Source organism: Phyllobates terribilis, unplaced genomic scaffold (genome assembly GCF_046119375.1).
Source record: "Phyllobates terribilis strain yellow unplaced genomic scaffold, ASM4611937v1 Scaffold_8__6_contigs__length_399053987, whole genome shotgun sequence".
NCBI lineage: Eukaryota > Metazoa > Chordata > Amphibia > Anura > Dendrobatidae > Phyllobates > Phyllobates terribilis.
In genome coordinates this window covers 80,518,033-80,590,121 of record NW_027362768.1, presented here as the reverse complement: position 1 = coordinate 80,590,121, position 72,089 = coordinate 80,518,033, and positions in this window count along the sequence as shown.

Sequence of the window (72,089 nt, the reverse complement as noted above, 5' to 3'; positions counted from 1 at the left end):
CCTTTACCTGTTTTGTCTATGTCCATTCCCTTCCTTTTCCTGCAGAGTCTGAACTCGTACCTAACTCCTGCCAGTTGTCTCTGTACTTCCGTTTGTGAGTTTGTGGTCCACTCGCTACTTCACTGCAAGTACCCTGTGGGTGTCTGGCTCTGTCTTTCCCTTCCTGTCTGTTCCGTGTGAACAGAGTCCTGTCCTGCCCTGCTTCTGCCCGCTGCTCCGGCAGTCCTGTCCTGCCCTGCTTCTGCCCGCTGCTCCGGCAGTCCTGTCCTGCCCTGCCTGTACCCCTCTGCCTGTAATGTTCCTGAGTCCCAGTGTGTACTGGGCCCTATCCTGCCTGTATTGTTCCTGAGTCCCAGTGTGTACTGGGCCCTATCCTGCCTGTATTGTTCCTGAGTCCCGGTGTGTACTGGGTTCTATCCCGCCTGTGTTCCTACCTGCTAGTGCCTCCTGTCTGCACTCTAGCTGTGCTTGCCTTTACCCCCCTGCCTGCATACCCGCCTGCCTGCATACCAGTCGTGCCAGCCTACCAGCCTGTTCCTGTATTCCCTGTGTGGGTCAACAGCCGTGTCCGGGGTCTGTCCTGGAGTAGCACCTGGTCCCTCTGCTCGGTTCCTCCTTGGTGCACTGGCGTCGTATGCCGTCGTGCGACCCTGGTCGGATCGGGTGAATACTTAGTCACGCCCCTCCAGGCATACACTCTCCGGCACGGTCCAGTGGAATCACTACCAATCACACGCACACGCCGCTTAGCCCGGGCGTGTGCATAACACTTTCCTTAGTACATGTTGCAGATCATAACAGTAATTCCAGCCCAAAAAACTAAAAGGAAAGAAATTTGGGGATCAGTATGGTTTCCGTCCAGGATTTGGCTCAACGCTTGCAGGGATTGTCTCTGGAGGTGGCCCAACTTCAGCAACACGTGAGTAGCTGTTCTGGAGCGCATTTTGTTGAACCCAAGGTAGGACTGCCTGATGTTTTTTATGGTAAACAGGAAGATTTTTTTTCCTTTAAAAATGCTTGTTTGTTATATTTTCGTTTCAGACCAAGGTCCTCTGGGAATGAATCACAGCGCATTGGTTTTATTATGTCACTTTTGCGCAACGAACCACACGGATGGGTCTTTTCTCTCCAACCTAATGATCCGTGTTTAAGATCTGTTGAAGAATTTTTTTCTGCTATGGGGCTATTATATGACGATCCTGATCGAATCTCATCTGCTGAAGCAGAACTCAGGCGTTTGAATCAGGGGTCAGGTGATGTTGAAAATTATTGCACACACTTCAGGAGATAGGCCTCAGAAGTTAAATGGAATGATCCTGCACTGAAATGTTTATTTCTTGCTGGTCTGAGTGAAAGGATTAAGGATCTGCTAATTGCATTCCCTGCACCTAAGACTCTGCAGGATGCCATGCAATTAGCTGTTCGTGTGGACAGGAGGCTGAGCTGCAGGCTGAATGAGGTAAAGACTCCTGTAATGTCAGTTCTTGTCCCCAGAAAATCTGCTCGGATGGCGGAGAACCAATGGAGGTTGGGGCGATGTCACTCCTCTCTCAGGAAAGAGACCGGAGGTTCGCCGAGGGATTGTGTCTTTATTGTGGTAAAGCTGACCATTTGATTAAGTATTGTGAGCGTCGTTTAAGTAAAGAAAAAAAAAAGGTCAGCTACGCCCGTATAGCTATGGAGTATTTCTTTCTGGGAGTACTACTTTGCAGGGAGATTTGATTGAATTTCAGGTATTTGTGGATTGTGGTTCAACACTTAATGTGATTGATAAAGGGTTTTTGGAAAACCTTAAATTGAAATCCAAACCTTTGTCATCACCTATTTCTGTGATTGCAATTGATAACACTCCCTTGAAATGTATTACTCACAAGGTTGCTGCATTTCCCCTCACTATCAATGGAGTTCACCAAGAAATTTTGGACTTGGTTGTTTTAGATAATTTACTCTCTCCGGTTGTTCTAGGATTGCCTTGGTTAAAACTGCACAATCCTTTACTGGACTGGTCTACTAATGTGATTAAGTCTTGGAGTCCGAAGTGCTATGATAAATGTTGTAATGGTCGCATTGCGGCTGTGGAAAAAGGGGAATTACCTGTACCTATTCAAGATTTTTGGAGGGTTTTTTCGGAGGAGGAGTCGCAAGTTTTACCTCCTCATATGGATTATGATTGCGCCATTGAGTTTGTTCCGGGAGCTACTCTTCCCAAGAGTCGCTTGTTTAATCTGACTATCCCTGAAAGAAAGGCCTTGGAGGAGTACATACAGACTAGCCTGGCTGCTGGTCACATTAGACCTTCTAAGTCGCCTGTGGCAGTTGGATTTTTCTTTGTTAAAAAAAGGGATGGGGGTTTACGTCCATGTCTGGATTTTTGTGAAATTAATTAGATTACCGTATGCAATTCCTACCCATTGCCGTTAATTCCTGACTTGTTTAACCAGTTAGTGGGGGTCAAGTGGTTCTCTAAAATTGATCTCCGGGGGACATACAATTTGTTAGAAAGTGAAGGAGGGTGATGAATGGAAAACTGCTTTTAACACTCCGGTAGGTCATTTTGAGAATCTGGTGATGCCTTTTGGTCTTACCAATGCACCTGCATTTCTTCAGAACTTTATTAATGACATCCTGAGACCTTTGATTGGTAAGAATGTGGTTGTGTATTTGGATGACATTTTGATTTATTCACCAGATCTGGAGTCGCATTGGCAGAGTGTACGTGAAGTTTTGCAGTTATTGAGTGATAATTCACTCTTTGCTAAGCTGGAAAAATGTGAGTTCGCTGTGCAGAAAATTTGTTTTTTGGGCTACATTGTCTCAAGCGAGGGCTTTGAGATGGACCCCGTGAAGGTTCAGGCTGTGCAGGAATGGCCTAGGCCTATTGGTTTGAAATCTATACAGAGATTTTTGGGTTTTGCCAATTATTACAGGAAATTCATTAAGAATTTTTCTGTAATTGTTAAACCTCTAACCGATCTCACCAGGAAAGGTGCAAATACGGTCTAGTGGACTACTGAGGCCATTGAAGCGTTTGAGTATCTCAAAGATGCCCCTATCCTTATGCAGCCTGATGAGACTAAGCCTTTTTTCGTCGAGGTCGATGCTTCATCGGTGGGGGTTGGAGCAGTTTGTCTCAGGAGAACAAGGGTGGAGTACATCCTTGTGCCTTCTTTTCGAAAAAATTTTCGGAAACCAAACTGAATTAAGATGTTGGAAATTGGGAGTTGCTGGCTATTAAACTTTGAACATTGGCGTCATTTCTTGGAAGGCGCTAGATTTTCTATTCAGGTTTTCACAGATCATAAGAATTTAATCTATCTGGATACTGCCAAGCGCTTGAATGCCGTCAAGCTAGGTGGGCACTTTTTTTCTCGGTTTCATTTTTCTGTTACCTATATCCCTGGTACTAAGAATGTTAAAGCCAATGCTTTATCTCGCAGCTTCTCTCCTACGGTCGGTGCCGAGGAGGAGGAGAGCATTTTACAGAAAGGAGTTGTGGTGGCGGCATTGGACTCCGTTTTGGAGAATGGCATTCTGAAAGCTCAAGATGATGCTCCATCTAGCACTCCCCATGGGAGGTTGTTCGTGCCTAGAGCCTTTAGGAGAGATTTGTTTGTGGAGTGTCCTTGGTCCTTCTGGGACCTCTTGTACCCTTTGTTAGTTTGTCTTTTTGTGTTCTGCAACAACTTCTCTGTTTAGGAGGTGTCCCATTTTTGTCCCAGTCCTTAGTTCTTTTAGGGACCCCTCCTGTAATGCTATAGGTCTTCGTTCAGACTAGCCGAGGACTAAGGCGGATCTGTTCGCTAGGAACAGGCAGCCTGCTACATCGTAGGGATTCAGCTTAGTCTTACTGTAGGGACAGCTCTCCCCTATCTTTCCTTAGTAAATGTTGCATTACTGGGAGGGTCTGGTGAGGACCCAGCGGTCATGGTGCACATTGGCACAAATGACAAAGTTAGAGGTAGGTGGAAGGTCCTTAAAGATGATTTCAGGGAATTAGGCTGCAAGCTGAAAGCAAGGACCTCCAAGGTGGTATTCTCTGAAATACTACCGGTACCACGTGCCATGCCAGAGAGGCAACGGGAGATTAGGGAGATAAATAAGTGGCTCAAGAACTGGTGTAGGAAGGAGGGATTTGGGTTCCTGGAGAACTGGGCCGACTTCTCAGTTGGCTACAGACTCTACGCTAGGGACCGGCTGCACCTCAATGGGGAGGGTGCAGCTGTGCTGGGGGAGAAAATGGCTAGAAGGTTGGAGGAGTGTTTAAATTAGGGATTGGGGGGGGGGTATTCATTTTATAGGTGGGGAAGATAGTGCAGATAGTGACCTGGGCACAAATAAAGAAATTGGGGGTGGGGTTAGAAAAGTCAATAAAGTAAGAAGGAATAGAGGTACAGAGAGATACATAAAATGCATGTACACTAATGCCAGAAGCCTCACCAACAAAATGGAGGAGTTAGAATTAATTTTGTTGGAAAATAATTATGACATGGTAGGGATATCTGAGACGTGGCTGGACGAGAGCCATGACTGGGCAGTTAATTTACAGGGCTATAGTCTGTTCAGAAATGACCGTACAAAGAAGCGAGGGGGGTGTGTGTTTATATGTAAAATCATCCTTAAAACCCATCTTGCGGGAGGATATATGTGAATCTAATGAAAATGTAGAGTCCCTGTGGGTGGTGATAAGGGGAGGGGGAAAAAATAATAAATTACTGATAGGGGTTTGTTATAAGTCTCCAAAAATAATGGAAGTAGCGGAGAATATCCTCGTAAAGCAAATAGATGAAGCAGCGACTCAAGGAGAAGTCATTATTATGGGAGACTTCAACTACCCTGAAATACATTGGGGGACAGAAACATGTAGTTCAAGCAAAGGTAATAGGTTTTTGACAACTATGAGAGACAATTACCTTTCACAACTGGTTCAGGACCCAACAAGAAGGGGGGCACTGCTAGACCTAATATTAACCAATAGGCCAGACCGCATATCAAATATACGAGTTGGGGGTCACTTGGGTAATAGTGATCACAAAATAATACGTTTTCATGTAACCTTTAATAAGATGTGTAGTAGAGGGGTTAGAAGGACATTAAACTTCAGGAAGGCAATGAGAGATGATCTTAGTGTAATAAACTGGGACGATATCCAGAGACATAAAGCTACACAAAGCAAATGGGAGACATTTATTAACATCCTGAATAGGACGTGTGCACAATATATACCCTATGGGAATAAACATGCTAGAAATAAGAGGAAACCACTATGGCTAAATAGAGCTGTAAGGGGCGCAATAAGTGACAAAAAGAAAGCATTTAGAGAACTAAAGCTAGTAGGTAGTGATGAGGCATTAAATAAATATAGAAAATTAAATAAATTATGTAAAAAACAAATCAAGGCAGCAAAGATGGAGGCAGAGAGAATCATTGCCAGAGAAAGTAAAAATAACCCCAAAATATTCTTTAACTACATAAATAGTAAAAAACTAAAAAATGATAGTGTTGGCCCCCTTAAAAATAGTCTGGGTGAAATGGTGGATGAGGATGAGAAAAAAGCCAATATGCTAAATGATTTTTTTTCAACCATATTTACACAAGAAAATCGCATGACAGAAAACATGATTAGTGATAACAAAAATTCTCCATTAAATGTCACTTGCTTAACCCAGCAGGAAGTACGGCGGCGTCTAAAAATCACTAAAGTTGACAAATCCCCGGGCCCGGATGGGATACACCCGCGAGTACTGCAGGAATTAAGTAACGTTATAGATAGACCATTATTTTTAATCTTTAAAGATTCCATAATAACAGGGTCTGTACCACACGACTGGCGTATAGCAAATGTGGTGCCAGTATTCAAAAAGAGGACAAAAACTGAACTTGGAAATTATAGGCCAGTAAGCTTAACCTCTACTATGGGTAAAATCCTGGAGGGTTTCCTAAGAGATGCTATAATAGAGTATCTGAAGAAGAATAACCTCATGACCCAATATCAACATGGGTTTACGAGGGACCGTTCCTGTCAAACTAATCTGATCAGTTTTTATGAGGAGGCAAGTTCTGGACTGGACCAAGGAAATGCAGTGGGTGTTGTGTATATGGACTTTTCAAAAGCTTTTGATACGGTTCCACACAAAAGGTTGATACATAAAATGAGAACAATGGGGATAGGGGAAAATATATGTATGTGGGTTAAGAATTGGCTCAGTGATAGGAAACAAAGGGTGGTTATTAACCCTAGAACGCATACCTGGGGCCTCGCAGGTCCGCCCTGTTAATTGTTTTCTATTTTCTGCAAGATTACTTTAGTTAGAATTTTGAAACTCTAGGTATTCCTCAGGTATATAGTTGTTTGTCATTTTTGTTTGAGTTATTCCATGTTATTTGCACACGGGCCTAAAAGGCCCCAGGTATGTGAAAAAGTAGATTTTTATGGTCATGCGTTCTAGGGTTAATGGAAAACACTCAGACTGGGTCTCAGTTAACAGTGGGGTACCACAGGGGTCAGTATTGGGCCCCCTTCTTTTTAGCATATTTATTAATGATCTTGTAGGGGGCATACAGAGTAATATTTCAATATTTGCAGATGACACTAAACTCTGCAGGGTAATCAATACAGAGGAGAACAATTTTATATTACAGGAAGATCTATGTAAACTAGAAGCTTGGGCTGATAAATGGCAAATGTGTCACGCTGTCTCCGTATACTGGAAGTAGGGGGCCTAAGCTGACCCTAAGCTGGGGCCCTGACTAATCCCTCAACCTGGAGGTACTGTTAAAGGTACAGAGGTCCAGGCCGCCAGCGTAACCCCTACCTCCTGAAGATCCCTGCACCACAGTAATCTAGTCCTGAGAAGGACCCCGATCACAACCAAAGGGAACAAGACATAATATGCCCAAACACAATACTTAGACGAACGAGACAGTACAAGGGAAAAACCAAAACCACCTTGCATACAAACAACTTCTCAACTACAACAGAGGGAAAACCAACGGGAAAGGAGATAAATGATAAAGCGAGGAAAGGGAAAAAACACTTCCAAATACACTTATCTCAGCAACTCCAAACACCACGATCAGCTCTGTCAGTCTGAATGAAATGCTTTCACCGACACTTCCCAAACAGACCAGCAGGTATATGAAGGAGTCTCACTACAGAAGTATTGATTGCAGCTGGGCGAGGCTGGACCTCATCTAGCCCAGAGAGAGAGAGAATTAACTCCCTCACTGCCGAGAGACACAAAGCACCAACAAGTCAGCTGCGAGAAGTCAGGCTGTGTACTCGTGACGATCTTCGTGGCAACACACCCGTGACAGTACCCCCCCTTCTACGAGGGGCCTCCGGACCCTCAGGGCCAGGTTTATCCGGGTGAGTCGTGTGGAAGGCCCGAACTAATCGGTCTGCGTTAATATCCGACGCAGGAACCCACATCCTCTCCTCAGGACCATACCCCTTCCAATGAACCAGGTACTGAAGGGACCGGCGATTAAAGCGTGAATCAATGACCCTCGATACCTGGAACTCCAAGTTACCATTGACAACCACTGGAGGGGGAGGTAAAGGTGACGGTACCACCGGCGCCACATACCTCTTAAGCAATGATCTGTGAAACACGTTGTGAATTTTAAACGTAGGGGGGAGATCAAGACGGAATGCCACCGGATTAATAATAGAACTGATTCTGTACGGCCCGATGAACCTGGGACCCAGTTTCCAGGAGGGAACCTTAAGTTTTATATTCCTGGTAGACAACCATACCCGATCGTTCACACTTAGGTCCGGACCAGACACTCTCCTCCTATCAGCCATACGTTTGTATCGGTTCCCCATAGTATTCAGATTCTTCAGCACCCCTCTCCATACTGAAGCGAGTGATGAGGAAAATCGTTCCTCCTCAGGAACCCCCGAAGAGCCCCCCCTACTGAAAGTACAAAACTGGGGGTGAAAACCATATGCCCCAAAAAACGGGGACTTACCAGTGGACTCGCTCCGCCTATTATTAAGAGCAAACTCTGCCAGAGGTAAGAAAGAAGCCCAGTCCTCCTGGTTCTCTGACACAAAACACCGGAGATATGTCTCCAAGCTCTGGTTCATACGTTCCGTCTGACCATTGGTCTGAGGATGAAAAGCCGAAGAGAATGACAACTGCATCCCCCGCCGTGCACAAAACGCCTTCCAGAACTTGGACACAAACTGAGACCCCCGATCAGACACCACCTCGGAGGGTACCCCGTGAAGCCTCACAATCTCCCCAATGAACACCTGTGCAAGAGTTTTAGCATTAGGGAGAGCCGGAAGAGCGATAAAATGTGCCATCTTGCTGAACCTGTCCACTACAACGAGTATGACCGTTTTACCCGAAGACGGAGGGAGGTCCGTAATAAAGTCCATAGACAGATGAGTCCAAGGACGCTCCGGGATCTTCAAAGGTAAGAGGGCCCCAGACGGACGGGTATGTGAGGTCTTAGAGCGCGCACAAACCCCACAGGACGCGACAAAAGTTACCACCTCCTTATGTAAGTTAGGCCACCAAAACCGACGCGAGAGGAGATCCACAGTTGCTTTACTCCCCGGGTGTCCTGCAAAAACAGAGTTATGGTGTGCCTCGATCACCTTTTGTCGCAACTGATCTGGAACAAACAGTCTCCCTGGAGGTCCAACAGGGGCGTCCCCCTGAGCCTCCAATACCTCCTCCTCCAGCTCAGAGCATACTGCCGAAACCACCACCCCCTCCTGAAGGATAGGAATCGGGTCGTCCGTATTCCCGGCCCCCGGGAAACTACGAGATAAGGCATCCGCCTTTACATTTTTTGACCCAGGACGATATGTAACGACAAAATTAAACCTGGTAAAAAACAATGACCACCTAGCTTGTCTGGGATTCAGACGTTTCGCGGACTCCAGATATAGCAGGTTCTTGTGATCGGTGATGACGGTGACCGGATGAACTGCCCCCTCCAAAAAATGGCGCCACTCCTCAAAAGCTAACTTAATGGCCAAGAGTTCCCTATTGCCGACATCGTAATTCCTCTCAGCGGACGACAATTTTTTAGAGAAAAAGGCGCACGGATGCCACTTACCAGGGGACGAACCCTGTGACAATACTGCTCCCACCCCTACCTCGGAAGCGTCTACCTCTACAATGAATGGCTGAGACGCATCAGGTTGAATGAGTATGGGCGCCGAGGCAAAACATTTTTTCAAAGAGGAGAATGCTTGACAAGCCTTGTCAGACCACCTAGAAAAATCCGTCCCCTTTTTAGTCATGTCTGTGAGAGGCTTAACCATGGACGAGAAATTACGAATGAACTTCCGGTAATAATTAGCAAACCCCAGGAAACGTTGTAGTGCCTTAAGATTCTCTGGCCGATCCCACTCAAGAACTGCCCGCACTTTCCCAGGGTCCATACGAAAACCGGACGCTGAAACCAGGAACCTAAAAACTGGAGTTCCTGTACGGCGAACACACACTTTTCCCACTTGGCATACAGTTTATTATCCCGCAAGATCTGTAACACCTGCCTAACGTGCTCCTGATGAGACACCAGATCCGGCGAGTAAATTAAGATATCATCCAGATATATGACAACAAACTGTCCCACCAGGCGGCGAAAGATGTCATTAACAAAGTGTTGAAACACCGCCGGGGCATTAGTCAGACCGAATGGCATGACAAGGTTCTCATAATGCCCCTCCGGAGTGTTAAACGCCGTCTTCCACTCATCCCCCTCTTTCATCCTAATCAGATTGTACGCCCCCCTGAGATCCAACTTAGAGAACCATTTGGCGCCCACGATCTGATTAAAGAGATCGGGAATAAGTGGGAGCGGATACGGATCTCGGACCGTAATCCGATTAAGTTCACGGAAATCCAGGCAAGGGCGTAGGCCTCCATCTTTCTTCTTAACAAAGAAGAACCCCGCAGCCACCGGTGAAGATGAAGGTCTAATATGCCCCTTAGCCAGACTTTCTGAGATATAATCCTTCATGGCCTGCCTCTCAGGACCAGAAAGGTTATACAACCTAGCTTTAGGTAACTTGGCCTCAGGGAGCAGTTTTACAGAACAGTCATACACGCGATGAGGAGGTAGTTCCTGACACCCTTTCTCCGAGAATACATCCTCAAAGTCCACCAGAAATGGAGGTAAGACCCAAGGAGTAACCGCACCAATGACCGTGTTCATGCAGTTTTTATTACAGAATTTACTCCATTGGCTTATCTCCCTGGTTTGCCAATTAATAACCGGGTTATGCTTAGCTAACCAAGGAAGGCCCAACACAATAGGAGTGGGAAGACCCTCCAACACGTAGCAAGACAACAGTTCTTTATGTATTGCCCCCACTTGAAGTTTTACGTCATGCACAGCTTGCAAAAAACTTCCCTGACCGAGAGGCCTGGCATCGATCGAGAATATGGGGATGGGTTTAGCCAACTCACTCAACCGCATACCTTGGACCCGGGCAAACCGAGCATCAACCAGATTAGCCCCGGCCCCACTATCCAGAAGAACAGATATCCTCTCAGTTCTCGTACCCACCACCACCTCCGCCGGTACGAGAAACTGAGACGAACCTAGGGACGAAATACCTACTCCCAGATTGCCGTCCACCACACAACCTGGGATTAACAGTTTTCCGACGACTCTTCACTCTGCAAGGGACGGGATGGACACCCCCCAATAAAATGTCCCTTTCTCCCGCAGAAGAAACACCTTCCTGCCTTATGGCGCACCACCGGTCCCCTCCCCCGAAATGATGTCCCTCCTAATTGCATAGGCTCCTCTGGACTGACCAGGGGAACCACCATATGAGGGGACCTTGTAGGAGGTGGAGTCATCACAGGGGGTAGAATTATCCCGCACCTCTCCCGAAGCCGTCTGTCCACGCGAATAGCAAGGGCCATAGCGGCTTCCAGTGACACGGGAGAGTCATACTGTGCCAACACATCCTGTAATTTGTCGGATAAACCATGACAAAACTGGCTCCTAAGAGCCGGGTCATTCCACTGGGTGTCCGTGGCCCACCTACGGAACTCCGAACAGAATTCCTCCGCCGGACGATCTCCCTGCTGGATCCTACGTAACTTAGACTCAGCAAGGGAGATCCGATCTGGGTCATCATATACGAGTCCCAGAGCAGCGAAAAACCTATCCACTGACTGGAGAGCCGGGGAACCCGGGGGAAGAGAGAACGCCCAGGATTGTGGGTCCCCTTGTAGGAGCGAGATGACAATTCCCACCCTTTGTTCTTCACTCCCCGATGACCGAGGCCGCAGCCGAAAGTACAATTTGCATGCCTCCCGGAAAACAAAAAACTTGTCCCGCCCCCCAGTGAACCTATCAGGGAGAGCTACTTTAGGTTCTGGTCCGGCTTGCTCCTGAGGATGCCAAACCTTGGACCTAACGTCCGCCAGCTCCATAGACAAACTCTGCAATTGCCGAGCTAGACCGGCTACTGGATCCATGGTAGCTGGAGAAAAACTAAGTTGGGTCGGTGAAAATGTCACGCTGTCTCCGTATACTGGAAGTAGGGGGCCTAAGCTGACCCTAAGCTGGGGCCCTGACTAATCCCTCAACCTGGAGGTACTGTTAAAGGTACAGAGGTCCAGGCCGCCAGCGTAACCCCTACCTCCTGAAGATCCCTGCACCACAGTAATCTAGTCCTGAGAAGGACCCCGATCACAACCAAAGGGAACAAGACATAATATGCCCAAACACAATACTTAGACGAACGAGACAGTACAAGGGAAAAACCAAAACCACCTTGCATACAAACAACTTCTCAACTACAACAGAGGGAAAACCAACGGGAAAGGAGATAAATGATAAAGCGAGGAAAGGGAAAAAACACTTCCAAATACACTTATCTCAGCAACTCCAAACACCACGATCAGCTCTGTCAGTCTGAATGAAATGCTTTCACCGACACTTCCCAAACAGACCAGCAGGTATATGAAGGAGTCTCACTACAGAAGTATTGATTGCAGCTGGGCGAGGCTGGACCTCATCTAGCCCAGAGAGAGAGAGAATTAACTCCCTCACTGCCGAGAGACACAAAGCACCAACAAGTCAGCTGCGAGAAGTCAGGCTGTGTACTCGTGACGATCTTCGTGGCAACACACCCGTGACAAAATGAGCTTTAATGGGGATAAATGTAAGGTAATGCACTTGGGCAGAGGAAATAAAATGTATAATTATATGCTTAATTGTAAAACACTGGGCAAAACTGTAACTGAAAAAGACCTGGGTGTATTGGTGGACGACAAGCTCACTTTTAGTGGCCAGTGTCAGGCAGCTGCTGCAAAGGCAAATAAAATAATGGGATGCATTAAAAAAGGCATAGATGCTCATGAGGAGAACATAATTTTACCTCTATACAAGTCATTAGTGCGACCACACTTAGAATACTGTGTACAGTTTTGGTCTCCGGTGTATAAGAAAGACATAGCTGAACTAGAGAGGGTGCAGAGAAGAGCGACCAAGGTTATTAGAGGACTGGGGGTTCCCAATACCAAGACAGGTTATTACACTTGGGGTTATTTACTGTGGAAAAAAGAAGGCTTAGGGGTGATCTTATCACTGTGTACAAGTATATGAGGGGACAGTACAAAGACCTTTCTACTGATCTTTTTACTCTGAGGCCAGAGATGGGGACAAGGGGGCATCTTCTACATCTGGAGGAAAGAAGGTTTAATCATAATCACAGACGGGGATTCTTTACTGTAAGAGCAGTGAGACTATGGAACTCTCTGCCGCATGATGTTGTAATGAGTGATTCACTATTAAAATTTAAGAAGGGCATGGATGCCTTTCTTGAAAAGTATAATATTACAGGTTATATATACTAGATTCCTTGATAGGGCGTTGATCCAGGGAACTAGTCTGATTGTCGCATGGAGTCGGGAAGGAATTTTATTCCCCAATGTGGAGCTTAGTGTTTGCCACATGGTTTTTTTTTGCCTTCCGCTGGATCAACATGTTAGTCTATAGGTTGAACTAGATGGACTTAGTCTTCCTTCAACCTTAAAAACTATGTTACTATAACAGCGCTGATGCGACTTACCTTGACCAGAAGATCTAGCAAATCTGTGTATGTTTTCAGAAACTGCTGAAGCTGAGTATGTGTGTCAAGCATGATGTTTGTGAGCTTGCCAAGCTTTACAGTCACCACCAGGTTACTGCCATTATCACACACGACCATGCCTGGTCCGACGTTCAACGGCGAGAGCCACAGATGTGTCCGGTCTGTTAATCCTTTCAATAACTCTGCAGCAGTGTGTGGTTTGTGTTCCAGACAAATTAGCTTCAGTAGAGCCTGTTGCTGCTTCGCTGAGGCAGTGCAGGAAAGCTTCCAGCTTCCGGCTGATGTGGACGGCGTGCTCTGAGACAACACATCTGATAAGGAGGATGAGGAGGAGCAGAAGGGGATGCAAGAACTCATGTGGGTGGTGGAAACCCTGATAGAAGTAGGGCCAGCAATCCTCGGTGTCGGGAGCACATGTGCCGTGCTAGGATGGGCCTCGGCCCCAGACTTCAAAATGTTCACCCAGTGTGCTGTCAGAGAAATGTAATATCCATGGCCACAAGTGCTTGTCCATGTGTCAGTCGTTAAGTGGACGTTGGTAAGGGCACGGGTGATGTTCCTGGACATGTGCTGGTACAAGACAGGAATGCCACACTGGGAAGAAAAGTGGCGGCTGGGGACCGAGTAACAAGGGACGGCTACCACCATGAGTCGGTGGAAATACTCAACACGGCAAGTAACCTGGAAATGTGCCCTTTTAACGTTTGTGCCTGTGTGTGGGTGGCTGGAAACTTTCTCTTTCGTTCCTAGGCCTGGGATAGGGACTAGTGATGAGTGAGCATACTTGCAAGTACTCAGTACTCGCCCGAGCATCTCAGTACTCGAGATGCTCGGAGCTCGCTGAGTACTTGCGAGATGCTCGGGCGGATGCTCGGGTCCCCTCCCTGCATGTTTGGCGCTCTTTAGAGCGCCAATCAACATTCAGGGATTGCCTGTCACTCATTGTAATGCCGCAGCCATGGTGGTTGTGGCATTACAGTGAATGGCTGGCCGCACAGGGTCATCAGGTCTATATCAGACCTGGCGCCGCTGTGCTCATCACAGTCACTCCGGAATCAGGCAGAGTAGGGAGAGGTGCTGCTGAGCTAGGGAGAGATGTGCTTGTGTATTAGGTAGTGTAGGGAGAAAAAAACGTACATTACACATATCCATCTCAACAAACAGTCCTTCTGAGGACTAGTCCATCTGCAGAGATATCAGGCAGGCAGTGTATATAGGCTGGCAGGCAGTGTATATAGCAGACTGCAGTGCATATAGCACAAGAAGCTCCATTCCAGTTCTGCCTTCTTCTGCTGTTAGATATTTCTAGACAAAGGCCCAGGTCTCAGGGGCAAGGAATAATTTTTTTTGGATCTTAATCCTCATTATTTGCTTAAAAAGCAATCCAGAGAACACTGTTTTTCTGCACCATTTGCTTGTTGGCACTGCAGAATACAGCCAGGTCCTTTCCATATTACAGCGCTAAAAATCCAGCTATTTAAAAGTGTGTTTTCTCCATCACACGGATAACATATACGTTTTCAGAAAATATTGCCATTTTTGGCCTCCATTCAAATTTTTTTTCACTGTGTCAGCAAAGTTTTTGACACCGGTTTGCTGTTCAAAATAGTTACTTACAGGCCAGGCATTTAAAACTGTGTTTTCTCAGTCACACGGATCACATATACGTTTTCAGAAAATACTGCCATTTGTGACCTCCATTAAAAATTTGTTTCAGTGTGTCAGTGAAGCAATTGACACCAGATTGCTGTTCAAAATAGTTACCTACAGGCCAAATACTTAAAACTGTGTTTTCTCCGTCACACGGATCACATATGCGCTTTCAGAAAATACTGCCATTTCTGACCTCAATTAAAAATTTGTTTCAGTGTGTCAGTGAAGCAATTGACCCCAGATTGCTGTTCAAAATAGTTACCTACAGGCCAGGTATTTAAAACTGTGTTTCTCCATCACACGGATCACATATACGTTTTCAGAAAATACTGCCATTTTTGGCCCCCATTCAAATTTTTTTTCACTGTGTCAGCAAAGCTTTTGACACCGGTTTGCTGTTCAAAATAGTTACCTACAGGCCAGGTATTTAAAACCGTGTTTTCTCCGTCACACGGATCACATATACATTTTCAGAAAATACTGCCATTTCTGATCTCCATTAAAAATTTGTTTCAGTGTGTCAGTAAAGCAATTGACACCAGATTGCTGTTCAAAATAGTTACCTACAGGCCGGGTATTTAAAACTGTGTTTTCTCCGTCACACAGATCACATATATGTTTTCAGAAAATACTGCCATTTCTGACCTCCATTAAAAATTTGTTTCAGTGTGTCAGTAAAGCAATTGACACCAGATTGCTGTTTAAAGTAGTTACCGAAAGGCCAGATATTTAAAACTGTGGTTTCTCCGTCACACGGATCACATATTAGTTCGCTCCAAATTCAGTCATTTGTAGTGAGCATGGAAGATATTGTCCTCCATTTAAAATGGGCAAGGCACATGGCAAGGGACGGGGAACTGGGCGTGATGGTGCATGCAGAGGCCGAGGCCAAGGCCGTGGGCAAGCTGAAATTGTGCCACAACAAACACCCACATCTTCCCGCCCGACCTTCCTGTCCCAATTCCTAGCGGACCGCAGCACACCACTATTGAACCCAGAGCAGTGTCAAAAGGTTGTTGGTTGGATAGCGGATAATGCTTCCAGTCACTTAGCCACCACCACCCTGTCTTCCACACAGTCAAGTCTCAGTAGCCGTGAGTCTGGACCGCATATTCCTCTCCCTGATTCTCCTTCCTCCCACCATGCTGAGTGCCCGGAGACAAATGATCCCACACTTGGACACTCTGAAGCGCTGTTCACTTTTCCATTTATAGATTTGGGCCTCTCGCCCGGTCCACTTGAAGCGAGGCAAGAGGAGATCGCATGTAGCGATGCCCAAATATTTGAGCAGCCACGGTCACACGAAGGCGACGGTGGGAAAGCGTCACAAGAGGTGGACGATGATGAGACACAATTGCCAGAAAGTCAGGAGGAGGACCAGGGTGCAGAAGTGGAAGACGAGGTTTTGGATTATATAGTAACTGACCCAACCTGGCAGGAGGACATGCAGAGCGAGGAGAGCAGCACACAGGGGGAGGGAGGCAGAGCACCCCAACAGGCAGGAAGAAGCAGTGTGGTGGCCGCAGACAAAAGGCAGGCAACCGTTCCCCGTAACACAAACACGAAGGAAGTAGCCAGTACAACTGTTAGGTCTTCCTGAGTCTGGTTGTTTTTTAAAGACTCTGCCAATAACCCCAAAAAGGCCATTTGCACCACCTGCTAGGCCAGCATCAGCAGGGGTGGCAAAACTAGCAGCCTGACCACCACCAGCATGATCAGGCACATGGCAGCAAAGCACCCGACTTTGTAGGCCGAACCCCAGGGTCCAGGAACAGTGTCTGCGGGTGGCACCATTGCTTCTTCCGCTTTTGTGCATGGAAGCCAATCCCCTGTCCATTGTGCATGCAAAGATACCTCCTGCCCTGCATCTGTCGTTGCACACTCTCAAGTAGCAGCATCAGGAAGAACGTCCATGTCCTTGTCCCAGCGCAGCGTTCAGTTGTCCATAACCCAGTCCTTGGAACGAAAGCGCAAATACGCAGCCAACGCCCCACAGGCCATACTACTAAATTCTCACATTTCACGACTGCTTGCGCTCGAAATGTTGCCTTATAGGCTCATGGAGACGGAAGCGTTCCGCAACCTGATGGTGGCGGCTGTCCCTCAGTACTCGGTCCCCAGTCGCCACTATTTCTCACGGTGTGCGTCTCCGCATTACACAAGCACGTGTTCCAAAACATTAGCCGTGCCCTCAACAACGCAGTTACTGGGAAAGTCCACCTAAGCACGGACACGTGGACAAGTGCTTGTGGGCAGGGACAGTACATCTCGCTGACGGCACACTGGGTTAACTTAGTAGAAGCCGGGACCCAGTCGGACCTTGGGACAGAACACGTCCTCCAGACGCCAAAGATTGCGGGCCCTAGGCCAATCAGGGTTGCCCCCACAGTCTACCACTCCTGCACCTCAGCCTCCTCCTCCTCTTCAGCCTCCATCTCCAAAATGACCACATCAGTCACAATCTGGAAGCACTGCAACACTGCCTCGACCAAGCGGCAACAGGCTGTGCTGAAGCTAATATGCTTAGGTGACAAACCACACAATGCTAAAGAGTTGTGGACAGCTCTGAAAGAACAGGCAGATCTGTAGCTCACACCGCTAAACCTACAGCCAGGCATGGTCGTGTGTGACAATGGCCAGAACTTGGTGGCAGCTCTGAGGCGAGGCAAGCTCACAAACGTACCATGCCTGGCCCATGTGCTTAACCTCGTGGTTCAGTGGTTTCTCAAATCCTACCCGGAGCTGCCGGATCTGCTTGTAAAAATACGCCGCCTGTGTGCCCATTTTAGAAAGGCACCTACAGCTTCCGCCGCCCCTTGCCGTGTTTCAGCAGCGTTTGCAGCTTCCGGCTCACAGACTGGTGTGTGATGTCCCCACGCGTTGGAACTCTACACTTCAGATGTTGGGAAGGATTTGTGAGCAGAAGAGGGCAGTTGTTAAGTACCAGCATCAACAAGGCCGTCGGTATTCAGTTCAGACTCCACACATAAGACCTCAGGAGTGGACATGGATGTCAGACATATGTACCATCCTCCAAAACTTTGAGGACTCCACCAAGATGGTGAGCGGCGATGACGCCATAGTTAGCGTCACCATCCCGCTTCTCTGTCTTCTGAAATGCTCTCTGCTCACAATCAAAGAGGATGCATTGCTTGTGGTGCACGATGAGATGGAGCAAGGAACCATACAGGGTGATTACACACAGCCCATCCTCATCTCATCCCAACGTGGATTGGGGGACAATGAGGAAGAGGAGGAGGAGGAAGAACAGGAGCTAGTTTCATGCCCTATAGACGGTACTACCAGCACAGCTGTCATACCATCTGTTCAGCGTGGATGGCCAGAGGACAGAGAGGAGAAGGAGAGCATGGTCAGTCATCCTCTTTGTGAGGACACGGAAGTCTTGCCTGTTAGTAGTCTGGCATGCATGGCTGAGTTTATGTTATGCTGCCTTTCCCATGACCCTCGCGTTCTCAAAATTTTGGGTCACAATCATTAGTGGTTGGTAACACTTCTAGACCCACTCTACAAGGAGAACTTTATATCTCTTATTCCTCAGGCAGACAGGTCTACATAAATGGGGCTGTACCAGAAGGCCCTTGTTGCGGAACTATTAAAAAAATTCCCATCTGAAAATACTGGTTGCAGAGGTCACAATTCGTTGGACAGCCAAGGAGTACAGGTGAGAGAGACACAACTTCAATGCAGCAGAGGCAGGGGAACACTGTCAAAGTTCTGGGAGAATTTTCTCAGCCCCTCCCATCGCACAAGCCCTGAGGCGCGGGGTACTCTCACAAGGAGTGCAAAGTTTGGGAAGATACTGAGGGAGTACCTTTCCGACCGTACCAATGTCCTCCGTGCCTTATAATTATTGGGTATCCAAGCTGGATACGTGGAATGAACTGGCTCTCTATGCCTTGGAGGTTCTTGCCTGCCCTGCCGCCAGCGTTTTATCAGAGCGGGTTTTTAGTGCCGCTGGTGGAGTTATAACTGATAAGCGCATCCGCCTGTCAACTGAAAATGCTGACAGGCTGACTCTTATAAAAATGAACAAGGGCTGGATTGGGCCAGACTTCTCAACACAACCGAATGATAGCAGCGTAACATAAACTCAAATACAGTGTCTTTTCTTGGAAGGTGTATTCCCATGCACCTTTTCACACCCAGACATGGGTATACGCTTCCTGATTTTGCCTATTTGCTCTTGTCCTCCTCCTTCTCCTCATCCTCAGCCACCATATAACCAGTGTGACTGTGGTCTGTGATGCAACACTCACCTAATTTTTTTAAAGGGTGTTTATAATGCCTGTAAAAAATTTTTTTTAAACAGTATGCTCATGTATACCCCCCAGGGGTAAATGTTTGTCAGCCCATACACCTAGTGCATGGGCATTACAAGTATAGGAGGCCCGCTCCTTTCTAATGGGAACATTTTTTTATGAGGCCCTCCTCCACGTCTCTTCCAAGGGGCATTGGAGTGCCTCCCAATTTTTGGCAGCCCTTGCATTCACTGCATAGGCAAACACAATGGGAGACCCACTTCCTAATAATGGGAACATTGTTTTCAGGAGGCCCTCTGACCTCCACGTCTCTTCCAAGGGGCATTGGAGTGCCTCCAAATTTTTGGCAACCCTTGCATTCACTGCATAGGCAAACACAATGGGAGACCTACTTCCTAATAATGGGAACATTGTTTTCAGGAGGCCCTCTGACCTCCACGTCTCTTCCAAGGGGCATTGGAGTGCCTCCCAATTTTTGGCAATCCTTGCATTCACTGCATTGGCAAGCAAAATGGGAGACCCACTTCCTAATAATGGGAACATTGTTTTCAGGAGTCCCTCTGAACTCCACGTCTCTTCCAAGGGGCATTGGAGTGCCTCCAAATTTTTGGCAACCCTTGCATTCACTGCATAGGCAAACATAATGGGAGACCCACTTCCTAATAATGAGAACATTGTTTTCAGGAGGCCCTCTGACCTCCACGTCTCTTCCAAGGGGCATTGGAGTGCCTCCAAATTTTTGGCAACTCTTGCATTCACTGCATAGGCAAACACAATGGGAAACCCACTTCCTAATAATGGGAACATTGTTTTCAGGAGGCCCTCTGACCTCCACATCTCTTCCAAGGGGCATTGGAGTGCCTCCAAATTTTTGGCAACCCTTGCATTCACTGCATAGGCAAACACAATGGGAGACCTACTTCCTAATAATGGGAACTTTGTTTTCAGGGGGCCCTCCTCTAAGTCTCTTCAAAGGGGTATTGGGGTGCATCCAAATTTTGAAAGTGGTATTGGGATGCGTCCAAATTTGGGTCAGCCCTGCCACTCACTGCATACGCAATAACAGTATAGGAGACCCACTCTTTAATAATGGGAACAATGAAACATAGCCGGCTGATGGCTCTCTAAGAATAGTGAGGGCCGACTCTGGCCCTTTAAGAATAGTAAAGGCCGCCTCATGGCCCTATAAAAATAGGCTTCGTGACTTTCAGAGTCCCTCCTTCATAAATGAAACACGGTGAGTCTGATGATATCTCACACACCACATGGCCAGATAAGGTTGTAAAATATTAAAATGACATTTCTTGGTGAATGCATTTGTCACGGTTGAAAGCAATGCAAAAGTGAAAAAAAACATCAAAAACGCTACGTGTGAACATAGCCCAAGGTGTGGAGGAGCATTTTTGTTTTTGGTTATTTATTTTGCTTTATATACAAGTCATTACCCTGGAAAGGATGTTCCTTAACATATTTCCCAGGAAAATCCATTTTGGTTTCGTTTTGGTATGTTTTATTGTGAGTCCGTAAAAGTGCCGTAATACCTCAATACCTCTGACGTTGTTGACAGAAGTGACCTGGGAGTCAGAAATGCTTCTAGTGGTCTTCCCCATGCTGTCCCCATGTCATTTGAACAATGTTCCCATTTGGGCAATTTTTAGGCCCTCTGCAGACCGCCGGGGGGAGCCTCCTGAAAAGTGCTTGCGTTTCCCATAGACTTACATTGGGCTCGTTGCTCGGGTCGAGCACCCGAGTATTCCAATGTGCTCGACCCGAGCATCGAGCACCTGAGCATTTTAGTGCTCGTTCATCACTAATAGGGACAGCTCAATGCTGTGCTGTGACAACAATTTGGAAGTGCCTGATGATGGTGCGTCAGAATATGCAAATGTGGCTCCCCTGAAGGTTCAGTCGCCACAGGGGTACAGCACCTCAGTTCGAGGTGTGGTATCTCCTCTTCCAGGTAAGGATGGAGCACTACTCAGGACCCCACTTCACCACTCAACACTACACCACTCCTGTCCTGAAGGGGGCATAAATGCACCAGGGTGCAGCCCCGGCCCGGGATAGAGGAGATGGGGGGAACCAAAGATAGGGGGAACCATGTAGTGGGTGAGGGTGGAGGATATGTGGCACCCCAGGGGTCTGGTTGCCACAGTAATAGAAATATTATGTCTGAGAGCAAGTGGGAGGTTTCTCTGGTCAGGAGCCCTAAGCATGCAACACTGCCCGCCCAGACCTGGGAGGGGAGGAATCTGCCCTTATAAACTGGGTCTGGGGCGGGATTAGGAGAGTCAGAGCTTGGAAAGGGAAAGATACAGCAGGAGCTCTGTAGGAGCAGGAGTGAGAGCCAGAGGCTGGAAGCTAGATAGCTCGCCTTGGCTGAAGACACTAAACCCGGACACGGAGTCCGAGGCTGTGGGGACATCCAGGTCCAGCAGCAGAATCCAACCGGCAGGGGATTCCAGGTCCTCTGGCCTTAGAAGCCCGGAGGCACGGTCACAAGCAAGGGACCAGCACCGCCGTCGTGGAGCGGAGGCTAACAGAAGGCCCCAAGTCACCGGCCATACGGGTGAGCACCACACGGTATACTCAGGGACGTGGGCTACTTCTACCCGCATAGAGCAAGGTAGCCAGGAAAGAGTGCAGATAGACGGGGAGGCCTACAACTCCACCTGGCCAGGGGGAGATCCTGCTTGCTCACAGACTGACCAGGCCTCTACTGCTAACCAGTACTCCCAGGAGGGTCTGCTTTATACCATCAGTAAAGACCCTGAACTGCACCACACGTCTCTGTGTTTCACCGCTGCACCAGCACCATTAGTACTGGGACGCTCACACCATCACTCCCATCATCCACATTAGCTGCCCTGAGGCCATACTTCTCCCGTGGGGAGTTATCCCATACTTAGCTGCGTTTACAACATCAGCCTCAGCGGCCTGCAGCGCAGCGGCGGTCCCCACTGACCGCAATCCACGGGTGGCTTAGTCGGACATTTGTTATTACACTAAGACTGCCACTGGTTTGACCACCCTGAGCCACGGACCGGGTCGCCGTCACACTGAGACTACCACCCCCAGCATCCCACCAGAGGCCCGGTTCTGGGTTCCCCACGCGGCCCAGGGGGCGAGTCAACTTTGGCGTAGTCGGCAGGATTTCGTGCCCGCAACCACCGGGTACTGCGTGCCTGCAAAAGACTTTTGTACTTACCTGTGGCGAAGTTTCCCGCCGTCCGGAGTCGTTTCCCGCCATCGGACGCCATCTTGGGTCGTTTCCCGCCATCTTCTGCCGTCTTCCCGCCATCCGCAGCCGCTTCCCGCCATCGGACGCCATCTTCGGGACGCCGCACAGGAAGAAGAGGGGCGTGGATGCCGAAAGCGCGCGAGATCCGAGGCTCCGCCCCACGCACTGACGCTGCGCAAGGTCCTGGAAGGGAGGAAGAGCGACGCTGACGTCATCGGAGCGCGACGCCAGGTCCTCTACCCCGACGATTGACTGCGGAGCCGCGGCCTACGGAAGAAGAGCATCGCAAGGTAGGCCACGGTCCTCTAGGGGGGTAGAAGGATGTCGGATACCGAGGGGAGCTCCACCGCCACACCGGCCGCCAGCGCAACCGCTGCAGCGGTCATGCCATTCACCATGCCCTATATCCCGGGGGCAACCTGGCTACCCCATTACTCAGGGGAGTCACATACCCTAAGTGACTTTAGGGAAAGATTGGATAGCCTCTTCCAGGTATACCCCGTCACGGAACAGCAAAAAGTAAGCATCCTGGTGGCCCAGTTAATCGGGGCAGCCCAAAGGGAGGTAAAGTCCTGGTCATCTGGGAAGAAGAGGACTGTCAGAGAAATACTTGCCCGGCTAAAAGACACATTTGATAGCCGAACCTCAGCCGAAATAAAGCTCAGATTTTACGGGTGCAAACAACGGGCACATGAAAGTATAAGAGACTATGCTCTAAACCTACAAGAGACCGAACAATTTATTGAGGGTCTACTGTGCAATGCCCACCGAACCCAGTTGCGGGCAATGGCCTTACAGGACCCTGACCTGGACTTTGCACAGTTCAAGGACAGAGCCATCCGGGTGCTCCGAGAACTGGCACCAGGTGGCACTGTGACCCACAGGCGCCCTGCTATCACTTATCACCAGGACGCGGCGCCCTTGTCTGCAGGGCCTGTGGGAGCTGATGCGCAGGCTTTGAACAATAACCCGGCTACAGACCTGCACCATCAGGTCCAAGAGCTGACTAAGAGCGTTGCCGCGCTAACCAGAACTGTGCAGTCTTTACAGGTCTCTTCTCCAGGAAAGATCCAGCTGGCATCCGGACCGGAGGACGTCCCGTGGCGCCGACTGAGGAGGACCCCACCGGCCAAAGGGAGACCCAGCGACAGGTACAACGAGGACGGACGACCCATCTGCCGCCGCTGCAATCAACCCGGACATATGGCAAGGTACTGTCATTTAAACCGGCACAACCTGGGGTAGAAGGCCAACCCCCAGGCCTAAGATCATCAGGCCCATCGAACTGGCGTGACAAGTACGTAGGGGGACGTCCGGTCTTGCCTGTGGTACTGGACGGCATTCCTATGACTGCCCTACTGGACACCGGGTCACAGGTCACCACCATCCCGTACGTGCTCTTCAAGCGGTACTGGAATGACTCGGACATAACCCGCTACCCAGATGACGACCTGAGCATTATCGCCAGCAATGGTCAGCCCGTGCCACAGATAGGATTTAAAGAAGTGACCATCAAGGTCGGTAAAGTTGAACTGCCGGCACAAGGGCTGATCATTGTGGACATTGACCGTCGCGAGAGTCACCCAAAAATAACCCTAGGTACTAACGTAATTGAAAACTGTCTTGCAGAGGTGATTCTTATTTTGCAGCAGGTTGCCAAGAACGCCAGTTCCAGCCAGCAGCGTGTGCTCCAAAAAGAGATACGGGCACTGATGAAGCGGCAACAAGTGGAACTATCTGGTGGTGAGATAGGTAGCGTGAGAATGTGTGACCCGTTCCCTATTGCCATGCCCCCAAAAAGTGAGATGATGATTTGGTGCCGGGCAGCTATTGGTCTAAGAGGTAGAGACTACCAAGCAATGGTAGAACCCATCTACTCAGACAGTAGGCCCACCATTTTGACAGCACGGGGGGTGGTCGATGTACGTCATGGGAGGGTGCCCGTCCGCATCATAAATATCGGGGAGAGAGAAGTATACCTGCCCCGGTATGCCACGCTAGCCAAATTGTTCACCATAAACCAGAACTCTGTACAGGCCGTGGAACCCATGCCTCCATCTCAACCAGAGGAAGGTAACGGCTCTAAGAAACCAATGGAGGACTGGTGTCAGCAACTGCATTTGGGTACTGACTCCACTCCCTCACACCAAAAACAGGGAGTCTACCGGGTGGTTCAGGAGTACGAGAGAGTGTTTAGCAAACACCGCTAGTCTTTGGGCGAGTAAAGGGGGTAGAACATCACATCCCAACGGGAGACCATCCTCCCATAAAGGAGAGATACCGACCCGTACCCCCTGCACACTATCAGCACGCCAAGGGGATGCTAAAAGACATGAAGGAGGCTGGGGTAATTAGGGACAGCTGTAGCCCCTGGGAGCTCCACTAGTCTTAGTGAAAAAGAAAGACAACACCATGAGAATGTGTGTAGACTACAGGAAGGTCAACCGTATCACACACAAAGATGCGTACCTGTTACCAAGGATAGAAGAGTCCTTAGCTGCATTAAAATCTGCTAACTTCTTCTCTACTTTGGATCTCACTAGCGGGTACTGGCAGGTTCCTGTAGCAGAGGCGGACCGGGAGAAGACCGCATTCACCACCCCGATGGGACTCAGCGAATTTAACTGTATGCCGTTCGGGCTCTGCAACGCACCAGGAACCTTCCAACGGTTGATGGAATGCTGTCTGGTACACTGGAATTTCGAGATGGTTCTGTTATATCTGGACGATGTCATCGTTTATTCCAAGACTTACGAGGACCACCTGAAACACCTGGCAGAAGTGTTTGACGCCCTGGCAAGCTACGGCCTAAAGGTGAAACTCTCCAAGTGTCACCTCCTGAAACCAAAGGTGCAATACCTGGGACACGGGGTGAGTGCTGACGGAGTGGCTCCCGACCCCGATAAGATTACCATGATTAAAGACTGGCCAAGACCCTCCAGCATAAAGGAAGTGCGGCAGTTCCTCGGGTTGGTAGGCTACTACCGAAGATTCATTCCCGGTTTCACCAAAATGGCAGCCCCTATGCAGAACCTCCTGATAGGTCAATCTCGGAAAGCTTAAAACCAGAAGCCGCCCTTCAGGTGGGAAAAGCTGGAAGAGGAGTCCTTCTGCCAGCTGAAGATGGCCCTCACGGGGGATGAAATCCTGGCGTACCCTGATTACAGCCAGCCCTTTATCCTCCACACGGACGCAAGCAACATCGGGCTAGGAGCCGTACTGTCCCAGATCCAGCAGGGGAAAGAACGGGTAATCGCTTACGCCAGCCGAAAGCTTCGGCCCACGGAGAGGAACCCTGAGAATTATAGCTCATTCAAGCTGGAGTTCCTGGCAGTGGTGTGGGCAGTGACCGAACGTTTCAAGCATTACCTTGCCTCTTCCAAGTTCACCGTGTACACGGATAACAACCCGTTGACAACCTGGACACTGCAAGGCTCGGTGCTCTGGAGCAGAGATGGATGGCCCGCCTGTCCAACTATGAATTCACCATCAAATACCGGGCGGGACGCTCAAATGCTAACGCGGATGCCCTGTCTAGAATGCCAAACTTACTGGACATAGGGGAAGATCCAGAAGATCTGGAAGAAGTCGAGCTCCCTGCGTTACACCGTCATGAAATTTCCCTGTATTCCCGCCGTGTGAGGGACAGGCGCTCTGTGACGTTCAATCCCTTGCCCCACTACAGCTAGGCGGAAACGCAAGACAGTGATCCCGCAGTCCGTTTGGTGAAGGAAATGCTGACACAGGCCGATGCCCGTCTTGACCCAGACGCTCCGGAGGAGACCAAGCAACTGTGGAAGGAGAAAAGTAAGCTATTCCTCTACAGGGAGAAGCTGTGCCGAAGAATGGTTAACTCTCGAACACATGAGTTGACCTGGCAGGTAGTGGTCCCAAGACGAGACGCGGCTATGGTTCTGGAGGCATACCACAACGGAGCAGGACATTTTGGAGCTGGAGTACTTGTTGCGTGAACGGTTCTACTGGGTAGGCATGAGAGGAGCCATCGAGAGGTGGTGCAGAGACTGTGGCCCGTGCAACCTAAGAAGAAAGGACCGTGCCAGCCAGAAGACTCCCCTGCAGCCCATCATCACCAGACAGCCACTGGAACTGGTAGCCCTGGACCATGTGAAACTGGCTCCGAGCAGATCTGGGTATGTCTACGCCCTCACAATCGTAGATCACTACTCCCGGTTCCGGGTGGTGGTTCCCGTCAAGGACTTAACGGCTCAAACAGCAGCTAGAGCCTTCCAGCAGCACTTCTGCCGTCCACACGGGTACCCGGAGCAAGTGTTGACAGACCAAGGACCAGCCTTTGAAGCAGAGGTCTTCCAGGAGTTCTGCAACTTGTATAGCTGCAAGAAGATAAGAACAACGCCCTATCACCCGCAGACCAACGGACTTTGCGAAAAGATGAACCAGGTGGTGATAGATCTGCTAAAAACATTGCCCCTGGAAGAATGCAGCCTGTGGCCTGAGAAACTGCCCGATCTGGTGGACCTGTACAACCACATCCCGGTAGGTTCCACCAACTGTACCCCGGCTTACCTAATGAGATCAAGACCTGGTAAGCTGCCTATTGACCTGGATATGGGAGTCCTGACACCTGAGGACACCTCGCCAGAGGCAGACTGGGATACAGAACGGCAGCAGCTGTACCGGAAAGTACAGGAGAGCGTCGAGCGAAGTCTCTGTCAATCAACAGAAAGGCAGGAGAGGACTTATAACCAACATGCTCCCACTGTTCCCCTGGTACCTGGAGAGCAGGTCTTGAAAAGAAAAAGGCGGCTCCATAAGTTGGACGACCAGTGGGAAAAGGACCCGTACACCATACTGCCCTCAAGCCACAATAATCCAAAGGTGTACGTCATCAGCAAGGATGGAGGAGAGACCACAGCCACTGTCTCCAGAGACCACCTGAAAAAGTGGCCCGAGAAGTTGCAAAGCACGGATGAAGATCAGGAAGACCCTCAACCCGTAGAGGAAAAGGAGGAAATGATCACCACCGTACTCGGAGACTTTCCCCACTCCTGGACACAAGTAAACAATGCTATCATGGTGCCCGTCCTCACCTTTCTCCAGCCAGCCCCTCAAGTGCCTACAGAAGACCAGGTAGAGCTGGAAGAGCAGCCGGCCCAGGAGGCAGAAGAGTCCACACCAGCAGCGCAGGAGGATCAACCCTCTGCTAGTAGTGAGCCTGCCGTGCCCCTAGTGAGCCAAAGAGTGCGCAGACAGCTGCCCAGCTTACCCATAACACCTCCTACACCCTGTAGTGCAGGACCAGTTAGTGAGCTCCGTAGGTCCACTAGAGTCACTAGAGGTCAGATGCCCGCTCGCTGGAAAATATAAAGTAATGCACTGTAAATTTACCTGTTTCTTGAAAACGTTTACGGTTTTTGTTGTTGCCTGTTATTAATTATGTTTCTCAGTTACCCTGCAGATTTATTTGGACTAACAGGTTATGGACGCTGGATAACCGGAACAATCTTGTAGATAGTTGCACATTGTGCCTCTTGCGAAGACGGCCGCGGAAGAGAAAACCTGTCTGGCGTGGCCTCCTTGCGGCCCCAAAGTAGCTAGCTTCAGCCTTGCAGCCACGCCCAAGGCCAACGCAAGGGGTTTGCTTTGGACAGGTCCCCTACTTCGCTTAATGCTTCACCTTGGGTGACATGGACACCCTCTTGTTTCACAAACTTCACCTTGGGTGATATGGACACCCGGTTGCGGACACGCCGTGACCTTTAAAGAACTAAAGCTTCTTGCAAATATGTTATTGTATTATCGTTTACACCCTTGTATTTATGTTTCTTTAAAAATGTGTTTAGTCCCGGAGTACTAAAATTTACTAGGGGGGAATGTGGCACCCCAGGGGTCTGGTTGCCACAGTAATAGAAATATGTCTGAGAGCAAGTGGGAGGTTTCTCTGGTCAGGAGCCCTAAGCATGCAACACTGCCCGCCCAGACCTGGGAGGGGAGGAATCTGCCCTTATAAACTGGGTCTGGGGCGGGATTAGGAGAGTCAGAGCTTGGAAAGGGAAAGATACAGCAGGAGCTCTGTAGGAGCAGGAGTGAGAGCCAGAGGCTGGAAGCTAGATAGCTCGCCTTGGCTGAAGACACTAAACCCGGACACGGAGTCCGAGGCTGTGGGGACATCCAGGTCCAGCAGCAGAATCCAACCGGCAGGGGATTCCAGGTCCTCTGGCCTTAGAAGCCCGGAGGCACGGTCACAAGCAAGGGACCAGCACCGCCGTCGTGGAGCGGAGGCTAACAGAAGGCCCCAAGTCACCGGCCATACGGGTGAGCACCACACGGTATACTCAGGGACGTGGGCTACTTCTACCCGCATAGAGCAAGGTAGCCAGGAAAGAGTGCAGATAGACGGGGAGGCCTACAACTCCACCTGGCCAGGGGGAGATCCTGCTTGCTCACAGACTGACCAGGCCTCTACTGCTAACCAGTACTCCCGGGAGGGTCAGCTTTATACCATCAGTAAAGACCCTGAACTGCACCACACGTCTCTGTGTTTCATCGCCGCACCAGCACCATTAGTACTGGGACGCTCACACCATCACTCCCATCATCCACATTAGCTGCCCTGAGGCCATACTTAGCTGCGCTTACAACATCAGCCTCAGTGGCCTGCAGGGCAGCGGCGGTCCCCACTGACCGCAATCCACGGGTGGCGTAGTCGGACATTTGTTATTACACTAAGACTGCCACTGGTTTGACCACCCTGAGCCACGGACCGGGTCGCCGCCACACTGAGACTACCACCCCCAGCATCCCACCAGAGGCCCGGTTCCGGGCTCCCCACGCGGCCCAGGGGGCGAGTCAGATACACTTTTAGGAAACACTTATTCTTTCATATTTAATCTACGGCCATCTTAAGTTCAAGGTCTTTGATTGTGATCTTCGTCTTTGACTGTGGTCTTCGTCTCTGATTGTGGTCTTCTGCCAGAGTCCAGCTAAAGGCCGCAGCCGACTGAAGATACACGGTCCTCGTACTCTGGCCTTGAGACGAGGAGCGGGTTAGAGTTAATGACTGTCTCTACCCGGTCAAGGTCCTGACCTAAGAAGTCCTAGGAGGGGAGCAGAGGAGATAGGCTCCACATGCAAAAGTATCCCAGGGGGATACGGATGGAGCAGAGTCGCCACTTGTATTCTTTGCTCTGGCTTAGTCAGAGGGATTCCTGCTGCAAAAGGGGTGACCGGCCCCCGATTTCTGACTTTGTTACTTCACATCTCAGTCAGAAAAGCCCGCAGGCTTAGTGGATCCCAGAGGGATATGGACGGAGCGGCCTACGCCACCTGTATCTCTTACACTGCGTTTATCCAGTGGGACCCGGCCTTCCTACACATTCGTACCACACACAGTCAGGAGAAGACTTAGTGGGAGAACCTACCAAGGAGAGGAACACACACCAGCAGGGTCTCGACAGGTGCTCCTGATCTACCTGGAAAGTGCTGAACCCCCTTCCCGGTGGCCGCAGTACACCGCGAGTAGCAGAGAGAAGCTTTGCGGCTGAAAGATCATCCCAAGTGAGTAAAGACCCGGATGACTTCATACACCTTCTCAGTTCGTTATTTCCTGCGCGGCACTGCACCCACCATTACTTCTCACTCTGCCCTGAGGCCCACTCCGCCTGTGGGGAGCCGTCCCATCTTAGCTGCCCGTAACACCGGCCTCAGTGGACTGAAGCAGCGCTGGTGCCCATCACCGGAAACCGCAGGTGGCGTAGTCGAAATACCACTCTTACTTGAAAGCCCACCATATCTTTTACGTGACTGCCCTGGGCACGGACCGGGTCCAGGCCACGACTGCCTCCCCTGCTACCCCTACACCGACCCGGCTCCAAGTAACCCCATTTCCCAGGGAGGGCGTCACACAAAGACAGGTGCAGGGCGGGAGACATCTGCCCCAGTGTCACGAACAGGGGATTGGAGGCACCTAGAACATGGGAAGAGGCAGTGGTGTCACCCGCTGGCACCAATCGTGGACCCAGGCATTCGGCCCACCGAGTCGGGTGCATAAATAACGTGCCTGATCATGCTGGTGACGGTTAGGCTTTTAGTAGTCAGGCTCCTGCTGATATTGGCAAGACACAGGTTGCAAATGAACATTTTTTTGGTCTCAGAACTCCCTTTAAAAAAGTTCCAGACTGGGAAATACCTAACTCTTTGACGGAGAAATTCATGAGTGTTGGTGCTCTGTGAAACAGTTGCCTACTTTCTGCCTCTGGTCACCCCACTGCCTCCTCCTGCCTGTTTTGGTACTGCTGATACCTCCTCCTTAGTGCTGCTGGTCTCGCTGTGCATGCCAGCTTCCACCTCATCTTCCACAACCGCACCCTGGCCCTCCTGACTTGGTGACTTAACAACAACCTGACTTATCGGCAACTGTGTCTCATCATCATCTTCCTCCTTAGACAAAATTTGCCGTTCCCCTCCATCATCTTCTTGTGGCCATGGCTGCTCTAAGTTTTGTGCATCACTAAACAGCATGTCCTCCTGTCCTTCTTGGACCATGCAGGGTGAGAGGCCACAATTAAGAAATTATGTTGTAAAGAGCTCCTCGGAGTGTCCTAGTGTGGGATCAGTAGTCTGCTGCGACTCAACATGGTGGGAGGAAGGAGGATCAGGGTGAGAATTAAGTTATCCAAACTCTTGACTGGTGAGACTGGACTTTGTGGAAGACTGGGTGGTGCTGCCAAGCATGCTGGAAGCATTATCAAATATCCAGTCGACCACCTGTTCACACTGGTGTGGCTTCAGAAGTGGTGTACTGTGCCTCCCTGCAAAGTGGGACCGGAACCTATGTGTCATGGATGGGCGTGTTTATTGTGCTCCAGCAACAGGCGCAGTCACACCTGCGCCATGTCCTCAATGTCTGAGTGCACCATCATCAGCACTTTCAGTTCCCCATCCCTTACCGCACATCTTATGCATTTTCTAATTGCTATATGTCTTGAAACCAAGTGTATTTTTAATAAAAAAAAAAAATTGGTCACATGCTGCAGGCATGGAGTTTAATATGACCATAATGTAACACAAAGTACGAAAAAGTGTATGGATGACAAATTCAATCTATGGATGACAAATTCAATCCAGAAACATTTTTGAACATTTTTTTGAGTGTTATATACCACCAAAATGTAACACAAAGTACGTAATACTCTATGGATGACTAATTGAACCCAGAAAAAAATTTGAACGCTTTTTTGGAGTGTTATATACCACCGCAATGTAACACAAAGTACGTAATATGCTATGGATGACTAATTGAATCCAGAAAAATTTTGACCGCTTTTTTGGAGTGTTATATGCCACCGAAATGTAACACAAAGTACGTAATACTCTATGGATGACTAATTGAGTCCAGAACAAAAATTTTAATGCTTTTATAGTGTTACATACCACCAAAATGATACTGTGACGCTAGTCACTAACTCACGGAGGGACCGTGAGACTGATAGTCAGACGTTCCGGGGTCAATACCAAGAGAGCACAAAGATGCCAAGGGAAAAGACTAGGGGGTAGTCAGAACACGGTCCAAGGGGTCATGCAGCAGAAGATCAGAACTCAGAACAACAGATTGAGGCAAACACTCACCAGTAAGCACTAACCATGCCTGGCAGGGAACAGGGGCAGTCAGCTCAGTTAAATAGCTTGGGCAATCTCCAGAACACAGAACACCTGGAGAAGGTCCCGCGCATCCCAGTCAAAGATTGGACAGCCGAGCTGTCAATCAAGGCACCGAAAGCCCAGCTTGTCACTCACAGGATTGGACAGCCAAGCTGTCCATCAAAACTCAGCATGAACCAATTTCAATAGGACAGCATAGCAATCCCACACTGAGTGCAGGAATCGTGACAGTACCCCCTCTTCAAGGGGGGCCACGGGATCCCCAGGTTTCCCAGGAAACCTGTGATGGAAGGCCCTGACTAGACGATCAGAGTTTACGTCTTCAGCAGGGACTCAGGATCTCTCCTCTGGTCTGTAACCTCTCCAATGAATAAGATACTGGAGGTAATTACGGACTTTCCGGGAATCAACTACCTTTTGCACTTCAAACTTCAAACTGTCATTGATGGAAACTGGCGGAGCTTTAGATGAAGGAGACAAAACGGAAGGGACAAACTCTTTTAGCAGAGATTTATGGAACACATTTGGAATGCGGAAAGATGGAGGGAGTTTTAATCTGAAGGCCACTGGGTTAACTACCTCCAAAATCTCATATGGACCAATAAATTTAGGACCCAACTTTGCTGATGGCACTTTCAATTTAAAATTTTTGGAAGAAAGCCAAACCTTATCACCAACTTTGAATATGGGGCCCCCTGAACGTTTCCTATTGGCCTTCCATTTCTGGCAATGCTGGGCCACCCCAGTACTCTTCTGAGCCTCCCTCCAGACATTCCCAAGTTTCTGTATGACAACCTCTACTCTTGGACAACCAGAACTCATTCTCGAGAATTCACCAAAATGAGGATGAAGACCATAATTGCAAAAAAGGCGAGGTTCCAGTAGACTGGTTAACTCGACTGTTAAAGGCGAACTCAGCTAGAGGTAAGAATGAGGACCAGTCCTCCTACTGAGCCGCAATGAAGCATCTAAGATTTTGCTCCAATGACTGATTGGTCCTCTCGAAAATGACAGGTCAATCCCTAATCTTTTACAAAACGCTCTCCAAAATTTGGAGACAAACTGCACCCCCCTATTGGACACAATGTTCAAGGGAATGCCATGCAGTCTCACCACATGATTGATAAATAACCGGAAAAGCGTCTCAGCATTAGGTAACCCTGATAACGGAACAAAATGGGCTTGTTTACTGAATCGGTCAACCACCACCCAAATAACGGTTTTCCCACAAGACAAAGGCAAATCAGTTATGAAATCCATGGACAAATGAATCCACTGGAATAGGCAAAGGAGCCAATACCCCGGCCGGTTATGACAAACTTCAGCACGTGCGCAAACCTCACAAGCGGATACAAAACTTTTAATGTCATTAAGCATGGATGGCCACCAAAAGTTTCTACATATAGCCTTCTATGTAGCAGTGACCCCGGGGTGACCACTCAAGATAGAGTCATGAAACTCTTGCAACAGACATAATCTTAGATACACAGGCACAAATAATTTAGATCCAGGATTAGCGGAAGGAGCCGACGACTGGACTTTGCGAATCTCTGCCTCCAATTCCGAGGACACCATCGAAATTACTATACCCTTAGGAAGAATGGAGGAAGGAGGTTCCAGAGGAGAAACAGAATCAAGGCTGCGTGACAAAGCATCAGCCTTAACGTTCTTAGACCCTGGTCTGAATGTGATGGAAAAATTGAATCTGGAAAAAAATAAGGACCACCTGGCCGGTCTAGGGGTTAAACGTTTAGCAGATTCAATATAAGCCAGATTCTTATGATCAGTCACAACCATGACCTGATGAATAGCTCCCTCCAAAAAATGCCTCCATTCTTCAAAAGCTAACTTTACAGCAAGCAGCTCATGATTTCCAACATCATAGTTTCACTCAGCAGATGTAAATTTACTAGATAAAAATGCACATGGCCATAAATTAGTCAGGGTTTTGGGACCCTGGGATAAAACAGCCCCCACCCCAACCTCTGAGGTATCCACCTCTACAATAAACTGTTTCTGAAGATCAGGTTGAATCAGAACTGGAGCAGACTTGAAGCACTATTTTAATTTATTAAAGGCCCCAAAGGCATCTGATGACCAAACCTTAAGATCCGCTCCCTTAGATGAGAGATCGGTAAGAGGTTTAACAATCTGCGAAAAAACCCTTATAAATTTTCTATAGTAATTGGCGAATTCTAAAAACGCTATAGTGCTAAAAAGGTCGTGAGGTTGAACCCAATCAATTATAGCCTGCACCTTTCCGGGATCCATCCATCCATTTAAAACCCTCAGTAGATACAATGAACCCCAGAAATGATATTTCCTGAACAGAGAAAGTACACTTTTCTAATTTGGCAAACAAAGAATTCTCCCTGAGTTTTTTGTAAAACAAAACAAACAGGTTTTCTGTCCACTCCCTTCCCCCTTGAGAAGGGAACGAGACAAGGATGTCCTTTGTCCCCCCTACTTTTCAATATAGCGCTAGAACCCTTAGTTCGTATTCTATCGGACCCTAAAACTTTTTCAGGCATCCTATTTACTAAAAAATCAATTCAGGCTGCATGTTTTGCAGACGATATCATTCTGTTTATGTCTGATCCCATTCTGCATTTACCTCTGGTTATGGATTTACTTAAAAATTTTGGTACTTTAGGTTTAAAATAAATGCTAAAAAATGTGAATTACTAGTGTGTCACCCTGGCCTGTATGCCACAAATATAATAAAGCTGTGTCTGAGAGCAAGGGGGAGGTCCTCTAGTCAAGGACCATTAGCATGCAGCACCTCCTGTCCCAGACCAGTAGGGGGAGCAGGCTGCCCCTATAAAAGCTGGAGCTGGGGGCAGGGTTAGGGAGAACTGGACAACCTGTCTCTGCATTGAGAGGTGTCCCAGAGCAGGGACAGACGGTTGTGTTGCAGCCTAAGAGGATGTGTGGCAGTAGGAGAGCCACGAGCCAGGGACAAAAGGCAAAGCGAGCCTGTCCTGGCAGACAAAGAAACTAATCTACCAGACTTTGGTGTCTGAGGCTGGGAGGATTCCAAGTCCTACAGCAGATAACCAGTCCGCAGGGGACTGTATGTTCCTTGGCCTAAGAAGCCCGGAGGCTCTGCCACAGCAGAAGGGACCAGCAAAGCCGTACCAGGCCGGGAGTAGAAAGGGACCCAAGTTGCAAGCCATACGGGTGAGAGGACACGGTGAGCTCGGGAATGTGGGCTGTTACACTACAAGGAGGGAAATAGCCAGAAGGAGCACAGAGGACACGGTAAGCCTACACCCTCACCCTGACCAGGGTCAGCTTCCCACTTGTTCTCAAACAGCCAGGCCCCCTCCTAGCCGGGCCTGTTTCTGGGTCATTTTACCTGTTCTAATAAAGACCCTGAACTGCTTAAGAGGCCTCCGTTTACTGGCTATCGCGGACGGAATCATCCCCTCCATCATCCATTATATATACTGCCCTGGGGCTATACTCCTCCCGTGGGGAGTTGAACTATTCAGTGCTGCACATTTATATCAGCCCCAGCGGTCTGCACTGCAGCGGCGGTTAGCCCTGACCGCAATCCACGGGTGGCGTAGTCGGACATTACCTACAGCACATCGTAGATTACCACTGGTCTGACCACCCTGAGCCACGGAACCGGGTCGCCACCATTACCCACATCGTTTCATGTTGCCCAGCTCCGAGTGCCCCACGGCCCAGGGGGCGAGTCACTAGTATTAACTGAAAAAGGAATAAAACTTTACCCAAAAGGATCTTTTAATGATATAACTATAGCTCCCTCTCATATCACTTATTTGGGCATCAAAATAGGTCGCTCACCATCCTCTTTGTACACGTTAAATTATCCCCCCCTCATTAAAAAAATCACTAATCAATTGAAGTCATGGCAGGATTTGCCCTTGTCTTTTTTGGGTAGGGCACATTTGATCAAGATGATCAGTACATCCAAAATTATGTATCAACTCCAAACTCTACCATTCCTACTGAAACACTCTGACTTAACTACACTCAACAGGTCCTTTAGTCATTTTATATGGAGGGGAAAACGTCCTAGGATTAATCTAGACAAACTTATGTCATCCAAAGATGACAGTGGCATTAATTTTCCAAGTAACAGGAATTATAACCTAGCTTGCCTCTTTCGCTACATAATAGACTGGCTGCACAAAAGACATACATACTCTGATTACTCGATTATGCATACCCCTTCAATTTGATTGCACTTCTACACTCTCGATACACTTCCCTACCCCTAGCAATCAAAAAATCAGTAACTTTTAAAGACACCATCTCCGCTTGGAAAGCGGTTAGGAAGAAATATGGCCTTTCTTTCAGATTTTTCTAAGCACCTACCGCTATGGCGGAATCCAGAATTTCCAGACATATCTCATCTCCTCCACCCTACCGATCAGAGATGGTTGACATACCCAGAGTGTATGGGTAAATATGGCCTACCTCTCTAACATGGCTTCCAATATGAACAAATCAGACTTTCCGTTATGTCAAACTTAAGGGATGTTACTTTCGAGACCTCCCAAAATGAATTGGATGTCATTCTACTATCCCCAACGGGCACCCCCTCAATATCTAATCTTTATTCGGTAATGAAATCTAATTTGTTAAAGATACACCCTGACATTTTTTTCAAATATTGGAAGCATAAATTGGAAGAAGTTGAAATTCCCATTCAGATCAGATCAGGCTGGAAGGTATTTAGAAAATACATTATAAATTAAACATGGAGATGACTCGCCCCCTGAGCCGTGGGGCACTCGGAGCTGGGCAACAGGGCAATAATGGGGGTAGTAGTGGCAACCCGGTCTGTGGCTCAGGGTGGTCAGACCAAATGTTGTGGCAGTCTATTTGTAGGGTTTTAAATGTCCGACTACGCCACCCGTGGATTGCGGTCAGGGTTAACCGCCGCTGCAGTGCAGACCGCTGGGGCAGATGTAAATGTGCAGCACTGAATAGTACAACTCCCCACGGGAGGAGTATGGCCCCAGGGCAGTATATAGATGGATTATGGAGGGGATGATTCCGACCGCAATAGCCAGGAAACGGAGGCCTCTTAAACAGTTCAGGGTCTTTATTAGAACAGGTCAGACGACCCAAAAACAGTCCTGGCTAGGAGGGGGCCAGGATGTCTGAGAACAAGTGGGAAGCTGGCCCTGGTCAGGGTGAGGGTGTAGGCTAACCGTACTCTCTGCGCTCTTTCTGGCTATTTCCCTCCTTGTGGTGTAACATCCCACGTTCCTGAGCTCACCGTGTTTTCTCGCCCGTATGGCTTGCAACTTGGGTCCCTTTCTACTCTTGGCTTGGTACAGCTCTGCTAGTCCCTTCTGCTGTGGCGGAACCTGCGGGCTTCTTAGGCCAAGGAACATACAATCCCCTGCGGACTGGTTATTTGCTGTAGGACTTGGAATCCTAACAGCCTCGGACACCAAAGTCCGGTAGTTCAGTTTCTCTCTCAGCCAGGACAGGCTTCCCTCGCCTTCCGTCCCTGGCTCGTGGCTACTCTGCTGCCACTCGTCCTCCTCAGCCTCAGCTGAACTGGCTCTCCCTTCTCTGGGACACCTCTCACTCCAGAGACAGGTCGTCCAGAACTCTCTAACCCTGCCCCAGTTCCAGCTTTTATAGGGGCAGCCTGCTCCCCCTACTGGCCTGGGACAGGAGGTGCTGCTGCATGCTAATGGTCCCTGACCAGAGAACCTCCCCCTTGCTCTCAGACACAGCTTTATTATACATTTGTGGCATCCAGGCCAGGGTGACACAGAGAGAAACTCAATATAAAATAATACATGGACCCAAATACGCCTTTACTATACCGAAAAAAGATCCATTATCGAATAGACTAATTGCATGCCCTAAATGTCATCATCCATACTCTGACCTCATGCATGGCCTATGGTCCTGCACCAAATCAACAGTATATTGGGATCAGGTTTTTAGATTTCATTCATACTATATGGGGTCCTGGGTACACCCTCTCTCCATACTTAGCCCTACTACATTATTGGAGTAACCCAGAGTATCCTTACAAAAAAATAAAAGGCCCCATAAAACTGCTTCACGCTCTACTCTTTTTGGCAGAAAAACAGCTAATCAAACATTGGCTAGACCCCAACATTCCCACCATAGCAGAGCTGATAATCCAATTGAAAAACTTTATGGGAGTAGAACACTAGATGCCCTCAGTAACAAGGAACAACAAGCTGGCAAATTTCTATCAAAATGCAAACAGTTTATTATAAAATGTTGCTCTCTGATTGAAAAAAATAAAATTGTCGAACCATTCACTTCTACAGAATGGTATATTCTACAGGATCTAAACAACAACTTAGGACTATTACGCGTAAACTAAAATATAAAATATGCGAGATAATCAGAACAAATTAATTTTCTGCATCTAATTCCTTTTGTATTGTTGACAATGATGACTTCAAATTATTAATATTTAATCTTTGTTTATTTGTTGTGCCAGCTAATCACAATTTATTGTCTATACAATGTGCCTGATCTGCGTACTGGCTCCTGATTAATGTCTCATTTTGGCTTTGTTCATCTGTCTTTACAGTGGTGGCCAAAAGTATTGGCACCCCTGCAATTCTGTCAGATAATACTCAGTTTCTTCCTGAAAATGATTGCAATCACAAATTCTTTGGTATTATTATCTTCATTTAATTTGCTTGCAAGGAAAAAACACAAAAGAGAATGAAGCAAAAATCAAATCATTGATCATTTCACACAAAACTCCAAAAATGGGCCAGACAAAAGTATTGGCACCCTCAGGCTAATACTTGGTTGCACAACCTTTAGCCAAAATAACTGCGAACAACCGCTTCCGGTAACCATCAATGAGTTTCTTACAATGCTCTTCTGGAATTGTAGACCATTCTTCTTTGGCAAACTGCTCCAGGTCCCTGATATTTGAAGGGTGCCTTCTCCAAACTGCCATTTTGAGATCTCTCCACAGGTGTTCTATGGGATTCAGGTCTGGACTCATTGCTGGCCACCTTAGAAGTCTCCAGTGCTTTCTCTCAAACCATTTTATAGTGCTTTTGGAAGTGTGTTTTGGGTCATTGTCCTGCTGGAAGACCCATGACCTCTGAGGGAGACCCAGCTTTCTCACACTGGGCCCTACATTATGCTGCAAAATTTGTTGGTAGTCTTCAGACTTCATAATGCCATGAACACTGTCAAGCAGTCCAGTGTCAGAGGCAGCAAAGCAACCCCAAAACATCAGGGAACCTCCGCCATGTTTGACTGTAGGGACCGTGTTCTTTTCTTTGAATGTCTCTTTTTTTTTCTTGTACACTCTATGTTGATACTTTTTCCCAAAAAGCTCTACTTTTGTCTCATCTGACCAGAGAACATTCTTCCAAAACGTTTTAGGCTTTCTCAGGTAAGTTTTGGCCAACTCCAGCTTTGCATTTTTATGTCTCGGGGTAAGAAGTGGGGTCTTCCTGGGTATCCTACCATACAGTCCCTTTTCATTCAGACGCCGATGGATAGTACGGGTTGACACTGTTGTACCCTCAGGCTGCAGGGCAGCTTGAACTTGTTTGGATGTTAGTCGAGGTTCTTTATCCACCATCCGCACAATCTTGCGTTGAAATCTCTCGTCAATTTTTCTTTTCCATCCACATCTAGGGAGGTTAACCACAGTGCCATGGGCTTTAAACTTCTTGATGACACTGCGCACGGAAGACACAGGAACATTCAGGTCTTCGGAGATGGACTTGTAGCCTTGAGATTGCTCATGCTTCCTCACAATTTGGTTTCTCAAGTCCTCAGACAGTTCTTTGGTCTTCTTTCTTTTCTCCATGCTCAATGTGGTACATACAAGGACACAGGACAGAGTCAACTTTAATCCATGTTAACTGGCTGCAAGTGTGATTTAGTTATTGCCAACACCTGTTAGGTGCCACAGGTAAGTTACAGGTGCTGTTAATTACACGAATTAGAGAAGCATCACATGATTTTTCAAACAGTGCCAATACTTTTGTCCACCCGCTTTTTTAGGTTTGGTGTGGAATTATATCCAATTTGGCTTTAGTACAATTCTTTTTGTGTTTTTTCCTTGCAAGCAAATTAAATGAAGATAATAATACCAAAGAATTTGTGATTGCAATCATTTTTAGGAAGAAACTGAGTATTATCTGACAGAATTGCAGGGGTGCCAATACTTTTGCCCACCACTGTATATGTTTTTTCTTTTCTGAAAATCTTAATAAAAATTATGTTTTTTTTAAAAAAAAAACAATGAACATGCTCATAGTGTGAACTTGGATCAGACGAAAAAAGTAAAATGCCATCAATGTATATCACAATAAAGCTTCCAATGATATCAGAAAAAATGTCATTCATAAAGTTCTGAAACACAGCAGGTTCATTGGTTAAACCTAAAGGCCAGATTCTCAAATAGACCCTTGGACATTCAAAACGCTGTATTCCACTCATCACCCTCCTGGATTTGTATAAAATTATAAGCCCCTCTGAGGTCCAGCTTAGAAAACCATTTAGCCTCAGTAAGCGGCTTATATACACTGTGTTCCAAATTATTATGCAAATAATATTTTCTCAGATTTTCCCAAATTTCCTATATGAATTGCAGTCATTGTAATTTTCCAGTCAAATAACTATTAGAGTTCAATTGAAAGGTTTTTGTACAAACTGCCTATGATAACAGTATATTTAAAAAAAAAATAAAAAACTCAAACTGCACTCAAAATGCATGTTCCAAATTATTATGCACAGCAGAGTTTTCAACCTTTTCATTTTAATAAAGAACAAAAAAATGGTCATTTTTGAAATTATAAGCGTTAGCAGGTTATTACAAACTGAAATCAAACAGTTTTCAACTCAAAACTTTATTCTAGGTGATGTTACATTTGCACATAGGACCCCTTGTTCGAAAGGAGCTTCTGAACTCTCTCGTCCATTGAATTTGTCAGGTTTTGGATGGTTTCTGCTTTAATTGTTTTGCATGAGGACAGAATACCCTCCCAGAGCTGTTGCTTAGATGTGAACTGCCTCTCGCCATCATAGACACTCCTTTTGATGATGCTCCAGAGGTTCTCAATGGGGTTGAGGTCAGGGGAGCATGGGTGCCACACCATAAGTTTGTCCCCTTTTATGCCCATAGCAGCCAGAGATGCAGATGTGTTATGTGCAGTATGAGACGGGGCATTATCATGCATGAAATGATCTCGATGGTCCAGATGGATGGAGTGGAGGATGGCTGGTTGATGGACACCCCATGCAAACACGGCTACGGCGCTAACAAGGAGGAGGTGGAGTAATGTTTTGGGCTGGAATCATGGGGAGAGAGATTGTCGGCCCTTTTAGGATCCCTGAAGGGGTAAAGATGAACTCCATAATGTTTGTTCAGTTTCTCAAACAGCACTTCCTTCCATGGTTCAAGAAGAAGAACCGTGCATTCCGCAGCAAGATCATTTTCATACATGATAATGCCCCGTCTCATGCTGCACATAACACATCTGCATCTCTGGCTGCTATGGGCATAAAAGGGGACAAACTTATGGTGTGGCACCCATGCTCCCCTGACCTCAACCCCATTGAGAACCTCTGAAGCATCATCAAAAGGAGTGTCTATGATGGCAGGAGGCAGTTCACATCTAAGCAACAGCTCTGGGAGGGTATTCTGTCCTCATGCAAAACAATTAAAGCAGAAACCATCCAAAACCTGACAAATTCAATGGATGAGAGAGTTCAGAAGCTCCTTTCGAACAAGGGGTCCTATGTGCAAATGTAACATCACCTAGAATAAAGTTTTGAGTTGAAAACTGTTTGATTTCAGATTGTAATAACCTGCTAATGCTTATAATTTCAAAAATGACCATTTTTTTGTTCTTTATTAAAATGAAAAGGTTGAAAACTCTGCTGTGCATAATAATTTGGAACATGCATTTTGAGTGCAGTTTGAGTTTTTTATTTTTTTAAAAATATACTGTTATCATAGGCAGTTTGTACAAAAACCTTTCAATTGTACTCTAATAGTTATTTGACTGGAAAATTACAATGACTGCAATTCATATAGGTAATTTGGGAAAATCTGAGAAAATATTATTTGCATAATAATTTGGAACACAGTGTAGGTCGGGGATGAGTGGAAGGGGGTAAGAATTTTTAACAGTAATCTTGTTTAGTTCACGGAAATCGAGGCTAGGACAGAGGCCACCACTTTTCTTTTTCACAAAGAAAAAAACAGCAGCTAAAGGTGAGGAGGAAGGACGGATATGACCCTTCCGTAAACTTTCACTAATATATTCTTTCATAGCAGTCCGTTCAGGTCCTCACAAATTGTACAAGCGAGCTTTAGTCAATTTGGCGTTAGGAATTAAATCAATAGTACAATCATAAGGACAATGAGGAGGTAGTGCTTCTTTTTTTTTTCTGAGAACACATCTCCAAAGTCTTTCAGGTATGCCGGCAGACCCTCCAGACTAGTGGAGCAAATTTGCACAGAACGAATACATCTTTCATGGCAGTTGGGGCTCCATTTAACAATTTCCTTTCGCGACCAATCGATAACAGGATTATGAACATGCAGCCAAGGAAACCCCAACACCAACCCACTCTTAGTGTGAATTCCACCGTTACCAGCTGGACAAAGTTCTGGAGTAACGGTGTCTTGTCAATGGCGTCAATCTGAATGGGTCTTTCCAATCTAACTGTCCCTAATCTTAATTTAAGAACCAGTCCAGAATCAATAAAGTTTGCAGCAGACCCACAGTCAATGAAAGCGAGTGCAGATAACCATAGGTTCTGAAAAAATAGTTTCACGTTCAACAGTACTTTATCTGAGGAGTAAAAAGGTACCGGGAAGCCCGGATGACCTCCTTGACAATCACCCAGACTTAGGCGTTTCAAGACGACTTATTTGCTTGAGGGTGACTCGAGCAGTCCTTGAGATAATGTCCAGCGTGACTACAGTAGAAGCAGAGTCCGAGATCGCGCCGACGTTTCCTCTCCACGGTCCGAGAGCTGGCTGCTCCAACCTCCATTGATTCTGTCTCAGAAAAGGAAAAAGACTCGGGAGGAATGACTGAAACCCCTTGTCACTCATCACGTCTCTCCCGAATCCTGTGGTCCATACGAATGGCCTGAGTCATAGCCTCCCCCAAAGACAGGGGTGGAGGATGCAAGGCCAGAGCATCCTTAAGAGTATCCATAAGGCCACGGTGAAACTGACACCCTGAGAGCAGCATCGTTCCAAAAAACCTCAGAGGACAATTGCCGGAACTCCGAACTATAATCCTCAGCAGTGCGGCCCCCCTGTGTCAAGTTCGTGATCTTAACCTCTGCGACCTGGACGCTGTCAGGTTCGTCATAGATCACCCCTAAAGCATCAAAAAAGGTGTTGACAGAAGACCATTCTGGGGCTAGTGGGGACAAAGAAAATGCCCAAGTCTGAGGACCCCCATGCAAGAGGGACATCATTATACCCACCCGCTGGGACTCATCCCCAGAAGATCAGAGTTGCAGTGTAAAAAATAATTTACAGCTCTCCTTGAACACCCTAAATTGATCCACCCCCCAAGAATTTGTCATGAATTGCCACAACTGGTTCGGGGTAGGTCAACTGTACTTCAGTGAGTCCAGAAGACATAACTACTGTCTCTAGCGGAGAGCTATGGGACACACCCAGAGTACTAAACTGACCCTGCAGCTGGAACTGTGAGGATTCAAGCCTCTGGAGATTCCTGGCCAGATCCTGATCTATCTGGGTCAGATTCGTCACCTGGTCACACAGTGCACGAACTGGATCCATTGGTGAGAGAAAAAAAAATGTATGGCCAGACGTAATGTGATGCTAGTCACTAACTCACGGAGCGACCATGAGGCAGATAGTCAGACGTTCTGGGGTCAGTACCAAGAGAGCACATAGATACCAAGGGAAAAGACAGAGGTGTAAGTCAGGTCACACTTCGGGGTCAATACCAAGAGAGCACGTAGATACCAAGGGAAAAGATAGAGGCGTAAGTCAGGTCACAGTCTAGGGTTAATACCAAGAGAGCACGTAGATACTAAGGGACAAGACAAGGGGGTAGTCAGAACACGGTACAAAGGGTCAAGCAGCAGAAGATCAGAACTCAGAACAACAGAATGAGGCAAACACTCACCAGGAAGCACTAATTACATATGGCAGGGAACAGGGGCAGCCAGCTCAGTTAATAGCTTGGGCAATCTCCAGAACACAGAACACCTGGAGAAGGTCCCACGCATCCCAGTCAAAGATTGGACAGCCAAACTGTCAATCAAGGCACCGACAGCCCGGCTTGCCAATCACAGGATTGGACAGCCAAGCCTTCCATCAAATCACAGCATGAACCAATTTCAATAGGACTGCATAGCAATCCCACACTGAGTGCAGGAATCATGACAGTAACACAAAGTACATAATACTCCATGGATGACTAATTGAATCCAGGATTTTTTTTAATGCTTTTTTGGACTGTTATATACCATTGAAATGTAACACAAAGTACATATTACTCTATGGATGACTAATTGAATCCAGAAAAATGTTTGAACGCTTTTTTGGAGTATTATATACCACCAAAATTTAATACAAAGCACGTAATATTCTATGGATGACAATATAGTCAATTTTCTCACCCCCCCAAAAAAAGATTGTGGTCACGTGCAGCAGATATATACTGTATTTAGCAAAACCCTAAGCCCTGCCTAGAGGCTGTATTCTGCCACTCTCTCTGCTCTTGCAACTGTCCCTCCCTACATACAAACAGCAAAGCACAAGTTTAGCCCTTAGAATAACTGTTAGTATGATGGTTTAGCATTAGCATCAGTATCAACACTAGAGGACTCTGATTTGTGAAACTGTGCACACACAGGCCTGGACCAGCACTCTCTCCCTCCAATAACAACTGTCTCTGAGCGGTGCAATGGCATCAGTGTGTCGATCGTGGGGGCGCCTGTTCTTTTATAACCCCTGATGATGTAATGCAGCCAGCCAATCATAGTAATGCTACTAATAAGATGGCTTTGACATTACAGTGACTGGCAGGTAATCACCGCATGTTTATTGGCTGTGTAACAGGCGCCAAACATGCAGGGCGGGGATTCGGGCTTGAAATCTGAGCATCGGTTAATGCATGCCAAGTGCCGAGCACATCTGAGATGCTCGAGTGATATCAGAGTATCACCGAGCACATTCGCTCAACCCTAGTTTATAGCTAAATGTTAAGTTGAGGGTGCCAACAATTTTGTCTGCTCCACTTTTGGGGTTTTGTGTGAAATGATATCTAATTTGGATTTTTCCCCCTGTTTTTTTGTGTTGTTCCAATACACACAAAGGAAGTAAACATGTGTATAACAAAAAGTGTGATTGCAATAATTTTCTTCATTTTCTGGAACAGTTTCAAGGGTGCCAACACTTTATTCCATGACTTTATATAGTAAGTTCAATGCATAAAATTCAAGTATATTGCCGGGGTCACACTAACGTAGATTCTCTCATGCCAGAGAATCGGGCCGATTATGCTAATGTCTCTTCCACAGTTTGATCCTAGTGTCAGCTTAGTGTGCTCCGATTCCGACATGTTATACGCTAGTGTGTTCGAGCCCTAATAGGCCAAATAGAATAGAGCAATAATAGAGAACTTTCAGCAAATAATCTGCAGGAATATCCAATTAAATTTAATAAGGTACCGGAGTTTCTATGTACATACATATTTGTAAAGGCACATATAAAAGGGAAAACCTGACTGAACTGCACTTATTCCCTTTTGGTCACCCAAGCTTCTTGTATGTGGTAACTGATGTCCTAAAATCCATCTGTTGTGTGCACATTGTTCTAAATGATGAAACATTTAACTTACTGGTTTAGTACCATGTCTGGTAAAAATAACAAATCTGCCTGCCTCATTTTTGGTTTATATGAAAAGTATCCTTTTGGGAAAATAACATTGTACTTTGAGGCTTGAAATATAACTTTGAAATGTTGCTTTCATTAAAATAACAACTCTCAGGGAAAAATGAAGAATTGTAATCGTTGGGCGACACTGCAGGGATCCCAGAGACTGCTCAATTATCAGGAGTGTGTCACTGTCAGGACTGTTTTCTGCTGACATGGAACTGAATAATAGGAGCAAAAACTTTGATCAAATTAATGTAAACTTCTGCTTGTATTATACGCTGCTCACAATATGATGATATGAAGAAGGAAGGTACTGCAAAGAGATCATGTTAATGCAAACAAAATTGAAAAATACTGAAACAAATTTAGATAGTGGTAGTAATAAGAAACTGGCAATGGCAAAATGAAAACATAAAAAATGAAACATAATTTATCAAGGCCAATACTTTATACTCCCATAGTGAACAAAATGTCAGCTGGAGTAAATAGCACCAAATTTACAAGGAGGTCTTGGTACATTGTTTGTGCTCTAGTGCGCCAGAAAATACAATTTCTGATATAAATTCCACCAATTATAGTAAATTTATAGAGATTTGGCTGAACTCCACCTACCTTAATTTTTAAAGGGCAAAAGTTGCTACATGTTTGAGAAAATACACCTTGCTCTAAATTTTGCAACCTTTTTTGGCAATAATAAATTTGACCCAAAGTCTTTGCATAATATTTGTTCTGAAAATAAGGTTAGTTTAAGCAGCTGTGTAATAAGGACATAGTTGTGGGCATTACATTACAGACCTTTGTCAAATTGTTTTCTCTAAAATTGTGCTTATCTTTTTATGAATGTAGAATGGTGTGGAATAATGGAGCATGCAAGAGTTAGTCCCCAATGGACAGAATTTTTTAAAAATCTACCTTTGTTAATACTTTAACAATTAAAGGAATTATTAGGTTCATTTGCTTAAAGAGTAAATGTGTTTTCAGGTTACCTTTTAGTGTAAGCTGTCATGCTTGTGTGCGTGAAGAATAACATTAATTCTACCCATTATATGACTTGTATCCTGCATTTTGATTTTTGTGCCTCTCTGCCTCTGTCTCTAGCTCCTTGCCCACTCCTCTCCATAGATTTCTATAGGCAGCAACTGTAATATACCTGAAAACCTGTCTTGACTGAAAATTGATTTGTAGGGTGAATTCACAGAAGAGAAACATAGTGTAACATACCTGGCGGCGTCCTTGCATAGTGGTCCATCTCCCACTGTGCAGGAGCGCGCACTTGATCTCCTGTCCAGAATGTCTCTCTGGCTTCCCTCCATGCTGTCTGTTTGTGTCTGTCTCTGCTGCTTAAGGGCGGCGCCCGATCACTTCCTGCTCTTTGTACCTGCTGTGGGTCACGCCCCTTGTGCGTCCTCAGCCTATTGCTGTCTGACACTTGGTATATAGCTCAGCAGCTCCCTTCTATCCCTGCCTGAGCATAGTGTTTTCCTTCAGTGTGTGCTTGCACTCTGAAGGTGCCAGGTCCCGTCTTTGTTCCTTGTCTGCCTTTCCTGGAGGCTGTATTTCCAGGCCTGTCTGAACTTAGTCCTGTATGTCTCCTGCTTTGCGGTATCAGCTCCCGTGTCTGAACTGTGTCCTGTATGTCTCCTGCTTTGCGGTATTAGTTCCCGTGTCTGAACTAAGTCCTGTATGTCTCCTGCTTTGTGGTATCAGCTCCCGTGTCTGAACTGTGTCCTGTATGTCTCCTGCTTTGCGGTGTTAGATCCCGTGTCTGAACTAGTCCTGTATGTCTCCTGTTTTTCGGTATTAGTTCCCGTGTCTGAACTGAGTCCTTTCTGTGTATCTTGTCTGTCCTGTCTGAACACGCTCCTAGCCTGTTCCTCCCGCCTTCTAGGGGCCGATTACCTAGACCCGCTCCTGTATTTTGTCTGTCCTGTCTGAACACGCTCCTAGCCTGTTCCTCCCGCCTTCTAGGGGCCGATTACCTAGACCTGCTCCTGCATTTTGTCTGTCCTGTCTGAACACGCTCCTAGCCTGTTCCTCCCGCCTTCTAGGGGCCGATTACCTAGACCCGCTCCTGTATTTTGTCTGTCCTGTCTGAACACGCTCCTTGCCTGTTCGTCCTGCCTCTCTGGGGGCAGTATTCCCAGACCCGCTCCTGTATCCCGCTGCAGTGTCGGTCCCCTCCGTACACTCAGTTCCAGTCTGAACTCTCTCCTATCCTTTACCTGTTTTTCCTCTATGTCCGTTCCCTTCCTTTTTCTGCAGAGTCTGAACTTGTACCTAACTCCTGCCTGTTGTCTCTGTACTCCCGTTTGTGAGTTTGTGGTCCACTCGCTACTTCACTGCAAGTACCCTGTGGGTGTCTGGCTCTGTCTTTCCCTTCCTGTCTGTTCCGTGTGTACAGAGTCCTGTCCTGCCCTGCTTCTGCCCGCTGCTCCGGCAGTCCTGTCCTGCCCTGCTTCTGCCCGCTGCTCCGGCAGTCCTGTCCTGCCCTGCTTCTGCCCGCTGCTCCGGCAGTCCTGTCCTGCCCTGCTTCTGCCCGCTGCTCCGGCAGTCCTGTCCTGCCCTGCTTCTGCCCGCTGCTCCGGCAGTCCTGTCCTGCCCTGCTTCTGCCCGCTGCTCCGGCAGTCCTGTCCTGCCCTGCTTCTGCCCGCTGCTCCGGCAGTCCTGTCCTGCCCTGCCTGTACCCCTCTGCCTGTAATGTTCCTGAGTCCCAGTGTGTACTGGGCCCTATCCCGCCTGTGTTCCTACCTGCTAGTGCCTCCCTGTCTGCACTCTAGCTGTGCTTGCCTGTACCCCCCTGCCTGCTTACCCGCCTGCCTGCATACCAGTCGTGCCTGCCTATACCCACCAGTCTGTGTGCCAGCCTACCAGTCTGTTCCTGTATTCCCCTGTGTGGGTCAACAGCCGTGTCCGGGGTCTGTCCTGGAGTAGCACCTGGTCCCTCTGCTCGGTTCCTCCTTGGTGCACTGGCGTCGTATGCCGTCGTGCGACCCTGGTCGGATCGGGTGAATACCTAGTTACGCCCCTCCAGGCATTCACTCTCCGGCACGGTCCAGTGGAATCACTACCAATCACACGCACACGCCGCTTAGCCCGGGCGTGTGCATAACAGCATGCTCAGGCCATGGTTCCCGTTGAGCCCCACGGCCTTCGCCCTCTGAGAAGTTTTCCAGCGAATATATGCATTAAAATAAATAAATAATTTTTTTTTTTCTCTTAGCTGAGTTCCAGGCGAAATTACGCACCGTCCAGATGGATCTATCAGCTCTCGTTCCTGCGGATCCGCCACGTTACTATGGGGATCCAAGACAGTGTCGTGCATTTGTGGAGCAATGCATGCTACACTTTAAGGCCTACCCTCTCTATTTTCCTTCCGATTGGGCTAAAGTGGCCTTTATGATGTCTTACCTGGCGGGTGATGCCTTGGAATGGATCAACCCCCTATATGAAACACAGGATCCGATCCTCCGGGACCTAATGGCCTTCCTGGTGGCCTTTCTAATGGTCTTCGATGATCCTAACCCGGAGGCTCCTGCTGAAGCTTCACTTCCCAATATCCCGGAGCAGCCCCAATGGGTAATGTGTGTGGGTAGCGCAATAGTCCTCCAGCCCAATGAGACTACTGCCCACCCAGAATCCTCACAGGGTGACTACGCTTTCCGGAATACTTCTCTCAACCTCAAGAGGCAGTCCAGACGTGCTAGACTTAGAGGCAAGCCGTCACGCCAGGGTCTGTCCTCCCTGAGACCTCCTGACCCCAACCTTGAAGTCCCTACTGAAGCTTCATCTCCCTGTATCCCGGAGAAACCCCAATGGGTAATGTGCGTGGGTAGTGCACCAGTTCTCCTGCCCGAAGAGACTTCTGCCCATCCAGACTCCACACAGGAGAACTTCCTGCACCCAGCATCAGTTGCTTCTCTCTCTTTAACCGGTGTGCATGTCCAAGGATGCTCCAAAGCTGTGGTTACCTCAGAGTCTGTGCACCTCTACTACCTGGCGGAGGATCCCCTGTTGCCTCCAGAATCCTCCGGGATACCTCTCGATGACAAATGGAGAGAGACTTCTCTACACCCGGTACTCAATACTTTGTCCGCTTCGTCCTGTGAGCCTGACAATGAGTACCCTAAAGTGGTAGTTACCCCCGAGTCTCTACACCCCTCCGACCAGGCGGAGGATCTCCAGTTGTCTCCTGAACCCTTCGGGGTGCTACCTGGTAGCGAAAGGACAGAGACTCTCCTATACTCTGTACCTGATACCTCGCTCGCTTCGTCCAGTGAGTCCAACCTAGTGTACTCCGAAGCAGAGGTTACTCCCGAGTCTCTACACCCCTCCGACCAGGCGGAGGACCTCCAGTTGTGTTCAGAACCCTTTGGGGTGCCACCTGGTGGTGAAAGGACAGAGACTCTCCTATACTCTGTACCTGATACCTCGCTCGCTTCGTCCAGTGAGTCCAACCTAGTGTACTCCGAAGCAGAGGTTACTCCCGAGTCTCTACACCCCTCCGACCAGGCGGAGGACCTCCAGTTGTGTTCAGAACCCTTCGGGGTGCCACCTGGTGGTGAATGGACAGAGACTTTCCTATACTCGGTACCCGATACCTCGCCTGCTTCCTCCAGTGAGTCCAACCTAGTGTACTCCGAAGCAGAGGTTACTCCCGAGTCTCTACACCCCTCCGACCAGGCGGAGGACCTCCAGTTGTGTTCAGAACCCTTCGGGGTGCCACCTGGTGGTGAATGGACAGAGACTTTCCTATACTCGGTACCCGATACCTCGCCTGCTTCCTCCAGTGAGTCCGACCTAGTGTACTCTGAAGCAGTTGTTTTCTCTGAGCCTCTGCACTCTTCTGACCCGGCGGAGGACCTCCAGTTGTTTCCTGAATCCTCCGGGGTACCACCAGATAACAAAGAGACAGTGACTTTTCCTCATTATGTACCTGATAACCCGTCTATTTTTTCCTGTGAGCTTGACAAGATGTACCTCGAAGCAGAGATTACCCTCAAGTCTCTGTCCCCCTCCAACCCAGTGAACGACTGGTCCTCGAATTCCCTGCGGAAGATTCTGGCAGGCCTGAAGAAGAGGGGGCGTAAGGGGGGAGGTACTGTAACATACCTGGCGGCGTCCTTGCATAGTGGTCCATCTCCCACTGTGCAGGAGCGCGCACTTGATCTCCTGTCCAGAATGTCTCTCTGGCTTCCCTCCATGCTGTCTGTTTGTGTCTGTCTCTGCTGCTTAAGGGCGGCGCCCGATCACTTCCTGCTCTTTGTACCTGCTGTGGGTCACGCCCCTTGTGCGTCCTCAGCCTATTGCTGTCTGACACTTGGTATATAGCTCAGCAGCTCCCTTCTATCCCTGCCTGAGCATAGTGTTTTCCTTCAGTGTGTGCTTGCACTCTGAAGGTGCCAGGTCCCGTCTTTGTTCCTTGTCTGCCTTTCCTGGAGGCTGTATTTCCAGGCCTGTCTGAACTTAGTCCTGTATGTCTCCTGCTTTGCGGTATCAGCTCCCGTGTCTGAACTGTGTCCTGTATGTCTCCTGCTTTGCGGTATTAGTTCCCGTGTCTGAACTAAGTCCTGTATGTCTCCTGCTTTGCGGTATCAGCTCCCGTGTCTGAACTGTGTCCTGTATGTCTCCTGCTTTGCGGTGTTAGATCCCGTGTCTGAACTAGTCCTGTATGTCTCCTGTTTTTCGGTATTAGTTCCCGTGTCTGAACTGAGTCCTTTCTGTGTATCTTGTCTGTCCTGTCTGAACACGCTCCTAGCCTGTTCCTCCCGCCTTCTAGGGGCCGATTACCTAGACCCGCTCCTGTATTTTGTCTGTCCTGTCTGAACACGCTCCTAGCCTGTTCCTCCCGCCTTCTAGGGGCCGATTACCTAGACCCGCTCCTGTATTTTGTCTGTCCTGTCTGAACACGCTCCTAGCCTGTTCCTCCCGCCTTCTAGGGGCCGATTACCTAGACCCGCTCCTGTATTTTGTCTGTCCTGTCTGAACACGCTCCTTGCCTGTTCGTCCTGCCTCTCTGGGGGCAGTATTCCCAGACCCGCTCCTGTATCCCGCTGCAGTGTCGGTCCCCTCCGTACACTCAGTTCCAGTCTGAACTCTCTCCTATCCTTTACCTGTTTTTCCTCTATGTCCGTTCCCTTCCTTTTTCTGCAGAGTCTGAACTTGTACCTAACTCCTGCCTGTTGTCTCTGTACTCCCGTTTGTGAGTTTGTGGTCCACTCGCTACTTCACTGCAAGTACCCTGTGGGTGTCTGGCTCTGTCTTTCCCTTCCTGTCTGTTCCGTGTGTACAGAGTCCTGTCCTGCCCTGCTTCTGCCCGCTGCTCCGGCAGTCCTGTCCTGCCCTGCTTCTGCCCGCTGCTCCGGCAGTCCTGTCCTGCCCTGCTTCTGCCCGCTGCTCCGGCAGTCCTGTCCTGCCCTGCTTCTGCCCGCTGCTCCGGCAGTCCTGTCCTGCCCTGCTTCTGCCCGCTGCTCCGGCAGTCCTGTCCTGCCCTGCTTCTGCCCGCTGCTCCGGCAGTCATGTCCTGCCCTGCTTCTGCCCGCTGCTCCGGCAGTCCTGTCCTGCCCTGCTTCTGCCCGCTGCTCCGGCAGTCCTGTCCTGCCCTGCCTGTACCCCTCTGCCTGTAATGTTCCTGAGTCCCAGTGTGTACTGGGCCCTATCCCGCCTGTGTTCCTACCTGCTAGTGCCTCCCTGTCTGCACTCTAGCTGTGCTTGCCTGTACCCCCCTGCCTGCTTACCCGCCTGCCTGCATACCAGTCGTGCCTGCCTATACCCACCAGTCTGTGTGCCAGCCTACCAGTCTGTTCCTGTATTCCCCTGTGTGGGTCAACAGCCGTGTCCGGGGTCTGTCCTGGAGTAGCACCTGGTCCCTCTGCTCGGTTCCTCCTTGGTGCACTGGCGTCGTATGCCGTCGTGCGACCCTGGTCGGATCGGGTGAATACCTAGTTACGCCCCTCCAGGCATTCACTCTCCGGCACGGTCCAGTGGAATCACTACCAATCACACGCACACGCCGCTTAGCCCGGGCGTGTGCATAACACATAGTAATTTAACAAAGAGGTATTTTTTTCCTTATACTATTGATTTATGATTGAATGACAATAACTCTTTAAAAGATAATGAGGTAAAGGGAAGCAAGCACGTGTGCAATTACAGGGAGTTTAATATGGAACAGGTCTATTCAAATTTAGCTACATGGATTGTCCGGTGAAAACAAGTAATCATCTATTGATAATAATAACCTGTTGATCAGTAAGTGTACCACCACTGGGATTCGCACTGATTGGCAGAACAGGGAACTTTTACCCATTTTAGAATGGAACAGCACTGTGCATATGAAGGAGGGTGGCGGGCTGATAAAGATGCCGTGGCAACAAGTGGGTTAAATGTGTTATGTTATGTGTTATATTAGTGTGATAAAGTTTGCTGTGTTTTATCCCTATGGCCGTTATTGTATGCCGGTTCTCCTACAGGCTCTGCCTAAGGCCGTCCCGGGGAATGCAGAAGGTCTGTCCACTAGGCGGGGAACCATAAAATAGATAGGGATATAGTTACATTACATTGCTTACGTAACACAGGTACTTTAGATGCAGTGACACAGAAACACAGAGCAGCCAGTACAGGGTTAATAAACAGGGGGATTTATTGTAACAGGGTCAATCTCCACGCAGGGAGTAACAGGGGAAATATGGGGACAACAAGGGGAGTAGCAGGTAACAGACTATAAACGACAATTCACAGTTTGGCTAGATGTAGCAGAGTCGACACGGTTGTAATTGGCAGTTTTACACTTAGTTGACTCTTGTTCCCTACAAGGCAGATGCCGGCTGATGCCGGTGTTGTTTTCTTCTGGCTTCCCCGCCTAAAAATGCTCCGTCTTCTGGCGGCAGCGGGCGGTCTCCGGTTTGACCCACTGAGCCCCTAGTCCATAACACTGCACCTCACTTGCTTGGCTCCACGGACCCTGCGTCTCTTCTCCCTCTAGCGGGGCTTGACCCAACTTGACCCAACTCCCTGCTTTCCCATGCCAAACTCCTTTTTCTCCCTCTTCCTAGACACGCTTCCAGCTCCCCGGTCACCTTACCCCCTGAGCTCTGGCTCTGGATATGTCCCCAGCTTCCCGGTCACTTGACTCCTGTGCTCGCAGTCTGTCTTCCCCCTGCAACCAGAGGCACGGCCCTGGCAGTTCCGGATCCCTTGCTCTGAAAGTACTTACACCCCGGTCTTCCCCCTTACACTCCCGCTCTCCTTTAACTCGCCATTCCACGGGCGAGAGTTCCTTCACCAATCGTTCACATTCTTGGACTTCCTGGATGATACATTGCCATATAAACTGATCTTGTTTGTAACGGTGAGGAGGCACTCCTGCTATTGTCCGTTCTGACCGGCGTAACTCAGTTTGACCAATGGGGGGTGCAGGGACACTTGGATTCCCAATCTCCGCCTGCCAGGTGGCTTCAACCGATGGTGTTCCCTCGCCGCCTGCACTGGGGACTGCAGGTAACCGAGTGCTGGGGCTCGGAGGTAGAATCAACAATTCTTTCTCATCCACATCGTGGCTTGGGGCAACTGTGACAGGACCCTCTCTAGAAGCAGGTGATACTTCTTCATCTTCGTCATCTTTAGACAGACAGGGCCGCAGTATACTACGGTGAACCACTCTGGTAGGGGCTCCTTCAGCCCCCTCGTGTTGAACTTCAAACACAGGTCCTTCAGCGCCAACCCTGCGCTTCACTCGGTGCGGGGTCCGTTCCCACCGCCTACTCAATTTGCCTCGGGGCCGCCTGTCTCGAACCAACACCCGCTCCCCGGGCCTCAGAGCTGTCCCCCGAAGAGGCAATGTCTCATGATGTTTGAGCTCCCGAAACTTATGTTGTACCAACCGTCGGAGGGTCTGCAGTCGATGCCGGTGTTCCCAGACCCAGGAAGACATCCCCGTCCGTGGGTAGTCCTCCTCGGGGTCTAGCTCTAACTCGCTAATCTCTCGCCCCTTTCACCCGAACAGTAAGGTATAAGGAGGGAACCCCGTCGTACTATTCACTCGGTTGTTGTAGACCCACACCAGCTTGGCCACAAACTTAGGCCATCGTACCTTCCGATCTTCCTCCAATGTGCGAAGCATTTGGATCAGTGTCCGATTAAAGTGTTCACAGGCCCCATTTCCTTGAGGGTGGTAAGGAGTAGTCCGTGACTTCTCAATCCTGTACAACCGGTGCAGCTCTTCCATCACCCGGCCCTGGAAGCAGGCGCCTTGATCGGAATGGATCCTCTTTGGGCAGCCGTACACCCGAATTAAGTCTCGGCAGATGGCCTGTGCAACAGATTCGGCGGTCTGGTCTCTGGTCGGGGTCACCATTGCAAACTTTGTGAAGTGGTCTGTCATCACTAGGCAATGTTCATACTCGAGATGCGCCGGTCCAACAGTCAAATAGTTGATCATCAGCACCTCCAAGGGGGCAGAAGTCACAATGGTTTGTATGGGGACCCGCTGCTCCGGGAGCTTAACCAGCTCACAGCTCCGACATCTTCGACAAGTGTCTTCTATTTTGCTCGCAGTCGGGGGTGATACACCAGCCTCTGCAACCACTGAAATGTCTTCTCTGGTCCGAATTGAGCCCCTCATTCATGAGCCTCCTTAGCCACTACTCCGACCAACTTCTCTGGGATCACCACTTGCCAAGTGATCCCGAACCCTAGCAGTAGCTGCACCCATCGGTACAGCAGCCCGTCTCTCAAACAAAGTCTCTCCCATTGTCCCAGCATTTTCAGGGTCCCCGGGGACAGGGTATTCCTCTCCTTTTGACTGGGGACCTGTCTCAAAGCCACCCATTGACGTAATTGGGTGACTTCTTTGTCAGTCTGTTGAAGTCAGACCCAGTCGTCTCTTGGCTGCCCTAGCACTTGTTCTTCTGACGTCTCTCCGATCTCTCCCTGCGCCGCAACCAGCGGTCCCATGAAACTTCGGAAGCTAGGGACCTCATCCGCCTCCAAATCTTCATCGCGGTCATGATCAGGCCGTTCATATATCACTCTGGAGAGGGCGTCGGCGTGAATTTTCTCTGCCTTAGACCGGTAGGCGATCTTATACCGGTACCTGGCCATGCGGGCCACCCATCGCTGCTCCAGGGCTCCCAATTTCGCATTCTCCAGGTGAGCCAGCGGGTTGTTATCTGTTCTCACCAGTACTTCGGTCCCGGACAAATACTCTGCGAACTTTTCGGTCATTGCCCAAACCAGAGCCAGCAACTCTAATTTGAAAGAGCTATAATTATCTGGGTTCCTCTCAGAGTTGTGAAGGGAGCAACTGGCGTACGCAATCACGCACTCTTTCTCCTACTGTACTTGGGACAACACAGCTCCCAGATCGTGTAGGCTCCCATCAGTGTGGAGTATGAATGGTTGGGAGAAATCCGCATAGGCAAGTATTGGGGCCTCGGTCAGGGCCATTTTTAGGGCACGGAAGGCCTCTTCCTGGCTGCTTCCCCACCGAATCGCCTGATTCTTGGAGCCCGCCAGCACTCCCTTAAGTAGCTCCAGCAATGGGTTGGCTATGCGGGTGAAGTTCTTCACGAATCTTTGATAGTACCCGGCAAGTCCCAGGAAGGCCCGAGCGTCCTTCACTGTCTTCGGGGTAGGCTACTCCTGTACGGCGGCCACCTTTTCCCGGGTGGGCCTGAATCCTTCACCGGACACAGTATGACCGAGATATTCGATCTGTTTGCGGAACAGGTGGCACTTCTGGGGCTTCACCGTTAGGTCATGACTTTGTAGGCGACTCAGTACTTGCTCCAGTCGCTGGAGGTGCTCCTCGAAGGTGGCGGCATAGACAATTATGTCGTCAAGATAAATTAGTGTCGCCTCGAAGTTCAAATCGCCCAGGCACCTCTCCATCAGACGCTGGAATGTCCCGGGGCGTTAGTCAGGCTGAAGGGCATCCGATTGAACTCGAACAGTCCTATGGGTAATATGAACGCCGTCTTCGCACGGTCATGTTCGGCCACGGGCACTTGCCAATACCCTCTGGCCAGATCCAAGGAGGAGAAGTATCTTGCCTTCTCTAAGTCCGACAGGGACTCTTCGATTCAGGGTAGTGGGTAAGAGTCTCGTACTGTACAGGCATTCAGTCGTCTATAGTCCACACAGAACCTCAGGGTCCCATCTTTCTTCCTGACCAGGACAATTGGGGCTGCCCACGGACTCTGACTCTCCCGTATCACACCATTCTGTAACATATGGGCTAGCATTGCCTTAACCTCTTTATACATCTGGGGAGGTATCTGCCGGTATCTCTCCCGCACTGGGGCAGCACTCCCCGTGGGAATCTCGTGGGTAATGGCTTCGGTGCAACCAAAATCATCCTCATGGCGAGTAAAGACTTCCTGGTAACACTCCAGTACCTCCTCAACCTGCTGCACCTGTCGAGGTGAAAGTTCCGTCAATTCAGCCCACATTTGTTCTAGGATTCTTCGCCCTAGCATGGTGGGATTCCGGTGGCACGGTGACCACCAGAGTGCAGGGGTCTTCTCGTACAGCGGACAGCTGTACCACGTCAGGTCGCACCAACTTCTCTGGCATTTCCAGAATCTGGGCTATTTCCGCCCTGGGAGGGAGCATGAGATCACCTTCGCTCAGATTAACGCACCGCACTATAACAGTGACACCCTGGACGGTGGCCAGTGTCCGTGCCACCAGGAGTCCGGGGGGTACTTTGTCCATCGATGTTGGTTCTATCTGAACTTCGACCACCTCAAGAGGTGTGCAGGCCCGTGCGGGTAACATGAGTATAGTTTGTCCTGGCAGTAAGGTGAGCGCCGTAGCTGCTGGTACTATTATTTTCCCTTCACTCGACGTCTCCTGAGCCTGGGCGGCTCGGATTAATTGTTGAAAAACCCTCCTTTGGGGGGTTCGTGGGTCCCATTGGTCTAGAGGAATCTCCTTCGGCTCACTAATCAGGATTTGCCCGATCTCTTTCAGCACATTCATTCCGAGGGTCACCGGGGGTCCACTTCCGGTTTCCCCTGCAACCAAGACGACCCCTTTTTTTCCCACATCTTTTCCATACACTCGGATCTTCACCCATACGAGCCCTGCTACCGGGATGGGTAATTGATTAGTTGCCGTGAGTCTAATTACTGGTCCCCATTCATGCCGCGCTATCTCTGGAAATCGCTGTTGAAAGTAGGCTTCTGTCATCGTAGTCACCTGGAATCCCATGTCAATCAGGCAGTGACCAGCCCGACCGCTTATTTCGGCCCAGACAGTCGGGCAGGTGGAAACTAGGTCCTTGGGACTTCCTCTTTTTCTTTCCCCTTCCTTAGGCTCCGGGCTGTGTCCCCCAAACACGGAGCCCGTTAGTTTAACAGATGCCGCGACAGGGGCCGCCCTCGGCTTGCACAGCCCCTGGTGTAATGTCCTGCGCCTCCATACTTCCAGCAGGTCGTGTCTTTGTCTGTGTAGGGCTGCCTCACTTCTCTACAGAACTCTTCTGCAGGGCGGGGCCTGAATTCAATTCTTTCCCTAACTGGGGCAATCGATCCGGGTATCTCTGGTGTTGGTGCAGGGGTCTTCTTGAGACTGGACCATTCACCCAAGCTTCCCAGTCACCTGACTCCTGTGCTCGCAGTCTGTCTTCCCCCTGCAACCAGAGGCACGGCCCCGGCAGTTCTGGATCCTTGCTCTGAAAGCACTTACACCCCGGTCTACCCGCTTACACATAGACACTAGACAGTTAACTCAGGGATGAGCTCATTAGTTGGGAGGGGTTGAGAGTAGTGTTATAGAAAACAGTTTCCGGGTTGCAGGCAGTTAGTCAGGGTGTGAGTCCATAACACAGACACCCCAGTACTGGGTCCATGACCCTTACAGCACAGTACAGGTGCAAGTCCTGTACAAGAGAAAGTGGAGTGGAGCAAGGAAGGCTGAACAGATAGGGAGACAGGTACAAGAAAGCAGATACAGTGGAGAAGAGAGTGTTTTATCAGCGCAAGTTTTTTAACAGAATGAGGACACGTCTGATACTCGATCTGGACGCCGGCACAGTCCTGGACTTACAGACCACCAGAGGTACTCAGAAGCAGGCCTCTATTTCCCTCATGGGGAGAATGTCAGCTGGGTCAGGGGAAGTGGAAGATGTTGGGTCTCAGGACAGGATGAGGACAAACACTGGAAAGGCACATAACCAAGGGTACTTCACTAACAATAGACTATGTCTTAATCTGTATGCTGTAGCCATGTGTAGAATATTTGCACAGGAAAAGTGACCTTTTAAACTAGATCTAAGATCTCCTGCCTTGTTTGAAGCCGGTTCCGGTCCAATGGATGAAGTAACAGTGAGAAAAGAAAATCCTCCATCACACAATACACTCCACACTCAGTCCTTTATAGAAGAGGGGATACAGGGTGAAGAGAACTCAGTTCCGGCCCACAGCGTGTTGATACCAGCCCTGTGTCCCCCTTAACATGTTTGATCACCTCTTTATTAATTTCCGATGGGTCTACCAAGTGCTGCCCTTGGCTTTTTCTGGCAGCCCAATACAAAACAAATGAAGCAGTGGTCAGGCATCCAAACTGACGGTCAATTTTGTAATGGGGTTAAAAGTTCCCTGTTATGCTACTCAATGTGGGTCAAACCCCCACCAAGTGGGACTCACACTGATTGGCTTAATTGGGACTTTTCTATCCCTGATGTGGCATTTATATCCTATGGATAGGACTTGTTTTCTCTGGATGTCCTCTTCAAGTTTTACGTATACTTAACCATGGCTGTTCCAGTATGCATTGCACAAGTTAAAAGGATTTCCAGGGACAAATATAGTTAAATCAGGTTTAAATAGCAAGTTATAAAATGTAGCAATATATCTCTATTAGCTCAGGTGCCCTAAGCTCTTAAATCACTAAATATGCAATGATAGGGTGCATCTAGGAGGAAAGAAACATTTCATGGCATTGTATATATGAAGATTCTTTCTATATGTATATTAACAGCTAAGCTAAGCGAGAGAATGAAGTTCTTGTAATAAATGATCCAGTTGTGACATAGTATAGTTTGGCATGCATTGCTTATCTTACAGAAAATATTGTTTGCAATTTTAGCAAGAAGGAACATTTTTATATTCAAGTGGTTACAGTTGCAACATACGTGTATAATAGGAAATATCAAAGTTAAAAGGTGGCATTCAGTGAATGAGATACATTTTTTTAAATTATTTTCTGTAAATAAAGCTTAAAGAGATGTCGATTGCTGGAAAACCCCTTAATAATTGCCCCAGGGTGCCCCAAAAAAATCTATACTTTCCTCCTAGGACAGGACCACTGTTTTGCGCTCTGCCCTGTGAGCCCAAATGGTGTCCTAACATAAACAATGCCAAATAACCATCTCACCCAATAAACTGCCACTGACTGACTGCACATTTCTGTCCGAGCAGAAGAAACAGTATTCTTCCACTAGGTCAAAATTGAAAAAGTCTGCAACACTGCAACACTGTTCTTCCGCTTGGAAAAAAATTGTCAAGGCTGCCGTCAATTAGCAGCGGTCATGTGAAATTGTTTATGTCACAAGACTGGCAGAGAACACAGGGCTGAGAGAGGAGCAGTGGTGCTGGTCCAGGAGGGAAGTATGGATCTCTTTTACTTTATTCTGTACCTTGGGGCCATTGATAAGGGGTAGAAGAGGTAATTGTAAACTGAAAAGTAGTCCAACTTTCTAAAATATCTTGTGTTTCAATTCCTCATGAATTTCATGACCTCGGGGCTTGCTCACAGTGATTTCAAACATGGCTTTATTTTATCCAGTGTGGGCAATGATTATTGAGTGAAACCACCTGTATTCTATACAGAGTTGATTTTGGAATATATGTAAAGTTTTAGGTTAAGAATTTTCAGTAGCTTTTATAAGAAATAGACGCTGATTCATCAAAGTTGTTTATGTAAAAAAATGGTGTAAATCTCTTTGAAAAGTCGCTAAATTTTTTGTGCAATGCAAAGTTGTGAAAAAAGTTGGAACTTTTGCCATTTTCACACCAGTTTCGGGCAGCTCTACCAAAATGGAGCTGAAGAGGAGCTGGGATGGGGCGTGGCTGTGCCGAACATTAAATTATTCAAAAGTGGAGGCGTTCATTACATCAGAAATGTTATTCTGGTTCATGACTGGAGTAACATTTCTGGCGGGTCACACAGAGGTGCACGCCACTGATAAGATGCGTCAAATTCATTAAGTTACTTTGGTACATTCTCATTAAGTCTGGTGTACATCTTATTGAATATTCTTTTATTCTAATCATCATATAGGTGAGGCAGTTTACTTTTGTTTAACAGGAAAAACATGATTACACCATGATAGGTATTTAGTTGAATAAACCAAATTTACATTGTGAATATAAGTCTATAAGCAGATGATAATTTCTGCTATGCATAGCAGGGCTGGAGCCCTGCTATGTGTAGCACAAGCGATCAGAAGATCGCAGATTCAAGTCTCCTAAAGGGGCAATTGAAGCAAGTAAAAAGTAAAAAAAATGTTTAAAAAAATATTAAGAAATTATAAAAATCTAAAAAGTTCAAATCACCCCCTTTTGCCCTAAGAAAAAAATTAAAACACCAGAATTACGTTTTTTTGGTCACCACAAAATTGCAATAATATGCAATAACAGGCAATCAATACATTGTATCTACCTGATAATGGTATCAATAAAAATGTCAGCTCGGCGCACAAAATATAAGTCCTTACCCAGCCCCAGATCCCGAGAAATGGAGACTCTACAGGTCTTGGAAAATGGCGACATTTTTTTTTGCAAACTTTGGATTTTGTTTTCACCACTTAACCCCTTTACCCCCAAAGGTGGTTTGCACGTTAATGACCAGGTCAATTTTTACAATTCTGACCGCTGTCACTTTATGAGGTAATAACTCTGGAACACTTCAACGGATCTCACTGATTCTGAGATTGTTTTTTTTTTTTTTCATGACATATTGTACTTCATAATAGTGGTAAAATTTCTTCAATATGATTTGCGTTTATTTGTGAAAAAATCTGAAATTTGGCGAAAATTTTGAAAATTTCGCACTTTTCAAACTTTGAATTTTTATGCCCTTAAATCAGAGAGATATGTCACACAAAATAGTTAATAAATAACATTTCCCATATGTCTACTTTACATCAGCACAATTTTGGAACCAAATTTTTTCTTTGTTAGGAAGTTATAAGGGTTAAAAGTTGACCTGCGATTTCTCATTTTTCCAACAAAATTTACAAAACCATTTTTTTAGGGACCACATCACATTTGAAGCGACTTTGAAGGGCCTTTATGACAGAAAATACCCAAAAGTGACACCATTCTAAAAACTGCACCCCTTAAGGTGCTCAAAACCACATTCAAGAAGTTTATTAACCCTTCAGGTGCTTCACAGGAATTTTTGGAATGTGGAAGAAAAAAATGTATATTTATTTTTTTTCACAAAAATGTTACTTTAGACCCCAATTTTTTTATTTTTTCAAGGGTAACAGGAAAAAATGAACCCCAAAATTTGTTGTGCAATGTCTCCTGAGCACGCCAATACTCCATATGTGGAGGAAAACCACTGTTTGGGCGCACGGCAGGGTTTGGAAGGGAAAGAGCGCCATTTGACTTTTTGAATGTAAAATTTGCTTAAATAATTAGCGGATGCCATGCTGCATTTGAAGAGCCCCTGATGTGCCTAAACAGGGGAAACCCCCCACAAAGTGACACAATTTTAGAAACTAGAACTCTCAGGGAACTTATCAAGATGTGTGGGGAGCACCTTGATACCCCAAGGTACTTCACAGAAGTTTATAACATTGAGCCATAAAAATAAAATTTTTACATTTTTCCCACAAAAATGTTTTTCAGCCCCCAATTTTGCATTTTCATAAGAGTAACAGGAGAAATTGCACCATACCATTTGTTGTGCAATTTCTTCTGAGCAAGCCACTACCCCATATGTGGGGGAAAACCCCTGTTTGGGCGCACGGCAGGGTTCGGAAGGGAAGGAGCGCCATTTGACTTTTTGAATGTAAAATTTGCTTGAATAATTAGCGGACTCCATGTTGCGTTTGGAGAGCCCCTGATGTGACTAAACAGTGGCAACCTTCCACAAGTGACACCATTTTGAAAACTAGACCCCTCAGGGAACTTATCTAGATGTGTGGTGAGCACCCTGAACCCCCAGGTGCTTCATAGAAGTTTATAACATGGAGCCGTGAAAATAAAAAAATTAAACTTTTTCCACAAAAATGATGTTTTAGCTCCAAATTTTTTATTTTCACAATGGTAAGAGGAGAAAATGGACCCCGAAAACGTTTGTGAAATTTCTAGTGAGTACACCGATACCAATATATTGGGAAAATACACTGTTTGGGCGTATGGCAGGGTTCAGAAGGGAAGGAGCACTGTAGGATTTTTTGAACGCAAAATTGGCTGGAATTGAGAGCGGATGCTATGTCGCATTTAAAGAGCCCCTGATGCTCCTAAATAGTGGAAACACCCCACAAGTGACCCCATTTTGGAAACTAGGCCCCTCAAGGATTTTATCAAGGGGTATAGTGAACATTTTGAACCCAGAGGTACGACATAGAATTTTATAACATTAGGTCATCATATTGAATAAGTTGCCATTAGTCTTGAGCACAAGCGCTCGATACTTGAGTTTGCATCGGGTACTCAGGTATGCACCATGTATCGCAGTGCCCCAATCCGCATGTTGTTAGACACCCAAAAAAAAACATGCGAGGATCGCTCGTGCATGGCAGGCCATCCCCACAAGGTTCTTTTGGCCTCAAAGCATATGGGGCGGAGACTCGAGCATGTTACTCGAGCACCCGCAATACTCGGTGCATACCCGAGTACCCAATGCAAACTCAAGTAGCGAGCACTTGCGCTCAACACTTGTCGCCATATCATCATCATTTTTTTTCTTTACTTTTGAAAAAATCCCAACCCTAACCCTAGCACAACCCTGATCTTAGCACTAACCCTAACCCTAGCACAACCCTAACCCTAGCACAACCTTAACCCTAGCACAACCTTAACCCTAACCCTAGCACAACCCTAACCCTAGCACAACCCTAATCTTAACCCTAACACAACCCTAACACAATCCTAACCCTAGCACAACCCTATCCCTAGCAGAACCCTATCCCTAACCCTAACATAGCCCTATGCTTAACCCTAGCACAACCCTAACCATAGACTTTATTTTTTTAACGCCTTTCCTCGTGCGGTATAAGTGATTAGACGACTTTATTCTTTTGGGTCGGTGCGATTACAGTGAAGCCAGATTCATATTGGGTTTTTATGATTGACAGCTGTCACTCACTAAAAGATGCTTTTTTGCAAAGACTTGTTTTTGCATCGCCATATTTTGAGAGCTATAATTTTTCCATATTTCGACCGACAGAGCCATGTGATGGTTTGTTTTTTGTTTTTTGCGGGACGAGTTGACATTTTTATTGGTAGCATTTTCAGGCATGTGACATTTTTTCTTTCTATTAGGATTTTTGGGAGGCAGAATAAACAAAAACCAACAATTCAGGAATTGTTTTTTTTTGTCATTCTGCGTGTGTTAAGATTGATAAACAGGGCCGGCGTCAGCACCCGGGCAAGTGTCGGGGCCTTGAGCCGGTGGGGGGGGCCCACTCACCATCGGGCACCCCGGCGTGCTATGGGACCCGTGAGCGGTGCAGTGCCAGTGTCAGCACCCACTCCCCTTGCTTGCTCAGGGCCCCAGCACAATACTTACCTTTCCCCGTGCCTCCGCAGCAGCTCTGGTCTCTCCCGCGGCTGCTGCACTGTGACGTCTCAGGTCAGTGGCATGGTGATGTCTTTACACCGCGCTCTCTCCTGAGCCGTCACAGCGCAGAGCGGGAAGACGCCGGCAACGCTGAGGAGTCCAAAGCAGCGGCAGCAGGTGAGAAGTGAGTATTTGATTTTTCTTTTTTATATATGTATGGAGGCATGGGGCATTATATGGTGGGGAGGGAACAAGTGAAATCCTGCATGGGGCTTTATATGGGGGGAGTGACTTCCTGCATGGGGCATTATATGGAGGGGAGGTGACATCCTGTATGGCATGGGGCATTACATGGGGGGAGAGGTGACATCCTGCATGGGGCATTATATGGGGGGGGTGAGGTGACATCCTGCATGGGGCATTATATGGGGGGGTGAGGTGACATCCTGCATGGGGCATTATATGGGGGGGAGAGGTGACATCCTGCATGGGACATTATATGGGGGGGTGACATCCTGCATGGGGCATTATATGGGGGGAGAGGTGACATCCTGCATGGGGCATTATATGGGGGGGGTGACATCCTGCATGGGGCATCATATGGGGGGGAGGAGAGGTGACATCCTGCATGGGGCATTATATGGGGGGAGAGGTGACATCCTGCATGGGGCATTATAAGGGGGGGTGACATCCTGCATGGGGCATTATGTGGGGGCCAGTATTCTGTATGGAGCGTTATAAGGGGGCCAGTATCCTGTATGGAGCATTATATGAGGATCAGTATACTGTATGGAGCATTATATGGGGACCAGTATCCTGTATGGAGAGTTATATGAGGACCAGTATCCTGTTTGGAGCGTTATATGGGGACCAGTATTGTGCATGGAGCATTATATGGGGCCCATAATACTGAATGAAGGACTATACTGTCCGGTCTGCACTGTGCGTTGAGAGAATTTGCCGGTTTCTGAGCTATTGTGGAATTTACAATAGATATTGCTCATGTAATGTAAGAAGTGAAATCTTCGGCATTGTACTATACATATATATTTCTCTGCGATATCTGTGCATCATGAATCGTGGTATGTGTTAAAGGGGCCCACTGAGACTCTTTCGCCCAGCGCCCACAAAAACCTGGAGCCGGCCCAGTTGATAAGACAGCTTTATTCTTCGGGTCAGTACGTTTACAGCGGTACTACATTTATATAGGTTTTTTTAATGTTTTTGCGCTTTTACACAATAAAAGCTATTTTATTGAAAAAATATTTTTTTTGCATCGCTTTATTCTGAGAGCTATAACTTTTTTATTTTTCGGCTGGTGGAGCTGTGTGGCAGCTTGTTTATTGCGGGACAAGATGACGTTTTCAGCTGTACCATTTTTATTTATATTTGTCTTTTTGATGGCGTTTTATTCCATTTTTTGGCTGTGTGATGATAAAGCATCTTTTTTTGCTTCGTTTTTTATTTTTATTTTTTACCGTGTTCACTAAAGGGGTTAACTAGTGGGACAGTTTTATAGGTCAGATGGTTCCGGACGCGGCGATACCAAATATGTGTACTTTTATTTTTTTAATTTTTTTTTCAGAATAATATTTATTCATGGGTACAATATTTTTTTATTTTTTGGGATTTTTTTAAAACTTTTTTAAATATTTTTACAATTTTTTTTCACTTTCTGATACTTTTTTAACTTTTACACTTTGCCCCACTATGGGACTTTCATTTTGTTCACCCAAATCGCTTGCATAGCATACAAATGCTGCAGCAGCATCTCTATGCTATGCAGGCTGCAGCGCTGCGCACACAAGTTAGTTAGACCGCACAATGAGCACGGTCTACCTAACTTCCTGCTGTCTGGTGACCCGGATGTTTTCATGATGACATCGGGTCACCATGACAACCACCGGGACCACGCACAGACAGCGCGGGACGCCGGAGAGGAGATAAGTATCGGGGCTTACCTCCCCTTGCCACCGGAATGCTGCGATCGACTTAGATCGCAGCATTTCGGGAGTTAATGTGCAGGACCGCTTCCGGCACATAGTACCGGGTGTCAGCTGTGACAATCAGCTGGCACCCAGAGACGATCACCCCGCACCACTTGTGTGCAGGCGCGATCACATTCTGCATAATAGTACATGCCTGCATGCCTGACGTACTATTACCACTTATGTCAGAAAGGGGTTAAATAAAAAAGAACCTATAAATGTTTGGTATCTGTGTACTCGTACTGGTCTGGAGATTAATAATTGCAGGTCAGTTTTAGTGCACATGGTAAAAAAAACAATTCTGGAATTGCACTTTTTCTTTGCAATTTCACTGCACTTAGATTTTTTTCCCATTTTCCAATACACTATATGGTAAAATCAATGGAGTTGTTCTAAAGTACACCTCGTCCCGCAAAAAAAATGCCCTCACACGGCCATATTGACGAAAAAAAATATAAGTTGTGGCTCTGGGAAGAAGGGGAGCAAAAAACGAAAATGCAAAAATGAAAAATGGCCCGGGGGTAAAGGGATTAAAATCATGTAAATGGCCTATATATCCTCATAGGTGTCCCTGCATACCTCGGAAAAAGTGTTTTATCCATGTCCCACGCTGTATGTAAATTGTGTGGTTCTGTCTGATGGGCGAATTCAGATTGCGATCATGGCTGCCCCAGTTCGTTCAAACGCTGCCTCTTCTATCCAGATAGAAGTGGATGACGTAGAGACGTGCAGTGAAATCATAGACCTGCGCAGGCGCGCCTCACTCTGTCCTATTAAACAGCCAGGGAGTTGGTGACGTACAAGTGAAGCTGGCGCCTGCGCGTTGCATGACTTTGCGCAGCCGGTTCTGATTCCACTGCTTCACTCTCTCCGACTTCTGGGGAATCACATACATTCACAATCTGAAGGAAATGAGAGAGCAGCAGCAGAGTGAAGCCAGCGCTGATTGGCTGCAATGACCGTGTGACATAACAATGTCACACGATCCCTGGAAGAGCCGGTGATGACACCGCTGGATCAGCGTTGGCACCAGAGGTGAGTATAGGTGTTATTATTTTACAAGGGCTAAACATAGGGATTGATAATGGGTTGTCCAAGTATTGGGCAAACCCTTTAATAAATGTATATAGATTATTTAGTATTTTTTACATATTTTCTTCTTTCTAAGCAGGTCAGATAATTGTGTCTTTATGGTATGTATTATTCAGATTAGCGGAATGAACGGTGTTCTGTGCCCGTCATACAGACACAGTTACAATGGCTAAGAGGCAGCACGTTAGGCAGAAGCAGTCACCTGTCATCACGCTGTGTGCACAAAGTGTTCTGTTCTTTGCTGGAGAAATTCTTAGGAATAAAGTGCGGGGGCAGGCCAATAAAAATCAAGACAATCAATGTTTTTTTCAGCATGCGTCAAGCTGGCAGCTTAGTCTGCCAAGGGCATACACAGTATCAGGGTCGGACTGGGGTGTCTGGGGCCCACAGGGAGAACTGACTCTAGGGGCCCACCTACAGCAATATGCAAATATCTGTTATCCGCTATCCCTGTTATAGTGGAGCATTGACAGGCGGCTCCTGCACATCTACTGTGCGACACTAACTGGGATGTACAATTACGGTAGTTTGCATTAAAGGGGTTCTTTGGTTAAAACAAGTTATCACCGATCCATGGGATCCACAGGATCGGTGATCACTTATTGATCGTTTGGGTCCGAACATTGGAAAACGCGCCTATCAGAAGAATGGGGAAGTTTCATCCCTGACAGGACACTTATCCCCATTTTAAAATGCAGCTTCCAAAAAAGAGCAGCGCTCACAGTCACTGAGGGAATGAATGGATCAGTGGTCGCATCTCACATGCCGCTCCAGTCTAATGGGGAGGAAAGCTCCACATTCTGCCGATTGTGTCCCAGCAGTCAGACCCCCACCAATCAATATTATCACTGATCCTGTGGAGAGGTGATCACTTGTTTTCACCAGAGAACCCCTGTAAGTGCATCTCTGCCGCTCTGGTCCAAGTATTTAATCTCTAAGGCCACGGCCCCACTATCAGTATTTGGTCAGTATTCGGTCAGTATTTTTTCTCAGGAGTGGGAGCCAAAACCAGGTGAGGAACAATCAGAGAAAAGGTATAATAGAAACAAGTCACCAATTCTGCATTTATCACCCACTCCTGGTTTTGGCAGCGACTCCTGAGAAAAAATACTAACCAAATACTAATGGTGGGGCTGTGGCCTAATGGAAAAAAATGTTTTCCTAGTTAATATCAGCAAGAACAAAATGACTGCCATACACAACACAGTCCACTATATCAACACCAATAATACCACATACAAAAGGGACAAATATCGCCACACCATGACTAGATCACATATTACCACCACATAGTGACCGAATAATACCACATACAAGGAACAAATACGGCCACACCATGACCAGACCACATATTACCACCCCAAAGTGACCAAATACTACAATACTGATCATGAATTCAAACCACAATACTAACAACACTGTTATTACCACCAGCAACATTATACACAGGAGCTCTGTATATAGTGTCAGTGTACAGGTAATACAGGGATCACCAGTGACATTATACACAGGAGCTCTGTATATAGTGTACAGTGTACAGGTAATACAGTGACCACCAGTGACAATATACACTGGAGCTCAGTATATAGTGTCAGTGTACAGGTAATACAGGGTTCACCAGTGACATTATACACAGGAGCTCTGTACATAGTGTATAGTGTACAGGTAATACAGTGATCACCAGTGACATTATACACAGGAGCTCTGTATATAGTGTACAAGTAATACCGTGGTCACCATTGACATTATACACAGGAGCTCTGTATATAGTGTACAGGTAATACAGTGGTCACCAGTGACATTATACGCAGGAGCTCTGTATATAGTGTACAGGTAATACAGTGGTCACCAGTGACATTATACACAGGAGCTCTGTATATAGTGTACAGGTAATACAGTGGTCACCAGTGACATTATACACAGGAGCTCTGTATATAGTGTACAGGTAATACAGTGGTCACCAGTGACATTATACACAGGAGCTCTGTATATAGTGTACAGGTAATACAGTGGTCACCAGTGACATTATACACAGGAGCTCTGTACATAGTGTATAGTGTACAGGTAATACAGTGGTCACCAGTGACATTATACACAGGAGCTCTGTATATAGTGCACAGGTAATACAGTGGTCACCAGTGGCATTATACACAGGAGCTCTGTATATAGTGTACAGATAATACAGTGGTCACCAATGACATTATACACAGGAGCTCTGTATATAGTGTAGAGGTAATACAGTGGTCACCAGTGACATTATACACAGGAGCTCTGTATATAGTGTATAGTGTACAGGTAATACAGGGATCACCAGTGACATTATACACAGGAGCTCTGTATATAGTGTCAGTGTACAGGTAATAGAGTGATCACCAGTGACATTATACACTGGAGCTCTGTATATAGTGTACAGGTAATACAGTGGTCACCAGTGACATTATACACAGAAGCTCTATATATAGTGTATACATAATACAGTGATCACCAGTGACATACATAGGAGTTCTGTATATACTATATACACACGTGGTCAGAATTGTTGGTACCCCTCGTTTAATGAAAGAAAAACCCACAATGGTCACAGAAATAACTTGAATCTGACAAAAGTAATAATAAATTAAAAATCTATGAAAATGAACAAATGAAAGTCAGACATTGCTTTTCTGCTTCCACTGAATTAAAAAAAAAATTAAACTCATGAAATAGGCCTGGACAGAAATGATGGTACCCCTGAAAATAATGTGACAAAAGGGACATGTTAAATCAAGTTGTGTCCACTAATTAGCATCACAGGTGTCTACAATCTTGTAATCAGTCAGTGGGCTTGTATATAGGGCTACAGATACTCACTGTGTTTGGTGACATGGTGTGTACCACACTCAACATGGACCAGAGGAAGCAAAGGAAAGAGTTGTTTCAGGAGATTAGAAAGAAAATTATAGAAAAGCATGTTAAAAGGTAAAGGTATAAGACCATCTCCAAGCAGCTTGATGTTCCTGTGACTACAGGTGGACATATTATTCAGAAATTTAAGATCCATGGGACTGTAGCCAACCTCCCTGGACGTGGCCGCAGGAGGAAAATTGATGACAAATCAAAGAGACGGATAATATGAATGGTAACAAAAGAGTCCAGGAAAACTTCTAAAGAGATTAAAGGTGAACTTCAAGCTCAAGGAACATCAGTGTCAGATCGTACTATCCACCGTTGTTTGATCCAAAGTGAACTTCATGTAAGACAACCAAGGAGAACACCATTGTTGAAAAAAAAAATAATAAAAAAGCCAGACTGGAATTTGCCAAACTACATGTTGACAAGCCACAAAGCTTCTGGGAGAATGTACTATGGACAGATGAGACAAAAATGGAAGTTTTTGGCAAGGCACATCAGCTCTATGTTCACAGACGGAAAAATGAAGCATATCAAGAAAAGAACACTGTCCCTACTGTGAAACATGGGGGGAGGCTGTTATGTTCTGGGGCTGCTTTGCTGCATCTGGCACAAGGTGTCTTGAATCTGTGCAGGGTACAATGAAATCTCAAGACTATCAAGGGATTCTAGAGAGAAATGTGCTGCCCAGTGTCAGAATGCTTGGTCTCAGTCGCAGGTCATGGGTCTTGCAACAGGATAATGACCCAAAACACACAGCTAAAAACACCCAAGAATGGCTAAGAGGAAAACATTGGACTATTCTGAAGTGTCCTTCTATGAGCCCTGACCTAAATCCTATGGAGCATCTTTGGAAAGAGCTGAAACATGCCGTCTGGAGAAGGCAACCTTCACACACAAGACAACTGGAGCAGTTTGCTCATGAGGAGTGGGCCAAAATAGCTGTCGAGAGGTGTAGAAGTCTCATTGACAGTTACAGGAATGGTTTGATTGCAGTGATTGCCTCAAAAGGTTGTTCAACAAAATATTAAGTTAAGAAGAACCATCATTTCTGTCCAGACCTATTTCATGAGTTTATTTTTTTTTTAAATTCTGTGGAACCAGAAAAGCAATGTCTGACTTTCATTTGTTCATTTTCAAAAATTTGTAATTTATCAGATTCAAGTTATTTCTGTGACCATTGTGGGTTTTTCTTTCATTAAACGAGGGGTACCAACAATTTTGACCACGTGTGTAGTGTAAGTGTATACGTAATACACTGACTCACCAGTGATGTCTCTAGGTGAAGTCCTTCATCTTCGCTTTTCTTCTTCATCTGGCACAGACAGCCATCACTTCTTCCAGCCAGGAATCATCTCTGCAGAAAATAACACACAGTTATCAATAACTGATCTCTTCTAGAGAATATTCCCACTTTTCCCCCCGACTTCTACACTACACCAGTTGAAGAAAAAAAGCAACATAGTGCCGTCCTGCACAGTAACAGGACCCCTCTTTTGTCCCATCCCATGGAAAACAATTTCCTAAAAAGTAAATTATATTACAGAAGTAATAATGTAATAATAATAATTGGAATCTAAAGTAATAA